At 44.7% G+C, this 71185-nt stretch overlaps 6 protein-coding genes across 6 annotated transcripts; 5 read left to right on the top strand and 1 right to left on the bottom strand.

Annotated features, from left to right (window-relative positions):
* The first annotated feature begins 22830 nt into the window (after positions 1-22830).
* LOC124659405 lies at positions 22831-23805 on the top strand. The gene has a single exon (XM_047197286.1). The coding sequence runs from the start codon at positions 22833-22835 to the stop codon at positions 23559-23561; it is 729 nt and encodes a 242-aa protein (XP_047053242.1). The 5' UTR covers positions 22831-22832; the 3' UTR covers positions 23562-23805.
* A 649-nt stretch (positions 23806-24454) lies between these two features.
* On the bottom strand, positions 24455-30767 carry LOC124663929 (trichohyalin-like). Its single transcript, XM_047201560.1, has 5 exons — positions 29612-30767; positions 27418-28423; positions 25809-26940; positions 25628-25717; positions 24455-24946 (listed from the first exon to the last, which is right to left on the bottom strand). Exons 1-5 carry the CDS (start codon positions 30336-30338, stop codon positions 24455-24457), a joined length of 3447 nt encoding a protein of 1148 aa, XP_047057516.1. The 5' UTR covers positions 30339-30767.
* A 2885-nt stretch (positions 30768-33652) lies between these two features.
* LOC124667770 (vesicle transport protein SFT2B-like) lies at positions 33653-37013 on the top strand. The gene is made up of 6 exons (XM_047205021.1): positions 33653-33766; positions 33861-33914; positions 34620-34693; positions 34914-35031; positions 35157-35215; positions 36823-37013. The coding sequence occupies exons 1-6, from the start codon at positions 33653-33655 to the stop codon at positions 36899-36901; spliced, it is 498 nt and encodes a 165-aa protein (XP_047060977.1). The 3' UTR covers positions 36902-37013.
* Positions 37014-37529: 516 nt separating this feature from the next.
* Positions 37530-40661, top strand: LOC124668335 (probable F-box protein At3g61730). The gene is made up of 8 exons (XM_047205495.1): positions 37530-37840; positions 39065-39297; positions 39394-39438; positions 39547-39714; positions 39826-39873; positions 39971-40141; positions 40250-40357; positions 40467-40661. Exons 1-8 carry the CDS (start codon positions 37530-37532, stop codon positions 40547-40549), a joined length of 1167 nt encoding a protein of 388 aa, XP_047061451.1. The 3' UTR covers positions 40550-40661.
* Positions 40662-47117: 6456 nt separating this feature from the next.
* LOC124660482 lies at positions 47118-47597 on the top strand. The gene has a single exon (XM_047198298.1). It carries the CDS (start codon positions 47118-47120, stop codon positions 47595-47597), a length of 480 nt encoding a protein of 159 aa, XP_047054254.1.
* A 15286-nt stretch (positions 47598-62883) lies between these two features.
* On the top strand, positions 62884-63384 carry LOC124660471 (non-specific lipid-transfer protein 1-like). Its single transcript, XM_047198286.1, has 2 exons — positions 62884-63245; positions 63366-63384. Exons 1-2 carry the CDS (start codon positions 62884-62886, stop codon positions 63382-63384), a joined length of 381 nt encoding a protein of 126 aa, XP_047054242.1.
* Positions 63385-71185: the final 7801 nt, after the last annotated feature.

Here is a 71185-nt window from a genome sequence, read left to right as displayed (position 1 = left end):
AATAGGGCCTTCTCGCATAAATTCCGAGGATTTTCCCGAAAGTTGGATTTCTCGCACAAAAACGAGACACCGTGAGCAGCTTCGCTGAAAACAGCGTTAGTCCGTGTTAGTTGCATCCAAAATGCACAAATTAGAGGCAAAACAATAGCAAAAGTGTTCGGGAAAGTAGATACGTTTTGGACGTATCACCGTCGATTAGGCAACGACAGTTGGCGCCCACCGTGGGGCCTGCGGCGTCTGGAGGCCGGAACCGGGAGGGTTCCGCCAGGGGAAGCTACGACAACACCATCGCTGTGGGGCGCGTCCTCTACGCCGGAAATCTGCCGATCGTCCCTCCGGATGAGTGTTGGATTCCGGCTAGGACAAACCCCGTCAAGCTCTCCATCGTCCCAGTTGGCGGCATACACATCTTCATCGGGGAAACCGTCGATTCCAACGGAAACCCACTGGTAAGTAACGCAGACGCGACCGCCGCAGAGCTGGACGCTGTCGCGAAGATCCGATCTAAGATGCAGGAGCTTCCCAAGGAAGATTCCGCCTTGGATGTGGAAAAATCAAAGCCCACCCAATCCGCCCCTGAGCAGGAAATAAAGGTGGAAGACCAATGCAGATCCGCCTGGATCTCCCAGGTGTTAGAGAAGCAAAGGTGTAACTTCGTACACTTCTTGGCCCATACCGCCGGAACCGCCCCTCAAGAAGGCGGTGCTGGTCCCGAGCAGGTCGAGGTACCGGAAAACAACGCTGCTCCGGATCAGCATGAGGCTGTCGGATAAAGCGGAACCCCGGTTGAAGAGTCGATTCTGGGCAACCTAAGCCCAATTTCCGGGGATACGCCCTCCATGGATACTGAAGAGTTCGATCGCAAGATAAGGGAATACGGATACGGTGATCAGCCTGAAGTTGAATCCGCCCAGCCTAAGCAGGTTCTCGAAACCGTAGCAGCGCTGGGAGAACCTGGATCTGAAGGGGCAACCAACCAATCCGACCCTCAGCCATCCCGCCAAGGATCTCCAATGTCACGGGAGCGACCCCGCAAGGATTCTTCCTCGGAGGAACTCCTGTCACCTGAAGAGATGGTTGCACAAGCAGGCATGGATGCAGTTTATCGCTCGGATATTCTTAACAAACCCATAACCTCGGGCGACGCCGCAGATCCGGAGGCTTTAGAGACCACGAGAAAGGAAATGCTGGCCACAGCCAAGAAGCTCGCCAATACCGCAGCCGCAATAAGGGATGAAAGGGCAGAAGCTGCAAACTTGATGGACCGCTTCGAAAGACAGGATCGCGAAATCGCTGACACACTCGAGCACGTCAAGAGCATGAGGCAAGAGTGGGAAGTAAAGATGACCTATGCGCAGGCGGAGGCCGATCGAATCATTAGAGAAGCAATTCCGCCCCGCAGAATCAACTTCGCCACGCCCGCAGAGCAGCAGCCGCTGGAAACCCCAAAGGATAACATGCTAAAAGCTGCGGAGCTGTTGAAAAAGAAGGACGAAGAGGTTGATATCAACTACCTCCGCAAACTTGTCGCTTCAGCAATGCAGCAGCAAAGCAAGGCGGATACCTCGCGCAGGTTAGAATCCAATCCGGATAACTGTGTATCTACCGCGCAGAAGGATGCTCGCGCCAGTCGCCATCGAGATGACGAATCGCGAACCGGATCTTCGGAACGCAGAAGGATAGCCAGAGAACACCCAAATCCGATCCCCGTGCCGTCAAAGACGCCTCCGTCTGATCCAAGAAAGGGAAAGGATGCAATGTACTCTGGACGAGACAAGTACCGCAACCCCTCTCCTCCGCCTAATGGTTACCCGCGACCCCCTCGCCGCCGTAGTCCAGCCGGAAACACCAGGCCCCCAGGGCATGGTGGGATTGTTATCCGCGACAACGTGCTGCCAAGAAACAAAAACAGGGAGCGCTCGCCGGAACCAGAACAACAATCGTGAGCCCGAGCCCAGGAGGAGTCGGAATGAGGAGCGCGACCCGGAGCCTCGCCGGAGCCACGACCCGGAGCCTCGCCGGAGCCGGAACGACTGTGGCAGCCAGCCGCCATGGCGAAGGCAGCCACGTAGCTCGGAGCCAGCACCGGGAAGGCCGAGGAGAATCGGAAGGCGCAAGCAAGAAGTCGGATCGACCACCTCACGAGTCTCCTCACCACCACCTAGCGGTGGCGGCGGAGGTGGAGGCGGAGGCGACGGCCGGAGATCTCGCTCTCGCTCACAATCTCCTCGCCACGGCCCGCGCGACGCGCGGGAACGCCTTGACGAATACAGAACCGAGCAACGCTTTAGAGACAAGAAGCGCCGCGCCATAGGAATGGAGTTAGCAAAGTTACTTGAGGCATGTTTTGTAATAGAAGTTATCCACACTGATTGGATCGCAAATCCCGTCCTTGTACCCAAAAAGAACACTGAAATACTAAGAATGTGCATCGATTACTCTGGTTTGAACAAACATTGCCCGAAAGATCCGTTTCCCCTGCCGTGCATTGACCAAGTCATTGATTCGACGGCAGGGGCGGAACTTCTGTGTTTTCTTGATGCGTATTCCGGGTATCATCAGATCCGGATGAAGGAGTCCGACCAAAAGGCGACCTCATTCATCACCCCGTTCGGCACTTACTGCTATGTTACTATGCCCTTTGGCTTGAAAAACGCAGGTGCCACCTATCAACGTACGATGCAGCGGTGCTTGAAGGACCAAATTGGCCGGAACGTACACGCCTACGTCGATGACATCGCGGTCATGACTCGGAAGGGATCCGACTTGATCAGCGATCTCACGTAAAACCTTTGAGAATCTCCGTCGGTACAAGATGATGTTGAATCCGCTAAAGTGCGTCTTTGGCGTACCAGCTGGAAAACTCCTTGGCTTCATTGTCTCTAATAGGGGCATCGAAGTTAACCCGGAAAAAATCAAGGCAATTTTGTGCATAAAAAGGCCAACTTGTCTCAAAGATGTGCAACGGCTCACCGGTTGTGTCGCAGCAATCAGCAGGTTTGTTAGCCGTCTTGGCGAGAAGGCACTCCCCCTGTACAAGCTATTGAAGAAAACAGACAAGTTTGTCTGGGACGAGGCAGCAGATGCAGCTCTTCAAGGGTTGAAGGACATACTTACCTCCCCACCCATCCTAGCAGCTCCAGGAGAGTCAGAGCCTATGCTCCTCTACCTGGCAGCTACCAACAGGGTCATCAGCCTCGTCATCGTGGTGGAGCGACAAGAAGAAGGTCACGAGTACGGAGTCCAAAGGCCAGTCTACTATATCAGCGAAGTCCTTACGGAATCCAAACAACGCTACCCTCACTTTCAGAAGTTAGCCTACGGAGTATTCCTAGGCAGCAGGAAGCTGAGACACTACTTCCAGGAACATCCGAGAATCGGTCGTGAGCAAGGCTCCGCTGTCAACGATTCTCAACAACGCCGACGCAACAGACGCACAGCAAAATGGGGCATTGAGTTATCCGCCTTCGACATCAACTACAAAGCCAGGACCGCGGTCAAATCCCAGGTCTTGACAGATTTCGTCGCAGATTGGACAGAAGCTCCGGATATGAACCTGGAGCCGGAACCTCAGACATGGGTTATGCACTTCGATGGATCCAAGCAGCATCAAGGCTCGGGAGCCGGAGTCACCCTGAAGTCCCCTACCGGAGAAGAACTGCAGTATGTTCCGCGTGATACACTTCGAAGCTACAAACAATATGGCGGAATACGAGGCTCTACTACACGGATTGCGCATCGCCAAGGAGATAGGGATCAAGCACATTATATGTTGCGGAGATTCGCACCTGGTGGCACAGCAAGTAGCCGGAACCTCGGAACGCCGTAAATTCCGTCATGGCGGCCTATAGAGACGAAGTTGACGAGATCGCCAAACATTTCCTTGGATACGAAGTCAAGTACGTCAGGCGAGATGACAATGCAGCGGCAGATATGCTATCCAAGCTCGGATCCGGCAGGAAGCCAATTCCGCCTGGAATTTTCCTGGAGCATCTCCGGATACCCTCGGTGAAGGGCGCTAATCCGGAAAACTCAGATGTGGCAGTATCTCCGGCTAGGGAAGTGATGGCTATCATTCCGGCTTGGACACAACTTTTCCTGGACTACCTCATCGATCAGAAGTTGCCAGAGGACGAGGTCCTCGCGCGACAGATCGTCAGACGAGCAAGATCCTACACCATTGTTGATGGACAGCTCTACAAACGAAGCGCAACAGGGGTATTTCTCAAATGCGTCTCCAATCAAGATGGCATTGAAATCCTCAGAGAGATTCATGCAGGGGACTGCGGGCATCATGCCGCCCCCAGGTCACTCGTTGCAAAAGCTTTCCGGCTAGGTTTTTACTGGCTCACGCCTAAAGAAGATGCCGACAAGATAGTCAAGACCTGCCGAGGTTGTCGATACTACGCTACTCAACCAAACGCTCCAGCCCAAGAGCTGAAGACCATACCTATCACCCGGCCATTTGCGGTCCGGGGGCTCGATATGGTTGGTAAATTAAAAAGATCATCTCCCGGCGGTTTTGAATACCTTCCGGTCGCCGTTGACAAGTTCGAGCAAGTGGATCGAGGCAAAGCCGTTGAGGAAAGCCGATGGTGCTACGACACTAAAATTTGTCCGCAGCCTCGTGATGCGATTCGGCATCCCACACAGCATAATCACAGACAATGGCACAAACTTCGCACAGGGAGAATTGAAGGATTACTGTGAGACGATAGGGATTCGACTGGACCTCGCATCTGTGGCTCATCCACAATCGAATGGTCAGGTCGAAAGGGCTAACGGCCTAATATTATCAGGAATTAAGCCGCGCCTTGAAGAACCGCTGCGACGAGCAGCTGGAGCTTGGGCTGACGAATTGGAAGCTGTTTTGTGGAGTTTACGAACTACCCCTAACAGATCAACATGGTTTACCCCATTTTTCCTGGTATACGGATCCGAAGCCGTACTTCCCTCCGACATCATCCACGATTCACCGCGAGTTTCCGCCTACAATGAAGAAACAGCTGACATGGCCAGACAGCTATCTGTGGACCTGATCGAGGAAGCTCGGAATCTAGCTGACCAGCGTTCCGCCATCTACCAGCAGAAGCTCCGACGCTATCACAGTCGTCGAGTTCGGAATCGCTCCTTCATGGCAGGAGACTCCGGTCCTCCGCCTTCGACAGTGAAAGACCATAAGCTGCAGCCTCCATGGGAAGGACCCTTCGTCGTTAGCAAAGTGCTTCATAACGGGTCGTACTACCTTGTTGATTTCCGCGAGCCGAAGGATAGACTCGCTAATTGGCACCGGAAACGCAAGCGTGAGGATCCGGATGACATCTACGACGAGACAGATCGCCCTTGGAACATCGCACAACTACGTCCTTTCTACACTTAGCGTATTTTTTCCGAGTTACAAACTCTGTAATAGTTATACATGATCAATGAAATAAAGCTTATGGTTCACTCTCTGAGTCTTTTACCTCATTTACTTGTTCATTTTTAGATCATGTATGTTTTCCGACTAAAACCGCAGAGCTGGATTTTTCCGCCTAGGCGTGTATGAAAGTTGTGATTTTCAAAAATCGTCCTTTAGGACGTAAGCTTAAGTTTTCTAATTAAATTGTTATCTGTTGCGAACTCGTGGATTCCTAGTAGCGATTTCTGGCACCTATGCCTGGGGGCTTGTTTCCGCGGTTATGGACGGATTGCCATTGGGCTTCGTCGCCGCTGGCGAGTGTTTCCGGCTAAGGTCCTCCGGCTCGCGGAAGGTCAAGCGGGCAAGCCGGAAAAACGATAAAATCAGCACTTGCTTTCCAACATAAAACGAAACATGCGCATAATATTAACGGATAGCGAGGATAAGTGTTTCCGCCCCATGCATAGTCGTTTCGTTTCCTAGCTACTTAAGAATTTAAAGTCTTATTACAAACCCACTCGGGGCCAAAATGATGCAACTTGTTTCATTGTCTAAACAGGAACTCTACTCGGAGTCCTCTTCTTCGCATTCCCGGTAGGCGGAGCCGTCGTCGCCACCGTCCACCGGATCCGGCTTCGGAGTCGTCACCAGAGCCTCCTCCGGAATGCTCGACGCTTGACCCGGAGCCTTCCCCATAATACTCCAGCTCACCTTCCTCCTCCTCCTCTGCATCGGAAAATCCCTTGGGCAGATCGTGTTTGTTATACCAGAATGAGTGATTCACTCGCCTGACAAACAACTGCTCATAGCCTTGGGTTTTCGCAAGGAGGGCACCCATGTCGGAACCCTTGGGGGCTCCGCGTGCAACATTCGCAAAGTTGAGCGAGGGGAAGTGAGCCTTGCAGGTGGCCAAGACTAGGGAGGCGACTCCGCGTGCTGAAGATTTTTGCCAGTCCTTGATGAAATCCGGCACTTGTTCCATAAGATTGGTCATCGTATCGATGACTGTGGTTTTGGCCTTCTCCAGAGACGCAGTCTTGGCGATTCCGCGACAGAGCTTCAAATAACGCGTCAATAGAAATCCGCGCTTCATCGTATGCCTCCGTCCTCTTCAGGTTCGACTCTTTTGACCACTCGAAGCCAAGGCTCGCTGTGGAAGAAGGAGGTCCAGTTCCGTTAGAAAGAAAGCATATAAGGTAGTCGGAACAATGACACGGAAAAAAGCTTACGGAAGATAAGTTGGTCGATGGCCTCCGCCTCCGCTTCTAGAACTTTGTTCTTGGCTACCAAGGAAATCACGCGACCCTGGCTCTTCTCTAGTTTTTCATTCAGATCCGCCAGGTCGCGGGCATGCTTCTCGGAGAGCTCCTTCCTCGCCTCAGTCTCCTTGTTGGAGGATTCTTGGAGGAAGGTTTTGAGGGATTCATTCTCCGCCTCAAGCACCTTGACCTTGGTGGATAGCTCATCAAACGAGGAGTGCTTGGTAGTTTCTTCTGAAGGTGGAAAGTTGCACATATCAAGCATCATGAACAGTTATATCAATATATGAAATCAAAACTTGGATCTCGTACCATGGAGGCGGGTCTCAAGAAGCTGGATAGCCTTTTGGCTGTTTTCCGCGTTCTGACGTAGCCCTTCGATCTCCATGATCTGCTCCAGCACATGAACGCAGAGATCCTCGTGCAATTTCCGCGTCGTCTGAGAAGCAGAGAGGAGTTAGCAGGATATTTGAAATCCGGGGGGCTGGCGAGGAATTCAAATTCTTGAAGGAATAAATTTTTTAAATCTCCGCCTAAGGTACATTTTGAGAAAGCATCGGCTAACACATGTTACTCGGAAATGTCTGACCCAATGCTTGGGGGCTAGTATTACCTGCCGCACTTCTTTGTGCTTGGCGAAAAACTCTTTTAGATCGTTTTCCAAGACGGTGAGCTCTTGCATCTCCTCATCCGACTTCCCCCAGACCTTGTTCAGCATGGCGGAAACTTCCGTATGGCGCTCGGCGAGGGAAAGCTTTTGAAGAGACTGGGTCGGTCGAGGATCCACCCGGATCGCGTTGGAGGCTTGAACGAGCTTCACCTTCTCCTCATATTCTTCCTCGGTGGGCTCCGTGAAAGCGGCGCTTGGTTGATCTTGAGGAGGGGCAGACGAGGAGGCACCCTTGGCGGAATCGCCGAGGTCTGCGGGATCTTTCGGAAGATCTTCAAGGTCGATGATGTCCTTGGGATCCGGCTTGGAAGCAGATGAAGCTTTGGGTGGGATCTCCACTTCTGGAGTAACAGGAACTGAAGCCGGAGACGGCTTGACCTTCTTCTTCAAGACCTTTGGAGCCTTGGGGGGCTGGCTTCCGCGAGCTTCGAAGAAAAGAAAAAGCATAAACAACTAAGGAATTGCTCGTGAAACTAGAACTTGGATCTCGGAAACGGACACTTACCCGGAGGGCTTGAAGAAGTTCGGGATGGCGGGCTGCCCCTTGTTGCCGGTGTTAATCAGCTTAAGGCGTTTCTTTTCCGCCTCTGCCTTCCGAGTTGCCGCAGTGCTAGGCACTTCGCGGGCACGTTTAGCGGCGGGGCTGGAAGGAGCTGGCCTTTTCCTCTTAGGAGGGCGCGGAGCTTCGTGAACCTCCGCTTCAGATGCAGCCTCCGGATCCGTGTTGCCGGTGGAAGGAACCCGGAGAAGAGTTCCGAGTTCACTTTCTTCGAGCGCCTCAAGCTAATGCAGTGTTGAACACTTAGACAAAAAGTTTGGATGCGAAGGAAAGCAATGGACTAAAAAGTCGAGACGATGTACCGCGGTTCCGGAACCATTCGTGTGAATGTCCTTGTTGCACACGTGAACATGAAGTTCACGCGGAACCTTGATGAGGAGCCGGATCCTCTTGTCGATGGCGTCGGCGGAAAGATTGTCTTTTGTGGCGCGCATTGGGTCATCGCGCCCTGAGTACTGGAACATCAGCTGGTCCCTGTGTTGAAGCGGCTGGATCCGCTTGGTGAACCAGGAAAGGGTTAAGTCCTTCCCTGACAGCCCCTCCTCCGTGAGCTTGCAGATCCGCCTGACAGCGCGAGTGAGCTGGGGCGACTCGGAGAGATGGGGGCAAGTGCGTCCATGTCGGAAGCTCGGTGGCGGGGCAGTTCTTGAACGGCGGCAGCCTCCTTGTGCTCGCCGGGTCGGAAACGTCCTTCAAATAGAACAAGCCTCCGGACCAGTACCGCGCGGATTCGTGGCGGTCAGTGTGGGGGTAGACGCGGCCCGGCAGCATCATGAAGCTGATGGATCCGCATGTTGCGAGCTCGGTGGAGTTCCGGATCCTCTCCTTCTTGACGGTGAAGTAATATTGAAACAGAGGAAGTTCGGGAGTTACCCGGAGATGGCCCTCGCACAGGGTGACGTGATTGCTGATCGCAAGCACGCTGTTTGGAGAGATGTTGTGGGGTTGGAGCCCGTAAACCTTCAGGATCTCCAGGAAGAAGTCCGAAGGCGGAAATGAAAAACCCCGCTCCACCAGTGCTTTCGTGAGCACCATCTCGTTGTCCTCCGGAGCTGGGGCTAAGGCAGTGGGAACTGACCACCAGCTTCCGGGTTGCAGGAAGCCTTCCGTCTCGAGATTCGTCAACTCCGTCTTGGTGGTGGTGCATGGCCACCATTTTCCCTTGGCTTCAGCATCTCGTTGGCGAGCCTTTGATTTTTTGGCAGCGGCCTCTTCCGCCTTGGGCTCCGCCTGATCCTCCCCAGAGGCCTTTTCCGGGTTAGCGGAAGTCCCTTCGGTTTCCTTGCCGGAATCCTTTGAAGGACCCAGCTTAACTGGAGCGAAAGGTGGAGGGGCGGAGGAGATTGGGGTGGCCATGATCGGTTCAGAGGCCGGAGGCGGAGTCGTTGAAGACATCCGAAGAAAAGATGAATGGCGGAAAATGTTCTTTAGTCGGATCCAAACATCGTCTTCCCCAAGTTCATCCCTACCAACTACGGCGCGAGAGCAAAGTTCGAGAACTAACCGTAATGGCGTTTACGGCGGTCGGAGTCGCCGGCGACGAGGTTTCCGCGCGGTGGCTCGCTGATGTTAAGAACATGATGAACTCGACGCGGCGGCGAAGCAACTCCGGCGATGTTCCGGTGAGTTTCCGGCACGGCGGAGAGGGAGCTCACGGCGGCGCTTGGAAGAGAGGTGAGAAGGGGGGTGAATGAGGGTTAAGGCGTCGACGGCGGATATTTATAGGCCGGCGGGACGAGATTCGTGCTCCGCATCCTGTGGTCGGAACGCAAGCGTCGCACCGTTGGATGCGTGACACGTGTCCTAAACCCTAAGCGGTAAAAATGGCTAGAGATAAGTTACCGCACAAATCGCGCGAAAATGGCGCCAGAATTGGCGGAACCGTTTGAGTCTTTTGAGATTCCGGGTAATTGCGTGAGGATAAGTTGGTTCTCATTCGCGAGCAGGGAGTAACCCGGAAATGTTCTTTGGAACGTCGATGGATGAAGTCCCGCAGGATGGGAGCATTTTCCGGCTATAAGTTGGAAAAAGAAGGAAAAGTGAAGTTGGAGTTCTTCAAGTTTCTCCGCGTTACCAACATTTGCCGGAGGTCATGATGGACTAGCAAGGCGGAAACAGCAGGGGAAACTCGGAGAACTCTGGGGGCTACTGTTGTGGGTATACTTCATGGGTGTACCATCGACAGTGCCTAAGATCCGGCAAGCCCGGGTGGCCCACAGATGGTGGTGAGGCATGTGGCCCATCGGGCGACCCGGCTTGCTCGTTGATCCCGACGGAAGATGTCCGGCCCAGGAGCGAGGAGCCGGATCCAACCGACATTGAGGAGGAACCCGGATCCACGGAGGCCCATTAAGGGACCCGGATCCGGTACGACATAGATGGAAGGGCGGATCCTTGGCGTACACGGCAAGACATTGTACCGTAGTTAGGAAACCTGTATCCGGGTAGGACTCTCCATGTAAACCCTAGATCCGTGCGCCTTTATAAGCCGGATCCTCGGGAGCCCTAGAGGCGGAACCTCAACTCATTGTAACATCGCGAAAGCGCCCGGATAATTCCGGACAAGCGAGCAGTAGGCCCCGTCATCGTGCAGGTGTTCCGAAGCTGGGTAAATCGCGTACCACCGTCCCGTGTGCACTCCGCCCTATGGCCCCTACTTCTTCTTCCCCTCGTGAGGATCCCTCCTCCGGGGTACCGTCGATTAGGCAACGACATCCACCATCATCACCGCCGTCTCCACCGCTGGACATCGTCACCGCCGTAGCAATTTGGGTTTGATCTTGATTGTTTGATAGGGGAAACTCTCCCGGTATCGATTTCTACTTGTTGTTGATGCTATTGAGTGAAACCATTGGACCAAGGTTTATGTTCAGATTGTTATTTGTCATCATATCACCTCTGATCATGTTCCATATGATGTCTCGTGAGTAGTTCGTTTAGTTATTGAGGACATGGGTGAAGTCTAAATGTTAGTAGTGAACTATGGTTGAGTAATATTCAATGGTATAATATTTAAGTTGTGGTGTTATTCTTCTAGTGGTGTCATGTGAACGTCGACTACATGACACTTCACCTTTATGGGCCTAGGGGAATGCATCTTGTACTCGTTTGCCAATTGCGGGGTTGCTGGAGTGACGAAACCTAAGCCCCCGTTGGTATATCGATGCGGGAGGGATAGCAGGATCTCGAGTTTAAGGCTGTGGTTAGATTTATTCTTAATTACTTTCTTGTAGTTGCGGATGCTTGCAAGGGGTATAATCACAAGTATGTATTAGTCCTAGGAAGGGCGGTACATTAGCATAGGTTCACCCACACAACACTTATCATAACAATGAAGATTATTTAGCCGTATGTAGCGAAAGCACTAGACTAAAATCCCGTGTGTCCTCGAGAACGTTTGGTTATTATAAGTAATCAAACCGGCTTGTCCTTTGTGCTAAAAAGGATTGGGCCACTCGCTGCAATTGTTACTCTCGCACTTTACTTACTCGTACTTTATTCAACTCGTTACATCAAAACCCCCGAATACTTGTCCGTGAGCATTTACGGTGAATCCTTCATCGAAACTCGCTTGTCAACACCTTCTCGCTCCTCGTTGGGATCGACATTCTTACTTATCGAAGATACTACGATACACCCCCTATACTTGTGGGTCATCAAGACTATTTTCTGGCGCCGTTGCCGGGGAGTGAAGCGCTATTGGTAAGTGGAATTGGTAAGGGAAATACCTACTGTTTGTGCTGATTTTATTTCTGCCTGCTGCCATAATTCATTATGGAGAGATCTTCTCTCGAATGTTTATTTGGAAAATCTGCTACTACTGCAAAGGTAGTGGATGAGGCGCCAGGTAAAGAAGAGATACCATACAAAATACCTATGAAAATTATTGAACGAGTAGTGAATAACCGTTATACGTGGGATGGAACTGTCCACCCCGGAGATCATTTATTGTTCTTGCATGAATTATGCGGTTTATTCAAGTGTGCAGGTATTGCTATGGATGAAGTGAGGAAGAAACTATTCTCTATATCGCTGTCTGGTAAAGCAGCACATTGGTATAAATTACTGGATAATGGGGATTCTCTTGAATGGAATGATATTGTGCCCCGGTTTTATTCTAAGTTCTATCCTCCAAGTGAAATTCACAAGGATCGGAATCGCATATATAATTTTTGGCCTCATGATGGAGAGAGTATTGCTCAAGCTTGGGGGAGATTGAAGTCTTTAATGCTCAAATGCCCCATTCATGAGCTTCCTGGTAATGTTATTATTGATAATTTCTATGCAAGACTTTCTTTTGAAGACAAGACCTTGCTGGATACTTCTTGTTCTGGATCATTCACGCGCAATAAGGAAGAGTTTAAAAGGGACCTTCTTAATCGAATCCAGGAAAATACTGAAGGATGGGAGATCGACAAAGATCGAGAATCAGGTATAAATTATGATTACAAATGCATTGAAGCTTTTATGGATACTGATAAATTTCGTAATATGAGTGCTACTTATGGTCTTGATTCTCAAGTTGCTGCAAATTTTTATAAAGCTTTTGCCTCTCATTATGAATTGCCTAAGAAGAATTTTGATAAGTATCATGAACCGTATAAAGATAAAATTGATTCATCTATTAATAAATGCGTTGTAGTTGAAACTGTTGATCATGTTATTCCTGAAGCTTATATTGAAAAAACTCCTTTCCCCGCTAAAATGAAGGAGTACTCGTTATAAATAGTGCGGTTCATAAAAGTGAAAAGAAACCTATAGAACCCGAAGAACAAATAAAAGTTGAACTCCGCTGTTGCAATAGTTAAAGATCTTGTGACTCGAAAATTTGGAGGAAGGTCATATTATTTTCTGTGAAGATGCTTCTAATATTGTTTCACATCCTAATAAACCAAAGCAAGCTAGTGTTCCTATGCTATCTGTTAGAATTGGTGATCATTGCTATTATGGTTTATGCGATATTGGTGCAAGTATTAGTGCTATTCCTTATGAGCTTTATACGGAGATTATACACGAAATTGGTTCTTGTGAACTTGAAGATATTGATGTGGTTATTCAGCTGGCTAATAGAGAAACTATTTCTCCAATTGGTATTGTTCGAGATGTGGAAGTTCTATGTGGTAAGATTAAATATCCTCCTGACTTTTTGGTACTTGGTTCTGCTGCTAGTGATTATTGTCCTATCATTTTTGGTAGACCTTTTCTAAATACTTGTGGAGCTATTATAGATTGCAAGAAAGAGAAAATTTTGACCAAATTTGCTGGTGAATCATATGAGTTTAACTTCTCTAAATTTACCAAAACTCCTTATAAAGCTGATTTGCCTAGTAATGATTTTAAAATGGAACAGTGTGCATCTATTGTTCTTGTTCCTAATAATCCTTTGCAGCAACATTTGGAGAATAGCGAGAGTGAAGTTTTTAGGAAAGAAAGAGATGAGCTTGAGGAAATTTTTCTCCGCCAACCTACTCTTAAGCATGATTTACCGGTGGAAGATCTGGGTACAACACCGCCACCAAAGGAAGATCCTGTCTTTGATTTAAAACCTTTGCTCGATAATCTTAAATATGCTCATATTGATGATAAGAAAATATATCCTGTTATTATTAGTTCTAAGCTTACGAGTTTGAAGAAGAAAGGTTATTGGAAATATTGAAGAAACACCGAGGAGCTATTGGCTACACTCTTGATGACTTGAAGGGGATTTCTCCCTCTATTTGCCAACACGCCATTAATATGGAAGATGATGCGAAGCCTCGTTGTTGAACCCAGCCGTCGTCTAAATCCTAAGATGAAGGACGTGGTAAGAAATGAGGTATTAAGACTTCTTGAAGCTGGTATTATATATCCTATTGCCGATAGTAGATGGGTTAGTCCTCGTGCATTGTGTTCCTAAGAAAGGAGGAATGACTGTTGTGCCTAATGATAATGATGAGCTCATACCCCAAAGAGTAGTTGTAGGGTATAGAATGTGCATTGATTATCGAAAAGTTAATAAGGTTACTAAAAAAGATCATTACCCTTTGCCTTTTATTGATCAAATGTTAGAAAGGTTATCTAAAAATACTCATTTTTGTTTTCTTGATGGTTATTCGGGTTTTCACAAATTGTCGTTAAAACTAAGGATCAAGAGAAAACCACTTTCACTTGTCCCTATGGAACTTATGCTTATAGACGTATGCCTTTTGGTTTATGTAATGCTCCTGCTACTTTTCAAAGATGCATGTCTGCTATTTTTCATGGTTTTTGCGAGAGTATTGTAGAGGTATTCATGGATGATTTTTCTGTCTATGGGAATTCTTTTGATAATTGCTTGCGGAACCTTGACAAAGTTTTGCAGAGATGTGAAGAAACTAACCTTATTCTTAATTGGGAGAAATGCCACTTTATGGTTAATGAAGGAATTGTATTGGGACATAAAATTTCCGAGAGAGGTATTGAAGTTGATAGAGCTAAAGTTGAAGCAATTGAGAAGATGCCCTATCCTAGGGATGTTAAAGGTATTCGTAGTGTTCTTGGTCATGCTGGGTTTTATAGGAGGTTTATTAAAGACTTCTCCAAGATTTCAAAGCCTCTTACTAATCTTCTTCAAAAAGATGTACCTTTTGTTTTTGATGATGATTGTAAGGAAGCTTTTGAAACTCTTAAGAAAGCCTTAACAACTGCTCCTATAGTTGAACCTCCTGATTGGAACTTACCATTTGAAATTATGTGTGATGCTAGTGATTTTGCTGTAGGCGCTGTTCTTGGACAGCGAGTAAACAAAAAATTGAATGTTATTCATTATGCTAGTAAAACTCTTGATGCTGCTCAAAGAAATTATGCTACTACTGAAAAGGAATTGTTAGCTGTAGTCTTTGCTTGTGATAAGTTTAGGTCTTATATTGTTGATTCAAAAGTTACTATACATACCGATCATGCTTGCAATCGGATACCTTATGCAAAAGAAAGATGCTAAGCCAAGGCTTATTAGATGGGTACTTCGTTGCAAGAATTTTATTTACATATTGTAGATAGGAAAGGTGCCGATAATCCCGTTGTCGATAATTTGTCTAGATTGGAAAATATTGCTTATGATCCTGTTCTCGTTAATGATAGTTTTCCAAATGAACAATTGGCTGCAATAAAGGTGAGTTCGCGAGACAGTCCTTGGTATGCTGATTATGCTAACTTTATTGTTTCCAAGTACTTGCCTCCAACCTTTTCAGCTTCGAAGAAAGGAGGAAATTCTTTTATGATTTGAGGCATTATTTCTGGGATGACCCACACTTATATAAAGAAGGAGTGGATGGTATTCTGCGAAGATGTGTTCCCGAATATGAACAACAGGAGATATTGAGTAAATGTCATGGTAGTGCTTATGGAGGACATCACGCCGGAGAAAGAACCGCTCAAAAGGTTCTACAATCAGGTTTTTATTGGCCAACTCTCTTCAAAGATGCAAGGAAGTTTATTTTATCTTGTGATGAATGCCAAAGGGTTGGTAATATCTCCAGACGCAATGAAATGCCTATGAATTATACTCTTGTTATTGAACCGTTCGATTGTTGGGGATTTGACTTCATGGGACCTTTTCCCTCTTCGAAGGTAACACTCATATACTTGTTGCTGTTGATTATGTTACTAAATGGGTGGAAGCCATACCTACAAAAAGTGCTGATGGTGAGACCTCTTTAAGAATGCTTTTAGATATTATTTTTCCTAGATTTGGAGTTCCTAGATACATTATAACTGATGGAGGTTCTCATTTTATTCATGGTGGTTTTAGAAAAACTCTTGCTAAATATGGTATTAATCATAGAATTGCTTCCGCTTATCATCCTCAAACTAGTGGGCAAGTAGAATTATCAAATAGAGAGATTAAATCTATCTTGCAAAAGACCGTTAATAAAACTAGAAAGAATTGGGCTAGTAAATTGAAGGATGCACTTTGGGCTTATAGAACTGCTTATAAAAATCCCATGGGAATGTCACCTTATAAAATGGTTTATGGGAAAGCTTGTCATTTACCTTTAGAACTAGAGCACAAAGCTTATTGGGCAGTTAGAGAATTAAATAAAGATCCTAAACTTGCCGCTAATAAGAGGTTGTTGCAATTGAGTTCTCTAGATGAATGGAGAAGTGAAGCTTATGAAAATGCTAAACTCTTTAAAGAGAAAGTTAAAAAATGGCATGATAGAAGGATTATCAAAAGAGAATTTAATATTGGGGATAAAGTCCTATTGTATCGGTCTCGTCTCAGATTCTTTGCAGGGAAATTACTCTCAAAATGGGAAGGACCATATGTTGTCGAGGAGGTATATCGTTCAGGAGCAATCAAAATTAGTTCTCTCAAAGGCAATGCTATGCAAGTGGTGAATGGACAAAGACTCAAGCATTATATCTCAGGTGATTCCTATAATGTTGATGTTGATATTATTCAAGTGGAAACACCGGAGGCTTTCATCAAAGGACAAATTGACAGTCCGCCGTAACTCGACTTTGAATAGGTAACAATGATCGGTAATAAAAAGTTCGCAATTTACTTTCCGAACAATATTTTTGCTGTTTTTGGAAAATATGAAAAATTACGAGATCGAAACGGAGTGGAAAAGACGCACGAGGGCGTGCCACCATAGGCCGGCGCGGCCTAGCCTGGGCCCGCGCCGCCCTATGGTCCGGCCGCCTCGTCGCCCCTTTCCGACTGCGGTTCGATCCGGTACTTTCCTTTTGTCGTGAAATTTTTTGCTATATAATCCCCCGGACCCCCGGAGGTCCGTATATCGTTTTCTCGACGTGTTTTGTTTCGAGTTGTTTCGCCGGGATCTGTTTTCAGTTTAGAAGCACCATGGTCTCCAAGAACAAGGGCAAGGAGCTTCCGGATGAAGATAATCAAGATCTTGAGTGGAAAGAGGAAGACAAGAGCGTCAAGGAAGAAGATGAAGAAGAGGTGGAGGAAGACTCGCGTGCACACCCGCGTGCTACCATCGCAAGCGTCAAGGTGGTGGACAATCCCTTCAGTGCAAACAAGAGCACAAGAATTCGCACCGGAGGAGGGGTTCCACGTCATTACCTAGCTCCGAAGACATCTTTCTCAGGCACTCACCATCCCTTCCGCAATCTAATTTTCAATAATCAAATTGAAAGGACTCCCAGGGCAGCATTGCCTAGCAATTGGGATATAGATCGTTCTAACGCTGCAGGAAGGACGAAGCCTGAAGGTGAAGAGTGGGGAAATAACTCCAAGAATTGGGACTCGCCGTCGGACATACTTCTTAACCGCGTCGAGCACAATTCGGAGATGATTCGCAACCTCACGTACAAGATTGATGAGCTTCGGGAGCTTGTTGAGAAGCTTGTCGTGAATTCATCACCACCATCGCCGAAGGAGTAATTCATCATCGGTATTGGCATCCCCTTGGTTTGTTCCAAGCTTGGGGAGTGCCGCGGTATCACATCATCACTACCTTTTACTTTTTATTGTCAAGTAGTGTCATATCATGAGTAGGGAAGTTATCATATAAGATGGGTTGCAGCTTGGAAGTATCTCTCCTTTAGTTGGTTATCTATGTATCCCTTGGTGTGAGTTATCGTTATGGAATATTAATGAGAAGTCTTATCATTTACATATTGCACATCTTATTTTAGTTTGCAATCTCTATTATATGATTTACCTTGTTGTTAGTATTGGTATCACTTTGGGAGCATTGAATAAATCTATTTGGTTTTGGCAAACTTAGCATTGGTCAATAGCAACAACACTTTGAGGTTTAAGTAAAAAAAAGAGAAATACATGTAGTTGTTTCATTGTCTTTCTTTCTTGTTAGCTCATAGCTTATTATTCTAAAGTTAAAACTGTTTGTGCTTACAAGGAAGATGCATGATTATCTCTATCGCATGTATATTTGTTTGTTTCCTTCAACTCTTATGCTTGCTAATTAACCTTGCTAGCCAAAGACCTGTACTGAGAGGGAATACTTCTCGTGCATCCAAACCTTAACCTAAACCTATGCCATTTGTGTCCACCATATCTACCTACTACATGGTATTTTCTGCCATTCCAAGTAAATACTTCATGTGCTACCTTTAAACAATTCAAAATTTACTATCTCTTATTTGTGTCAATGTTTTATAGCTCATGAGGAAGTATGTGGTGTTTTATCTTTCAATCTTGTTGGGCAACTTTCACCAATGGACTAGTGGCTTCATCCGCTTATCCAATAATTTTGCAAAAAGAGTTGGCAATGGGATTCCCAGTCCCAAATTAATTAATCTAAATAGACACTCCTCCATGGTATGTGATTGATGGACGGCACCCGAAGGATTCGGTTAGCCATGGCTTGTGTAAGCAAAGGTTGGGGGGAGTGTCATCATAATAAAACTAAAACAAAAAGGCACTCCTTTATGGTATGAGATTGTTGGCAGGCACCCGAGGATTCGGTTAGCCATGGTTTGTGAAAGAAAGGTTGGAAGGAGTGCCACACAAAATAAAAATAAAATGGGAGCCGCTCTTTGAAGGTTGTCTGGCAAGGGGGTTAGAGTACCCGCTACCAGTCGTTGACAACAACAAACACCTCTCAAAATACTACTTTTATTCTCTTTATATGATTTCAAAACTGAAAAAGCTCTAGCACATGATTTAATCCCTGCTTCCCTCTGCGAAGGGCTTGTCTTTTACTTTATGTTGAGTCAGTAAACCTATTTCCCTCCATCTCAAGCAAGCATTTGAGTAGTTGTGATCAAATCATTATATTGTGATTTGCTTCATCATGTCTTTATTTTTCCTTGTTTAGTACAAGTTTTATCTGAATGAATATAGCTTTGCAAGTTATCAATGATTATGAGGAGACTATTATGATTGAGTATGCAAGTTGTGCCATACAAACTTTAACATGAGAGCGCTGCTCAATGAGATAAGTATAATCTGTTAATTGTTCTCTGACCAAGAACGAAGTTTGCCATCACCAACTATGATTTCTTACGCACCTTTATTTGTGATTACTTTATACTTGTTTCAAGTTGAGTTATATGAAGAAGTTGTTTACTAGAATGTCTTGTGTGAATGAATATGATGCTTCTTGTCCGTATTTTATTTATCGACTCTTCACTCCATAAACATGTGGTCTCGTTTATCGAGTTCGGTTTCGCTTGGGGACAAGCGAAGTCTAAGCTTGGGGGAGTTGATACGTCCAATTTGCATCACTATTTTATATCATAATTTGCTCGTTATTCATTGATATATTTCATATTTAGACACAATACTTATGTTATTTCATCTATTTTGCATGTTTCATCATTATTGGAGGATCGAGCACCGGAGCCGGGATTCTCGCTGGAAAAAGCACCGTCAGAATGCAATATTTCGGAAGATCAACTGTGGAAGGAAATTATACCAAAAATCCTATTTTTCCAGATGACGAAGAAAGCCAGAAGGGGAGCCAGCTGGACCCAAGGTGGGCCCAGACCATAGGGCGGCGCGGCCCATGGCCTGGCCGCGCCACCTGGTGGTGAGGGGGCCCCACAGCCCCTTTCGCCTCCTTTTCTTCGCGAAATCCTTCGTCCCGAAGACCTAAGCCACAGAGGGTACCTCGCGAAGAGTTACAGCCGCCTCGCGGGGCGGAGAACACCAGAGAGAAAAGAGCTCTCCGGCGGGCTGAGATCCGCCGGGGAAATTCCCTCCGGGAGGGGGAAATCGACGCCATCGCCACCGTCATCGAGCTGGACATCATCTCCATCACCATCATCATCATCTCCACCATCATCACCGCCGTCTCCACCGCTGGACATCATCACCGCCGTAGCAATTTGGGTTTGATCTTGATTGTTTGATAGGGGAAACTCTCCCGGTATCGATTTCTACTTGTTGTTGATGCTATTGAGTGAAACCATTGGACCAAGGTTTATGTTCAGATTGTTATTTGTCATCATATCACCTCCGATCATGTTCCATATGATGTCTCGTGAGTAGTTCGTTTAGTTCTTGAGGACATGGGTGAAGTCTAAATGTTAGTAGTGAACTATGGTTGAGTAATATTCAATGGTATGATATTTAAGTTGTGGTGTTATTCTTCTAGTGGTGTCATGTGAACGTCGACTACATGACACTTCACCTTTATGGGCCTAGGGGAATGCATCTTGTACTCGTTTGCCAATTGCGGGGTTGCCGGAGTGACGAAACCTAAGCCCCCGTTGGTATATCGATGCGGGAGGGATAGCGAGGATCTCGTAGTTTAAGGTCGTGGTTAGATTTATTCTTAATTACTTTCTTGTAGTTGCGGATGCTTGCAAGGGTATAATCACAAGTATGTATTAGTCCTAGGAAGGGCGGTACATTAGCATAGGTTCACCCACACAACACTTATCATAACAATGAAGATTATTTAGCCGTATGTAGCGAAAGCACTAGACTAAAATCCCGTGTGTCCTCGAGAACGTTTGGTCATTATAAGTAATCAAACCGGCTTGTCCTTTGTGCTAAAAAGGATTGGGCCACTCGCTGCAATTGTTACTCTCGCACTTTACTTACTCGTATTTTATTCAACTGTTACATCAAAACCCCCTGAATACTTGTCTGTGAGCATTTACAGTGAATCCTTCATCGAAACTGCTTGTCAACACCTTCTGCTCCTCGTTGGGATCGACATTCTTACTTATCGAAGATACTACGATACACCCCCTATACTTGTGGGTCATCACCATGCAGTGATGTCTATTGGCTAGCATTATGTACTACAAACCTTAATGTAATATGAACTTTGATGTTGTCGAACCTTCTCTCCGTTTGGGCTTGGATTGTGTCGTCGAACCTTATTTTAATTTGAACCTTTATGCCTCGAACCATATATGTAATCTGAACCATTATGTTGTCTGGGAATAGTTGTCTGCAATGTTCAATTGAAAAATGTGGTAATATGGTATGATTTTTACCACAAGTCCATGTGTGGCGCCCATGGCATCGGCGCCACACTTCACTGTGTGGCGCCCATGCCATGGGCGCCACACAATCGAAATATAGAACCAAAACAAGCTCAAACTATCCAGGGGCCAAAATTTTCCTGTGCGGCTGGTGGTATTCAACCGTCCACATGAATATGAGTGGACAGCGCATACGCCAGAAACCCGACTCCTCCGTGCATTTGGGGTTGAGGTCAGTCATCGCCGCGCCAATACGGTAAAAGCTACCATATGGCTCCCAATCCACCTGTAGTCATTTAGAGCATCTCGGAAAGCCTGCATATATCCTTGCGGTCTAGGGTTACCACCCTCCTTTTCATGAGAAAATAAAATATCATTGAAGTCACCCATAATCGCCCACATCATATCATGCTGATCGTTGAGTTCTCTAATTTTGTCCCATGTTAAGTGCTTATCTTCCCATCTAGACTCTCCATAGAAACATGTAAAACGCCAAATTTTGTTTGGATTTTCAATGATACATACATCAATATACTTTGGAGCCAATTTTTTTTTGTTGAATGCTAATTTCTCTCTTCCATAGCATTAGCACACCTCCACTTCTACCATCGCTGGGATTAACAATTTTAAAATCCATCTTTAACCTCCTTTTGAGACAATCTGTCGGATAAGTGTGTCTCCGACAAAAACAACACATCGGAGTTGCATCACCTTTGGACATGCAAAAGCGCTCGAACTGCTGGTTCATTGCCCAAAACCCGACGGTTCTTCCCTAAAAACCTAATTGATCTAGGCGACGCCCCTCCATGGAACCCGCCGATTCAACATTTGCACCAGAGCTTTCTTCCTCTATCGCTTTCTTCCTTTTCGGATCTCTAACTGGATTAAGACTTGGTGGAGCAAGTGGTTGGAGGCCATTCACAATTACACCCACCTTACCCCTGTTATTGTATGTAGCACTAGTATCTCGCGCTGCATTACCCGGAATCCCCAACAAGGTCGGGTTAGAACAAGCATCAACTACTCTTTTTTGTTAGGATCTCGCTCATCCTCATACACATTATCCTTCTCCTCATCGTCACGATGCCCTTTCCACGAGGGTCCAGTCCTAAAGCCAGCACGTCCAGGTCCAGAGCCTCTCCTTTACCAGTATAGTCGCAAGACACCGACTCACAACCTTTGCAGCTAATACCCGGTCATTGGCTTAAAACCATCAGGAAGATCATGAATTTGAATCCAAATTTTGCATCTGTTAGAGAAACTTATAATGGCTTAGTGAACTCATCATACAACGCTAGAATCAACGGATGCCCTCTAAAAGCCCAAGTACCGCCCTCCATAACTTTGTCCCAATCTCCCAAACATGAAAATTGCATGGTATACATGTTGTCCTTTTAAGATCTGAATTTAACTTCTTGAGCAAGGTCCCAAGCTGATCGCATGTTCATGTAGAACCACAAGTCGTTGTAGTCAATGATAGTATGCACCCTTGCAATCGCTAACCACTGAGTAGATTCGGCCGGTGGCTAAGGCTCCTCCTCAATGATCACATCATCCAAATCCTCTTCTCGCAGACCTAGTTTGTTCATCATCTCTTCCAGTTCATCTTTCTCAGATCTCCCTTTTGGAGGCGCGCTTGGCGAAGCTTTCCTTTGATCTGTGTCCATGGCACCAACGCTACGAGGAGAAAACCCTAGAACTCTAGCTCAACCCGCCGCGCAAGAACCAAGGTCGGGAAACTATACCAGGATCGCCCCTTAGTCAGCCCGAGCTCAAACCGCGGAGGAGGAGAGGAGATGAGGGGGAGAAAAGGCTCAACGCCGGCAGTCACCGCGAGAGACACGAGAAAGAAAACCCTAGCGCGAGGGAACGAAAAATCCTTTGAAAGTTCCTCCTCTTGCAATAATAGTTTACCTGAAGCTCAAGAAAGAAAAACCCCTTGACTCACCAGGCCCATACGAAGCGGCAAATCGTTTTCTTCCCCACCGAGTCCGCAAACCCCACCACCACCAGGCCGCCACCGATCGCATCGCACTCGCACTCGCACCCATGGACGACGTGGTCACCGACGCGCCGCCGCCGTCCCGCTTCTCCCCGGACGACCTCGACAACTTCGCCGCTCCGCCGCCGCAGCCCACCCCCATCCTCGTCGTCTCCCCCAACCCTAGCCCCCCCTCCCCGCGCCTCCTAATCGTCCTCATCTCCCCCACCTCCCTCGCCCTGCTCCCCTCCCCGCCGCCTCCGCTCCACGCCTCCCTCCTCCTCCCCGACCTGCCCCTGCAGCAGTCCAACCACGCGCCCATCCGCGTCTACCTCCACCCGTCCTCCGGCGCGCTCCTCGCCGCCGTCCACGCCGCCGTCCCCGCCCACCGCGCGCGCGCCGCCGCCAGGAGCCTCATCTCCGCGCTCCAGCCGGAGGAGGTCCTGGTGCTAGACGCGGTCCGGAGCGGGGCCTACAGGGGCAGGCTCGCCGCGGACGAGACGGTGGAGGGGAAGCTGGAGACCAGCGCGGCCCGTCGGCTGGGAGGCGTCGGCGCGGCCAAGGGCGTCGCGGCGCTGGCCCCTCCGGGGAGCGTGATAGACGGGCTCGGCGCGGCCCTGATGGCGGAGTGCCAGATCCGGGGGAAGGCCGCGAGCATGGTGGTGACTTGGCCGGCGGCCGCGAGGCCCTCCGACTTCGGGGTCATGCGGAGCGTGGCGGCGCAGCTCGGCGTCGATCCGGTGAAGGCCGCGGCGAGGGTCTCCGGCCGGAGCGAGCTGGGCGCGCTATATACTTAAGAAGATGTTATCCCTTCTTACTTCTCTGTGCTCATGGTTCGTCAGTTGTGTTGTTTGAGTTATGTAATCTGAGATGGGAAGTTGGAGAAAATTCCTATATGTATCAGGGATTCAGTATGCAGCACAAATGATTTCGTGTTTCTGGCAATCAGCTAAACAACTATGGACACGCGAGCTACAATTTACTACTCTGTTCTGTGTCATCACTACATTTGATTGTGTTGTTGCCGTGCTTGCTTGCGTTTGCTGCCCTGTCTTCAGAAATTAAGCTGGTGAAGTGGAGCACTCATCTGGCCATTTGGTCGACGATCATGTGTTGGAACAGAGGGAGTACCACTTAGTTTCAAAAAAAAAAAAAAAGTACCACTTGAGCTATCAGGAAGGACTGAAACTCAGTAACACTACACCCATTGGAAATATTGATTAATCAAAAATCCAATCTTAGGTTCTAATTTGATTTGTAGTTCACGCAGACAGGCGTATGGATTAGAGGATTACGCAGCTTCCACCAAATATACACGGATGAAAGGGATCCATGCTTGAAAACAGAAAAGACCCAAGTCCTTTCGAACATTCGTCCCTATAAAAACCATACTGATTTTACCTTTTCATTTCGCAAGAAAAGCAACAGTAAACCTAAGTGATCAGTAGTTGTGGTTCCAGGTTGAAAATTTCTAAAAGAAAATAATGAAATGAAAGAAGATAACTTTTATTGCTTGCACTTGAGCCACACACACACCGCGGCAGAACAAGGGGGCACACTGGAGAACCCTGCCATTCTCCAAACAGAAACAAAACATGATGGGAAAATAGGAAAAAAAGGAAACGCACGATGGATACCAGCCAAAGGAAATGGGATACTAATTGGAGCAATAAATGGAATCGATTGTTTTTTAAGTACTCCCAGGAGAGCAAGGTATCCGTTTTAAATTAACACCCTCGCGCAACTGAGAACCAGAGGGAAATGTAGTGTCAGAAATGACACCAGAAACCTGTTCTTTCGGAACGTCGGGAATGCTGCCCACCTGAGGGGGCTGCGCCTCGCCGTTGCCCAGAACTTGCAGCTCCTCGGCGTCAGAAGAATGCCCCTCACTATGGTTGATGCCGAGGCTTTTGTCCCCAAGGTCTGAGCCCACCTTGTCTTCTCCTGTGTCGGTGCAATCTTTTGCCGGCCCAGCATCAAGATGAGGCTGGTCGTTATTGTGTACTTCATCGCACATATCAGTACACGGCAATGACTGATACTCAGCTACAGTAACATTGCTTTCCTCCACCATGTTCACAGAAGCCTGATTGATCGTCTTGTCACTTTCTTGTTGTGACGATGATGCAAGAGTTTTCGACTTCCAAGACCCAGTGCTTGAACTATAAAGCGCCATGGCATTCTGTAGAAATTAAAACCAATATTAAGAAGGTTGTGATATAATAATTAAGAAGGTTCTGACATGATAATTAAGTCCTAGATATTTCTTTACGCTACTGAACAATTATTTGAGCTAGAGTAACATTATACTGTACTGCGTTGATACAAATTTTAACATGTTTGGCTCAAAAGTAAATAAGGATGATCATGAGTTCTGATACAGGACAGCAATTTCAAGCCAGACAGGTCAACCTGTAAAAAGCTAGTTAAAGTTTGAAGGCTCTAGGTGGTCTGGGGGCTCTAGGTGATCTAGGTTGGGGATTAAACATGCAACAAAAGCATTACGGCTTCCCAATGTCATGCATAGATGGTACGTGTTCAATGCGAGCTAGGAAAACAAAAGCCAACTTTTGGGAACAGCCAGCCCCCATAGTTCAAAGCATTGGTAGCTCTTTATGAACTTTGGCTAAGCTTTATTTAATAAAAAGCTTGTATATCTTTCAAAAATAACATTAGAAGTCGTATAGCCTATGCAGAATTATGTTTTTTTCTCGGGAGCTTATCACATGAAGAAAAATGCCCTAATTGAGAAACCTGAATAACATGGTAACCATCCAATGTGACAAATATTGAACTAGCCATTCATGCGCTGTCGGAGCGCTATCATGAATGCTTCTTAAAGTTGGTTCTTCCAAAGATGTACCTCAAATACAGAAGTAGCTTTCCCAGAAAACATGGATTTTACCATGTATTTGGTACCTTCTGCTTGATATCCATGCTCGTTTTTATTATTCTGTATAAGGGAACAGAAAGGTTAAAATGGTTAATGTTAATAAATGAAACGTTTTCAACCAGCAACCTATACATATAAATATTCCATCTACCTTCAAGGACCGATGCATGCTAAATTTAGACGATTCAGCCAGTTCAAACTCTCCCACCATTGTAATACATTTTTTGTACAACTCTGGTGAAGCAAGGCTTGTAGAAATGTCAATGCTCTTAAAATAGGTAGAGCAAAACCGAGAATCCACTTCTACATTAGAAGGTCCAGGAGTTCTCTCAGATTTATATTTTGGAGCATGTGCATCAGCCTTTGCAGCATTGCTCTCATCAACTGGTTTGACTTCAGAGTTCTCACTTTGATTTTGAGCTGGGAACTGAATTAGTGAAGGCTTGTCAGAAGTATGAGATGGAAGTGGCACCTCTGTCTCTGACTGCTGCTGTAAATCAGAATCTTTATTCTTGACCAAATCTCGTCCGCCATAGCTGTCAGAGTATTCTTCAACGACACTTCTGTTTGCATTCCAAACTGGCAATCCAGAGAGATATGGTTCTTCTGCGGAATTGTGCCATGGAAATGGTTGTGCAAATTGAGAAAAACTTTCAGGATGTCCATGCAGAGGATAATGAACCCCAGCATGATTCATATCCATAGGTGGTCGCATCCAAGGGAATTGGTGGATAGCTGGATGAAAACCAGGGACTGGAGGCCCATGCTGGAAAGGACCAAAACCATTAGGTACTGATGAAGGCCATGAAGAGGGATTATTCCAAGTGTTACCGTGCCCTCTTGCAGTATCAATAGTACCACTTCTTCTAGAGCGGCTGCTTGATCGGCGTTCCCTAACCTGGCTCCTAGTATCATCATCAAAGGATCTTTGAGTGTCCATTTCAGACCTATCAGGTGCCACATGGAGATGCCCTGGTGATGCACTTTGATAGTTCTCGGTCGCTCGGCCATTCAATAATAACTCATGATGTCTAGTATTACTGCTCAGATTGTTCCGGATAGGAACTTGCCGATCACTCATTGATGGTGGTCTGTCATTAAAATGAATTGGTCGGCCATCAGATCTCAAAATTCTACCATCTTTTGAGAGGTGAGAGGATTCTTTGCTATTTGCATCAGTTATATTGAGACCATCAACTGATTGAAAGTCAGATGTCCGTCTCTGTCTTCCCAGAGCAGCACCGTACTCCCTGGGTGAGGATTCTTCTTGTTTTGGGAAATGCCTGAAATAAATAATAATTTGTTAAAATTTCAGATGGTTGCAGCATGCAGTTCGTAACTTTCAACGACTTATAGTTTGACCAAAAGAAAACCTTTTAACATACAGAGGATAAACTTAGAAAATAAGTAGCAAAATCACATGCAGAAACAGATGATAAGAAGTGCCCACGATTACTAGAACTACTTCTATGTTTTCACTCTTAACAATTACTAGCTCTGTTAGAATCAGGGCATCGAATACACATAAAAAGGAGAAAATTGTACTCAAGTAATCTCTCTTCCTAATACTTGTAAGGAAAAAGAACATAACGAACAAGACAAAATAGGAGTCAATCAACTTCACCCACAAATTTACTATACACTAATTTAAACATAATCAAATCCAAAGGCACAAAGATACAACATGCCTTTCCCATTTAAAAAGTTGAAGTGCAATGTACTGCAGAGAAGAATGTAGTCAGCAGTGGAAAAAAAATTACCTGCTTTGCTCCTTCACATGATATGTACTGGATCTAGAAGGGCTCTTCCTCTCAAAATCCCTCTTCCGAGAATCAACCTTCTCATATTCCCGTCTACGGTCTTCACTAGATAGAAATGAGCCTACATCAGACCTGTGTTTTGTAGTAGCATCTCCATGATATTCTTTTGCATTCCTCGGCTCCAGATCACCATTTTCTTCATAAGACCGTTTCTTCACTTTGCTATCATCTCTATACTTGGTGCTCCTGTGATCAGCAGCAGATGCATTCTCTTCATTGTCATTAAGTCTATTTTTATTATACCGGCTATCTGAGTAATTAAGTTCGTCCTTGTGGTGCTTTTCCAAAGATCTGTCTCTAGTGTTATCCTTTGAGGACCGCACTCCCCGTGATCCACCATCTTGATTCCTACTATTTCTATAAATATCATCTCGATGTTTCTCTCTAGAGCTATTGTCAGATCTTTCATTCCTAGGCTTCTCTTCATCTCTAGGCTTCTCTTTGTATCTTTCATCCTTATGTCTGCCCTCCTCTTTAGATCTTTCCTCTTTGTATTTTACATCCTTATGTCTATCTTCATGTCTAGACCTTTCCTCTCTGTACCTTTCATCTCTACTATGTCTTTCCTCTTCTTTATACCTTTCATCTCTACTATGTCTTTCCTCTTCTTTATACCTATCATCTCTACTATGTCTTTCCTCTTCTTTATACCTATCATCTTTGTATTTGTTATTCTTATACCTATCCTGAACTTTGGACCTATCATCCTTATATTTCTCTTCTCTAGGTTTGTCCACACCTCTAGGCATGTCATCTTTGAATTTTTCATCTGTGTGCTGTTGCTCGTAATATCCATCAACCTTGGTACAAACATCCCTAGGCCTGGTTTGCCTTTCCCTGCTGCCACCATGTGACTCATCTTTCCCAACAGACAGATCCTTCGTTTTCCTGTGCCTCCCATTCTTTTCTAGTTCTCCATCGTGCAACTCATCTTCACGTTGACGATCTGCTAATTTAATGAAAACAATATGTTATTAATAAAAATTAAAACATAAATGCTTCAGAGATATAAAAATGATTAGAAGGTCCAACTCACAACAAACACACACCAATACTCTCTTTTTGATTAATGAGATATTTTTTACACTCTTAAGTTTATGACCGCAATACCACTTGTTTTATTGCGTGGGCAAACTAAATAAACATGGCGGCTGTGTTCTTATGAGAAGGCGTCAACAACAGAATATAAACAAACAGATCAATGCAGTGATGTACAAGGCTCGAGAACAGTTAAGAAAGATATAATTGGCAGAGAGCTTGTTCTGAAAACCGGCAATGCTGAATAGTAGATAACAAATAAGACAACATAACTCATTTGAAACCACATACATTCTACTACTGCATAGGAACAAGTCACAAATAAATGATTTCACATTCAATCCATCCTGACAACATAATGAATGGTTCATGTCCAAATTATAATAGACACACAATAGGACAATGAACATATTTGAAATTTCAAGAATTAGGAATGATGTTCAGGAGGCCCTAGCATCCCCCACCCATTCATTTCAGATGCACACAGCATTTACCCACATCTGCACCTGCAGAGGATGCACTTCTATGTGGTCGTGTATAGTCACACACTTCTATGTATTATACATGACTACACGAGCACCTAAAAGCTATCTACAAATTCAGTCATGTCAACTGCACTCTATGTCCATCAAAAGTTCCAAACAGTGGCATGGATGGAACAAATGAACACGTACACTTATATGTTCTTCATTCATAATGCTTAGGTTGAGCAGGTTCGTTTTTCTATGGGATGTGCTCTGCAATACAGGTATGTTTCATCATACAGTGAGATTAAGTCAGGCAACACATGTGGTGATATTAAGCCAAATGTCATGATAAGAGGTTATAATGTTCTCTGCGGTAAGTATAATCAAGGGAAGAAACTCAAGTAAAAAAACCTTCAACTCAACATAATATAGTATATCAGTTTCTAGTTTAGTGACTTAAGAATTAAGTAGTTCCTCCTTCTATTGTTACCAATGTCATCAACAAGAACTATGCAATTGACAGGTGTTCATGTTCCATACTCCCTATAATGCTTCGCTGAGTATAGAAAGTGATACTTGATAGTAAAAATCCACCAACAAGTACGAAGGGGAGGGTGAAAAATACCTACCATCAGTTCCATTACACTTACTCCTCGATTTATCGCTATCCAAATCTCGTGTTTTCACCTCTTTGTTTCTTGGTATATCTTTGAACGATGCATCGTGCCTGCCCTCATCCCCCTTATCATGGTCCCTACTCCTATCCTTCACCATCTTATACTGCTGAGCAATATCATCTTCCTTGAGCACCATCACTTGCTTGCTTTCTTTTGACTTCTCTGCCTCCCGCTCAACCCCCCTCTCCTTGACCCGGCGATGCTCGCCGGCACCATCTTCCTCCAACAATGCCCCTTTACTCGACTTCCTTCTGCTAACCTCGTCGGACCTATCAGAATTCCTTGCAGACTTCCCCTTGACATCACCATCCGAACTCCTCGACTTCTTCGAGTCACGGTGATTAACCCTCTCATCCTCCCGCCTTTCCTCCCTGGTGTCATCCTCTTGCTCCCCTCTGCTCTTCCTCCTCTTCCTCTCATCCTCCCCGCCGCCACTCCGCCTTTCCTCCCTGGTGTCAGCCTCTTGCTCCCCTCTGCTCTTCCTCTTCTTCCGCCCCTCCGCCGACGAGCCAGACGCCTCGCCCGCATTGGGAAGCTTCGCAGACGCCGCCGAGGACAGCCGCTTCTCGTGCTCCCTGGCGGACCCCTTCTCCCGCGGGCGCGGGTCCTCGTCGGAGTCCGACCTGTCCCGCTCCTCCCGGCCGTGCTTCCGGGACCTGCGACGCGTGCTCCTCGGCATCGTGGCTTCCAATCTGACCAGAACCGCGCCAATTCGAAACCCTGGTCTCCCCTAAATCTCCAGCAGAGCCCTCCACAGGAGCGGAGCGAAACCTTGGCCGGACCGGACACAAATCCACCAGAACAGCTCGTCTCGCCCCAGGAACCGCCCGGAACACTCCAAGAAGCAACGGAAGCAAGAAAAACTTGGCAGGAAGCAGCAGCAGCGATTCCGGCGGGGCTCGCGGCGGCGGGGGTCGGCTTTGACGAGGGGCAGCCGCGAACTACAGTAGGATTCGGATGGTGGGAGACCTTGCAGGAATCGAATCGAATGGGATCGAGTAGGAGCAGCGGCCGGGTAGGCGAGGAAGGGGATTGGGAATTGGAGGCGGGGGGAGAGAGAAGAGACGCGATCGCGGATTTTCGGGGGGATTTTATCTATTTTTTTCCACACCAGATTTTGTTTCCGGTACGGCGTTGCTTGCGTGTGTGGGCTAAAGCGTGACGGAAATACCATCGTGCGGTTGCATCGGCTGGGCGTGGGTGGCGGTTAATATGAGCCTTGTTTCGGGGTAACACGGTAATTTGTGGTTCAACTTCTATGGCAGCTTTTTTCACTTTTGTTTTTATTGTTTCTTATTATAAACGTGAGATTTATTGATCATATCACATAATCAAAATGTTTAATGTGATCACATATTATCTCACGGATAAAATTCGAAACAACCCCGCGCCACACTGTGGAAACAAAAGAACTCGCTAAGCTTAGCCAAACTATGAGCCCAACATTTAAACCTCAATTTACATGATGAAAAGAACATGAAATAAAGGACTTCACGGTATTCTTAGATATCATGGATCACATGACCGGTCACCATGGAAAATACGGAAAATACTTTACACAGTAGAGTTCGAAACGCTAAGTTATTCAATCAACAATTTAGATCATGCCGGACCTTAGGTCTAAGTATTTAGATAACTTGGGATGACAACTTGTCCGTAGCATCTCAAAGTGGGTCTGTATGACTCAATAAACATATTCATCAAAGTAAACACCGTCTAATTGGCATCAACATGCCTATAACTTCCGAAACTGAGTCATCAGTCTACTCGGACACTAGTCAAGGATGTGCGTCCCCATAACCTTATTGACTAGGGAATATTTCATAGTAAATCACGTATTTGACGATACATATCATTGATGATGCTCAAGGAAAACATGTATACTACTGAATATCCTTTGAAAATATTACCATAATATGATTGACTTTAGAAGTCCTACTTTGGGGAGGAGGCTCAAAAAGATAAGGTGAGATTCCCGTGATATTTTAGGATCTTTCATGGTAACCCAAGGTCTCCCACATGGATTAGTCCTCGTCCCCAAGAAAGAGAACATTTATTCAGGCTCTTTACTTATGTTTCTAACCCACGATAGCCTTCAAGTTTGAAGTGTTTATAATCATGTATGTTGGTTTTACATAGTTTCCTTAGGATCATGTAGTTATGCGCAAAGAGCCAAAAAAATTGAAGAAAAGAAGAAAATGTGTAAATAAAAATATCCACTCTCTCTAGGTTAACATCTCGACCCTTCAATGGTGTGCCCCATGGCCTTATTCTCTCTTTCTCTCTCACTCTTAGACTCTGAACTCATAAAGCCACCCAGGCATGGGGGACCCGTAGAGTAGGCGGAGGCATGTCGCCCTTATCACTTTTATCAGAGTTTGGCTGCATTCCCCATACTCTCGCTCTTTCTAACATATCTTCAAGAGGACACACCACTTTGTTGTAGCCATGTGAGCCATTGTCGTGGAAGGCTCATATGTTTTCGTAAGACCTACTGCGGTTTGAGTCCTTGTTGATACCCTTTTTCCACATGGGATTGTTCTTGGCAGAATTATCTTATGCTTCAACTAACATAAACATGTCCATTCTTCTCGTGTGCATCTTAAAGAAGGACACATTTTATACTTCTAGAGAAATAAAAAACAAAGTTTATCAATTGTTCATGACGGACTCCAAGTCAAGAATTTTTAGAAGTTCCAAGGACTTGTATCATTAAAGATGCCAAGGTTGATATAATACATCATTGACTTTATCTCTTGAAGAAATGGATGGTGGTGATTGTAACAAGGGTCCAACTGCTGACTCAACACAAACAGTGAAGAGGCCAATGTGTAGGAATCAATTGAAGAAGACGATGAAGAATAGACGTGAGGTTGGACCTCATAAGGAGGGGTTGACTGGTTTTCAGTGGCTTGGGAGAAAGAAGCTCAAATACGAGAGTTGGAGGAGACATTGCATAAACACAATGTGTCATTTACCGGAGCACAAATTGATGTGGGAGCAAGAACAAAAGTTATTGTTATCCAATGCTAATACTTTAGAGCCATATATGATGACACTTGTCTTCACGACGAGGGAGTGAATCGTGAGTACAAATATAACTTCACTCATTCGTGGCTTTAGAGGTGAGGTTGGCAAGTTCCAACTTCGCAAACAAGTTCAGTGATGGTTGTAGCTCCAACTTTGGAGATGAGGTTTGCGATAGATATAACAATGGTGTTGATTGGTAGTCGACCTGTGGGGGTGGCTTGGGGATTATTACATTTATGTTGAACGATACATGTTTGTGATGTTTGAGTATCATTTCCTACTAGCTTCATTCGGCATTGTGAATTTAGATGTGGTCGAATCTATGCATTGGAATTGTGGTGATGAAATTTAGATACACATAAAGCATATTTTAAAACGTTTGAGATTTTTTTTAGAAATTGTTGCTAAAATTTGACACTGCTTTTAAGGACGTGTGTGTGACTGCCCTTAAAAACAATATGGGTCTATTTTAAGGAACCTAAGCTATATGAAGACCTTTTTGTTATTTCTATGTAACCTAAAATACAAGGCAATTTTCCTTGGGATTTTACATATTCGTAGTATACATGATTGACTACGTCTAGAGTTTCTTTTAGAGGTTTATAAAACGTTGTTTCTGAATTTTGAAAAAGGACAACCTCCATGTAGCTCCAAATGAAGTTTCCGCCTGTTTTAAGGTATAGTGCTGGAGATACTTTTAGAAATACTTTTTGTATGTGCGGGTTTTTTTAGGACATGCTAGATATGCATACTAGTGGTTGGTGTGATCTGCCCGAAATGTTCAAGCCAGGAGTCCCCACCACGACCTTCAGTTTCTGCATCACCGTAGAAACATTTTCTAAGCCGTCAGATCTCTCAGCAGCCAAAACGGACGGTCAGGGTGTCACGTGAGCAGCCCTGTCCTCCCCAACTCGATTGCAATCGATCCCCAAAAGTGAAACAGCGAAACCGATCGAAGCAATAATGGACGCCCTCACCCGCCTCCACCGCTCGCTCGCCGGCGGCGACGACGAAGAGGGGCAAGAGGACGACCTTCTCGGTGACACCGAAGACCTCTGCTCCCTGTCCCCTCTCCAGGTCAGACATGCCCCTCCCCAGAACCCTCGAACGCATCAGCTCTTTCTTGGTCCGCGTCGATCTGACAGGTTTCTGGTTGTTTTGCCTTGTTCAGCGGCTCTACTACTTTGCGGCGTGCCTGGCTACTGGACTCGTCCTCATGATGCTGGTACGTGGCTGTAATTTCCGTACAGTTCTTGCTGTAGTTGCTAGTTGACTGCAGGTGAATAATTAGCCATGTTGGCCAGCCTGACGATATTTTGAGCAATTGGAATATTGGATCATATACTTTAAATGAGGGATTATTAAGAACCATCGTTAAGAGTTATGCTTACAATGTTATTTTCAGCAATGCCTGATGCTATTCGTTCCAAATATCAGATATGTCATTTGACATTTAGGCTTAGAAAAACTAAACCTGAAGTACTGGGTCATATTTATCTCACGAATAAATACCCATTTCAGCATTCAGAACTTTAGGTTACCCAACACAGTGATTTCGCAGTAAGAGCATACAGCACATTTATTCTGTCGGTGTTGGAGACCTGATGTTTTGCCTTCTCTTAGTTGCAGTTAAGGTTTTAAATGGCAGCCTTATCTGTTTTTTTTTCCTGGTTTGGTCTCGGAGAACCTAACCGAGACAACTGTTAATCGACCTAATTCCATTAGAGTGAAGAAATGACTTTAGGTTTTGTTGATTTATTGCGCGATGATTTTGTTGAAAAAGATCGTGCTATCATTAGGCTTTGAACTTTTATTACAACTTGATGGCAATTCTGAACTATTTTACAGAAGTTAATTGTAGTAAATCAAACATGCTTGGCTGTAAATTCTTCATGCAGTGCACTGCTTACTTTTAAATTTTCTTGTGCAGTCACTTATTGTTTTCGCCAGACCTATCAAATTCGCCATCATGTTCACATTTGGAAACATAATGGCAGTTGGCAGGTGAGTACCAAGATTTTCACTCATGTTTTTTTTATGTTTAGATTTCTACTCTTCGATAAATATGTGTTTCTATTTATACAAGCGTAGCCAAACTGTCAAGTGTGAATCATATACTCCTATCAAATGCCAAGTTGATATATTTGTTCAGATCTTGCATTAGCTCTTCTTACTTTCTTTGTTGGATATTTGCAAGATGTTGATTTCAGCCTTTGTTTGGCAGCACAGTCTTTGTAATGGGGGTGAATAAACAGCTGAGGATGATGTTTGACCCAGTTCGCGTTTATGCTACAGCTATTTATGGTGGATGTGTTGTTTTTGCTCTAATTTTTGCTCTTTTGGTTAGTAATCTCTATCTCTCTTTGTTCATTTATGGCCTTATTCCTGTTAGTAAATTACATTGTTGAATGGAGAACTGCCCAAGCCTGGTGGATAACCATGCATTGTGATTGTGGTTTGTGTGCAGCTTCATGACAAGTTGCTAACATTGATTGCAATCATCTGTGAGATCTGCGCCCTCTTTTGGTAAGTGGGCTTTCCTGCAATTAGTCCGAAGTTACTTACTGACTTGTTAATCATTAAACTATCACTTTAAAATACAGATACCACAAAGCCGCAATTACCTTAATTAAGTTCAGGTATGCAATTAAACAGGGAAATAAACGACTATACATACTTGCTTATATTGCATATAGAAAAAGTAAATGGAACTTGTATTATGTACTTATTACTGTGCTAAGTGAGGCAATGTCTAGAATGTTACTCTGCTGCATGCACTAGGATAATCCCAACACCTGCCAATATTTGTTCATTTACTTTTCTGTGTTTTTTAAATTGTACGAATATTAAATGAACCCAGTTAATTATCTGCAGCCATTGGATCCTTGAGTGCTATCATGTACTGAATGTGTTCATAGAGGACCATTAGCAAACTGACAACTGAGATTAGCTTATACCATCAAGATAATAGAGAATTGTTACACCCCCTTGCCTTTTATATGAATCGATTTCAGGTTTTCCTGAGTGTTGCTTGTTTTAAGTATCCATTTGCGAAATTATTTAAGTCATTGTATATGTGTAGCACGGTCATTTTCCAGCCATGTCAAACTGTCGAAGCAATACCTGAAATACTAAATAGAGCACCACCTCTAACTTGGTGGGAGTGCAGATACACCAGTGGATAATATGCAATCCACCCTGTCCTTTGATGCACTCCATTATACAGGGGGCTTAACTTTTATGTCTTTTTGATATACAACTTATACAAGTACATAACTGTAAAGTGTACATGCCTAAAAAAGCTGTCAAGTAGTTGATGCTAGATTAGTAGCCGGTAACCATGAGTGGTCATAGCATCATCCCAGTCGAAACGGTTCCACAGGGAACATGTCGCTGAAACGGTGCAGCTTCGTCAGTCTAAAGTGGCATGTGGAAAGCTGGAGTAAGCAATGGCCGACTATTAGTTCCTTTTTAGGCTTTGGAAACTCCTGTGCACAATAGGTTCAGGCAGCAGGTAAGAGTTTGCAGGCAATAGCCAAAATCTGGCAATGAGAGTAAGAACTAGTAACAATTAATGGTGCAAGGATCCTGAAGCACACATAGAAGTAAAGTTACAAGCTAAACTTGCCTGTATGATAGCGTGGCGTTTTCCTTGCTGGCGCTGCCCTGGGGCCATGGGAGGTGCAGAGCATGATGGAGGAGATGGACGCTGTTAGGAACTGTTTCTTCTTGCAATCAAGGTTCAGCAGCAGGGCGTACAGTAGGACATTGTATCTCAGTTTGTAGCGAAGAGAAATAGGACGCAATGCTATATTTGAACATAGAACTTAATTGGGGACTATGCAAACTTGGATATTCACTTTAAACATTCAGTGCCAGAATTTAATCCTTTTTTTTTTCCTTAGAGGTCTCCAAAATTTCAAATAGTGTATATAGCATGTGGTGAAACTAGATGCAGGTTATTTGAACACTGTAATATCTCCAATCCAGGAAACACTGTGCTGATTGCACTATCTCAGTTTTCTGCTCTTTCCCCTTTCAGTCAACAGACAGCATTACCTAGTAGTTTAGAAAAAGAAGAAGACAGAATTATCTGACCATGCTAAAATGCTCCCCTTCCTTTTCGACCTCAGGTACAGCTTGAGCTACATCCCCTTCGCTCGACGAATCGTTTCCGACCTGATGGTGAAGCTCTGCGACACTGAACTATGACCTTACACTGGACACTGGTCATTCTCAACATGCCTGGGCACCTGAAATCAGAGATCTGCTCATCTCCACCGCCCCTGCAGTGCAAGTCTGTCACCCATTTCCCTTTTGTTGACGAATGATGAATGTATCAATCTGTATAAATGCAATGCGAGACACTTCATTTGTGCAGCTCCTGAAACCTTGATTCCATTTTTTTCTTTATACCACAGATTATGTGTAAATTTGTTTCTGGAAAGGTTCTGTGTAAATTTGTTGTTGAAACCCAGCTAAACGGCATATCCATTTTGGCTTATTTGCTCTGGACGAGTTATTTCTGTGCACCCCAAAGTTCCAGTCATTTTTCTACAGTTATTAATCCTGCACTTTTTTATTCCTCTCTTGCAGAAGAAAATACCACAGACAGGTGTGCACAGCTTTCACGGCCACCCACTGGCATGTGGGACCACCAGAATGGAGGCCGCGGCAGCCCCACATGCCAGTGAGCCAGCGGTGACACGTGGACTCTGAAAGAATACCCAAACTACCCTTGCAGCTGTGCTTCAGTTCTTCCAACCATTTCAAATTTCGAAACCCGTGCCTACATATGCGCCCCTGCTTCGCCCGCACACGGCACCTCACCCAGTAGTACATGGGCAAGGCCATCTCTCTTCTCCGCCCACCACCACCGCCAGAGCAGCCGCCGAGGATGATGGAGCTGAGGAAGCGCCCGCGGCCGCGGCTGCTCGACCCGGACTTCGTGTCGTCGCCCCCGCCCACGCCGCCCAGGAAGCGGCCCGCGGCGGCGGCGGAGGACCCGGCGCCGAGCAAGAGGGCCAGGTGCGGGAGCAGCTACTACATCGGCAGCCCGGTCGTCGGGCTCCAGCCCACCAGGTGCTGCCGGCTGGCGGCGCCCCTGGCGCGCGCCTCCTTCATCCCTCGCTCTCGCGTCCCCTTCAACTGGTACGCGCTTCGGGTCTCCCTCGCTCTCGTGTGCCTCCGTTCCGTGGATTTGGAATTTTCCGTGCTGCTGCTGCTGGTGGTGGACTCGCTGGAGCCGCTGCGCTTCGGATCGAGTCGAGTTCGTAGTTTCGTTTGAATCCCCCTGCTGAAGGCGTGTATAGTTCGGGAACGTGGTGCGTCGGTGGGAGCGAACTGGTCTGAACATTTGTGTGGTGTTCGATGAATCGGCGCGAATCGCCTTGCAATTTCGCCTACTGAGTTGCGTGTCTGTGCCTTGTTCTGCGTATTTGAGTGGCTTGAGTTTTTCTGCCGTGAATCGGATCGAGTTCCTAGTTTGAATCCTCTGAACTCTGAAGGCGTGTGTAGCTCTGGAACGTGGTGGTCGGAGGAAGCGAACTGGTCTGAACATTTGTGCGATGTTTCATAAATCGGTGCGAATCGCCTTGCAATTTTCGCGTACTGAATCGCGTGTCTGTGTCTTGTTTTGCGTGTTGGAGTGGTTTGGATTTTTCTGCCGTGGATCGAGTTTGGTGTTTGAGTCGATCGCAACTGGACCAGTCTCCAGTTGGTGTGTGTTGTTTTGCGTCAATGGGGCTTGGTGTTGAAGCGATCGCAACTGGGCCAGTCTCCAGTTGGTGTTACTGTTTGAATCCTCTGCATGAGGTAGATTGAAGCCTGGTGATTATTTCGAATTTTGGTGCGCTGGATGTGACTCTCACTCCCTCGAAATTCTGGCTTAGCGTTTCAAGTTAGAAATGTAGAATCGCTGCCCATATCTGCATGTGTTTTGAAGTGATACGGGTTCGGCTCTGTTAGTGTTAGTGGGTTTGAAGCAACAGGAGTTTCGAGTTGGTCCCAGGTGTCCTGCATTGCTGTTTGTAACCTCAGTTTAGGTGGCTGGATTGGGTGAGCTGCTGTTACATTTTGTTTTGTATTCAAATTCTCTGGAGCGAAGTGTTTGTTAACCAATAGCTAATGCCTGCAATTTGCTTTGAATTACTTGTGATTCTGATGCTTCAGCGAGTTCAAACGTCTAGAGATTCTATATATTTGATATAGTTCTGGGATTCGGGTAGCATTCTGATTCAGGATTTCGGTGTTGTCTACCTGTTCTGCAATCTTGTGCAGCATTGTTTCTGATCGGCATTTGTATGCTTTAGCCTGAGCAGCGAATTCTGCTTTGAGGTTTGAAATCTGAAGACTATTATTCTGTTATTGGTGCAGGTATGAGCCGGACATGTGGACGGAGGTGGCCAAGTACCTGCATGGCGCCGACCTGGTGCACCTCGCCGCTACCTGCCACTGGTTCCGACACCTCCTCTTCGGCGAAGACTCGATCTGGTGCTACGCCTTCTTCCGTGACCTCTCCCTCCGCACCGACGATCGCAGGATCCTCAAGCTCCTCATTCCCCGCCCGTTCCACCGCTCCTGGCGCCTTCTCTACGTCAACGCCTTCAGTAAGCACCAAGCCTTCGGTGTTCTCCTCCCTTCCTCCACTGACACCATTCCCACTTACTGACACTTGTGCTCCTCTCTTCCCCTGTTCCTTGCAGACAACACCCACGCGTACTGCTTTCGCCAGCCCAAGAAGCACATCGGTAAGCACTGCACAACAATGTCCCAGAAGTTCTCGCCTAGCCTGTTTCTTGTGGCATTGCCGTTTACTCCTGCATCGACATGTATACCTGACGCTTGGTGTGGTGCAGAGTGGTTTCGCATTGGCGGATTCCTGATGGACACGTCGAGGATGCTGCTGACGGCGACGCTGGCGCTGCCACGAGGGATGCCGCCGGCTGATGAGAACCCGCGGTTCTCCATCAGTCTGACTGGGGCCTGCTTGCTCACCAACGTCCGACCTGGCATCTGGATCGCTGGTACGTGCACACATCGCGTGCCCCCCTTCTTGCCCATTCCTGGAGCTTACTGGTATTGCTGAACTGTTTTGGTCATGCCTCATTGTTCTTTGGTCTTCTTGGATGCTGCAGACATGCACATGGTGCGATGCCCTGTGTGCAACTTCAAAAAGTGCAAAGGTGATGCTAGCCTGGAGGTTGCTGTTGTTGTTCTTGGTCATGCCATTGTGGTGCTGGTTACTGAATTTAGTTAGGGTCCGAACAACTTGTGGTACAGGAACGATGCAGGTTCTGGAAGCCCGGCACTGCGAGCTGTACCTGGAGAAGAAGTTCAAGGATGGGACCTGGGAGTATGAGGACATTGGCAGTCACTTCAGCGATGGGCCGCTGGATAACGCCGGCGCTGCCATCTTCAACTGCGACCACATCCATACCCCACACATCGGCAGTTCGTTCCTGGACCATTTCAAAACCATTCCAGCACTTCGTTAATTCACCTGTACATGATTGCCTGATATGAGGATGACACTCACGCACTGTGACATCGTTTGTGCAGACATTCTCAATGCCAAGTCTTGGATCCGGGAACGCTCCAACCTGCTTCCCAGGGCACGCTTCACCCCCATCGCTGTCGCCATGAACAGCAACCTCAAACCCAACCATGGTATGTCTAGTTCTGACAAGAGCATCAGCTGATGCAAGGATTCATCTGGCTGGAGTCTAGTCTAGTTCTGACATGAATTTCTGCTATGCCATGTGGTCTCTCATGACAGGCTTGCTGTCCAAGTTCAAGACGATGCGGTACTCGAAGGACGGGGAGATCGTGTCTGTCAGGATCACACAGCAGCTCCTGTGATTCTGTGCTTGGTTTGTTTTATGGCTGGGTTCCTTTGATGCTGCATTGTGGAATGTGTTAATGCGTAGCTAGTTTGCTGTGATAATATTGGTGCTGACAGGGATAGTCACAGAGGGGGGGGGGGGGACACAAGTACAGTAGAGTAAGTAAATTGGCCTCTACACTACACTCCAGAAAATGAGAATAGGAAATTGCACAACTAGAGCAGGCTCTCTGTTGTTTGTTTTATCGAGCAATGTTTAATGTAAGAATTGCTGAATCTTTGGATCATATATATATAGAATTATGTGGATTCTTCCAGCTTAACGTTGTGCGTACTGGGCTTACCCTGCTTGCTTGCTTGGTTAACTGCTTCTATATCTATCTTGTTCATCATAGACTGTTGCATACCATTAGAGTTTTTCAGGCATCGGTAATACCAGCACTGGTGATGAACTTCTAGTTCTTTCTAGTTTTTGCATGCACTATTAGATCAAGCATGGCACAAATCGAAGAAAATCTGAAAAGGAAAACTCTGCTGCCTATGTATTTTGTCCACTTGCTGTTCTTTTTCATGGAAAATGTAGCACGTAGCACAGCCCATATATGTGATTCCTTGTGATTTCTATTCTGCATAATAGTGTGAAGCTGATGTGCTAAGTGGAACATCTATAGATGTCATTGCTTGGTTAGCTTTTAGTTGCAGGATGCAGTAAATAGAGCTACTGTATCTGACATGCAAGATGAAGTCAGCACTGGCTGTTGCTGCTGTCAATCCTCTGGCTTCCTATTCTACCTTAGAGACCACTACTTTTGCTGGCAAAATTCAGTTCCCATTAGACATAGATGTCTCTTTTGCAGAGATCACTCCTTGCATGGAGTTGCTTTGATACACGACCATGCAATGCAGAACACACTGTCAACACCACAGCCACTCCCTAGAACACACTGTCAACACCACAGCTACTCCCTAGAACACACAGTCTCTATCCGGCAACCTGAAAGGAGGTGCAGAGCGTCTACTGGTTAAAACCACACAACAGAATTGTCATACTGCACCATTCGTGCACAGTGGTCGGTGGAGCTTTAAGCGTGTGGTTGTGTTCAGCTGAGCTTCAAGTTCTGGAATCGCAGCTGCAGGCTACCGTCTCCATCTGGGCCGTGAGCGGGCTTACCAGTTCTGAGATTGCAGCTGCAGATTACTGTCTCACCAACTCAGCTTCCTTTCTCCTCTTTGCCAATGGCCAAGGATGTTACTCAGGAGCCTTAAAGCCTGAAAGGCTGCACGCATTTCCGGTTACTGCTCACCTCGTGGTTAGGCAAATTCGCAATAGCACCCACCTCTGTCTGCATACGCCTGGAGCTTAGCATGCGCAGCCGGCCTTAGCAGAGCAGTTGCGATCAACTTGTTCCGCGACTGGCTATTATAGCCTAATCCAATCCGGGGTCTGCTCCTTTGGACTAGTTGGGATCCTGCATGGAATGCAATGGATGGCCTGCTCCAAGCACAAGTACAAAACAATTATCCTGGTCATGATAAAATGTAGTGTATTTTTTCCTCTGCCTTTGCAGCTTGTGGTCTTGATAAAATAATTATCCTACTCCTTTATTCTCCTGCTTTCCCGTAGAAACGTAGTCATCCACGGACCGTCTGCTCATGTCACTGCACAGAAAGTTCCATGCAGCCCCCCACTTTGGTGAAGTGCTTTGCTATATACAGGTTCAGGAAAAATAAAATTAGATTCTTATCTCACAATGGCGATGAATTCTTCAAAGATCATGACAAGCTACAGATTGCTACTAACTACTTTGCAGACATTTTCTCTGAAAACAGAACGTGGTCACCAAATATTATTTTGACCACCCTATATGAAGATCAATCAGAACAGCCAGAGTCTCTTACATCTCAGTTCACTTGGGAGGAAATTGAGAAGGCTATACAAAAAGCACCATCAAACAGAAGCCCAGGGCCGGATGGTTTCACCAATGAATTCTACAAATTTTATTTGCAAGATCTCAAGCAGGATCTCATGGCACTATTTAGAGCTTGGTTTGATCAAAGTGTGGACTTATCGGGTGTAAATGTGGCCTATATTGCGCTGCTACCTAAAACTGAAGACCCCCAACAGATCAAGGATTACAGACCAATTTCTCTGCAGCACTCTATACCAAAATTGATTGCAAAGGTAATGGCAAACAGGTTGCAACCGAAAATCAACACACTAGTTGACTCCATGCAGTCGGGCTTTATCAAAGATCGTTCGATAGTGGAGAATTTTGCGGCTGCAATTGAAATGATTCAGTCAGGTAACAAGCTGAAGAAACCAATTATTGCTCTTAAGCTGGATTTTCAGAAGGCCTTCGACTCTATACATTGGGAGGCGATTTTGCATACTATGACACTTAGAGGCTTCCCACCCAAATGGATTGCCTGGGTAAAACAGCTACTCACTACTTCTCAAGCGCAAATGGTAATCAACGGCCAATGTGGCCGCAAATTTAAAATTCAGAGAGGTGTCAGACAAGGCGACCCCTTATCTCCGTACATTTTCATTATTGTCGCCGATATTATGCAGCAGATGTTTAGAAGAGCTTATGAATCGGGGTTACTGACGCACCCAATTCAGCAGGGATCGCCTTTCCCTGCCCTTCAGTATGCTGACGACACGCTGCTTATTATCCACGGTTCAGTTCAGCAAGCCCTTATAGCGAAACAGATTCTCCACGCTTTTTCTGAGTTTACGGGATTACGAGATAAACTTTCAGAAAAGCACGTTCGTCCCAATGCACATGTCGGAGCTTCAGGCAACGCAAGCTGCCTCAATATTGGGTTGTACCGCTGCTGCTCTGCCTTGCACATACCTGGGACTACCACTGTCAGCTAACAGAATATCAAAACAGCTTCGCAACCGGTCATTAATAAAATTCAGAGGCGTCTACCAGGTTGGATGCCCAGACTCATGTCATATGGGGGCAGAATTCAAATGATAAATTCAGTACTATCTGCAATTCCTAATTTCTTCATGGCTTGCATTGAATGGGATCAAGGAAGTATCGACGCTGTGGACAGACTAAGGCGTGCTTTCCTTTGGAAGAACAAAGATAAGATTCTGGGTGGTCACTGCCTTGTAGCCTGGGACATTGTTACAATGCCAAAAATGCAAGGTGGACTTGGTATCAGGGACCTACGGATACATAACAAGGCTGTTATGGCAACTTTCACGGCCAAGCTTCTATCTAATGGAACTGGGCCATGTTTTTCTTGGATGGCAAATTGGCACCTCCAGGACACCATCCCTATCTCCCCCTCGCGTCACGAGTCACACATTTGGAAATCGATCAGAAATCTAATTCCAACAGTACAGAGCCGCAACTTTCTGCAAACAAAATCCAGCCGACAGAACGTCTTTTTGGAAAGACAATTGGACCGCCATGGGAAGACTATATTTTTGCTGGCCCGTTCTATACTCCTTTGCTGTTGACAAGGATTGCACAGTTGCCTCCCAATTGTTAGGCAATCAGTGGAACATCGCACTTCATCGACCTTTATCCTTCACTGCCGAGGCTCAATTACAAGGTCTTATGGATATGATCAGCTCCTTCCAAACAACTATCCAGGCACAGGGACAAGCTAGGCTTATGGTAACCACAGGCAAACCACCCATGACTAAGGATTTCTATACACTGTTCAGCAACAGGGGCCTAATTTGGGACAAATACAAATGGGTTTGGCAGGCTGTCATACCACTACGCCACAAATTCTTCCTATGGCTTGCATTTAGGGGAAGACTGAACACGAAGGATAATATGACCAACAAGTGCTGGACAAAGGATGCTGGATGTGATCAGTGTCCAGCCCTTGAGTCGATTCATCATATTGCTCTACATTGCAGGCAGGCGACGTGGGTATGGGAAAAGCTGGGACTAGCCAACATTGCTAACACTACAAACTACCTCAGCCAGTTTGTCTCTATCACGATTGAGAGGGACTCATCAAAAACCTGGACCGTTTGCGTTGCTGCGTGTCTGCTAGGCTTTGTTGGGATTCACCCACGGATCAATCACATCAAACTATCAAACTAGACGAACACACGCGAACAAAAAAGTTTATCGCCAAGGGCACATATCGTGCCCTCTATTCTTTTCTTTTCTGCTTTTCTCAACTCACGATGTTGTTACAAGCAGCAGCCTCACGTGTATATATATACACGTACAGCCAAGACCAGAACAACCGACTATAAGAAAACTAAACCTACACGTACATGCATGAACTCTGGCTAGACTCAAGCCAAACCTTCCTAAACAAGCTAATCACTCTACGTCTAACTCAAGCTGACTAAAACACGGACACGTACATGACTCAAACCCGTAGAACCTATACGTAGCTAATTCATGTAGGACTCGTACAAACGAGTATGACATGCAAGCCAACTATGACTCACGATTGGAACTTGTCAAAACAAACACTAACCAAACTGACTCTAACTAGACTAGGCAAGATTATTGCTAACAATCTCTCCCTAATCTTGACTCTTGGACTTCCGTGCTTCTCCGATCTTGACTTCTTGCATATCCGCGTTTTGTCTAGGTCTCGCTCCACGACAAGTTTAATTGGCTCTCCCTAATTTTGACTTGGCGAATTTACGGAACAACTCAAGCATGATCCGGACTACCCAGCCACGCTAGCAACCGTGGAACACACCGTCCACCCTAGCGCAATACATGCCGACTACCTCGTGGACTACACCATCCACTCCAGCCTCATGTAGAGACAGGTCCTCATTAAAGAGACTCCCCTTCACTGGTTTACCGCCCCCTTCATACTTGACATTGATCCTCTCGTCGAGACACATAGACGACTTGGTTGAGGCGCGCTGACAGCTACCCGCTATCATCTTGTTGCGTCTTCGCCCATGGTGATATCCCTCACCGGACAGTCCCTCAACCTCCACACGCTTCAACTGCAATAGATCCTCACCGAGACAAGCACTTGGACACAATGACGACTCACACAGACAACACCGACACGACGCGCCAACTTGCACGACCATGACTCCTTGACTCATCGGAATCCTCCGAAGACAACCTTGACGAAAAAACCCGCGGACGATGATCTTGACGAGACTCCCGGTACCACACCTCGGCACCACCTCTCCCATCAACGACCATCCACCACCTCGCCTCGCCAACGACAACACACTGTCAACCCTTCCGTGTTGCTCCACCGAGCAAAGATCGCCCGCCGCCTCGCTAACAATAGCGCGACGCCTGCTCCACCTGGCCGCTTCGCCGAGCGACGGTCGCCTGCCCCGAGGCGCTAGTAGGGTCGCCTCCCCGGGGCAAGCGTGGCTTCAAATCTTGAACCTCGCTCTGATACCAATTGTTGGGATTCACCCACGGATCAATCACATCAAACTATCAAACTAGACGAACACACGCGAACAAAAAAGTTTATCGCCAAGGGCACATATCGTGCCCTCTATTCTTTTCTTTTCTGCTTTTCTCAACTCACGATGTTGTTACAAGCAGCAGCCTCACGTGTATATATATACACGTACAGCCAAGACCAGAACAACCGACTATAAGAAAACTAAACCTACACGTACATGCATGAACTCTGGCTAGACTCAAGCCAAACCTTCCTAAACAAGCTAATCACTCTACGTCTAACTCAAGCTGACTAAAACACGGACACGTACATGACTCAAACCCGTAGAACCTATACGTAGCTAATTCATGTAGGACTCGTACAAACGAGTATGACATGCAAGCCAACTATGACTCACGATTGGAACTTGTCAAAACAAACACTAACCAAACTGACTCTAACTAGACTAGGCAAGATTATTGCTAACAGGCTTATGGAAGGCGAGAAATGACAGGGTGTTTAACTGCAAATATATTGGTAGGCAGGCTCTGCTTAGTCAGATTGCTGGTCAACTACGTCTATGGAGCAACCGATCGACAAAGCTACAATCACATTTGATTGCTTGGGCAGAAAGGCTGGAAACAGTGTAGTTTCCTCCTTCGTTTTTTTGTTTTCTTTTCTTTTCCTTTTCTTCCCTATCCCCCCAGGGTTTCCCTGGTTTGTAAATCCACCCCGTACCCCCCTGTAACTCTTCTGGCTGTAAAAAGGTAGAGGCGACTCTACCTTTCATATATAGAAATATATATCATTCAAAAAAAAAAAAAGTGCTTTGCTATACAAATGTTAGCCAATTTGGTTTGCATTACGCAGTGTGCGCCGACTTGCTTTTAATCTGACTAATCTGTGTCAATTTGCCGTGGACGACAAGTGCTAACTGTCAAAGCCCATTTTGACCTCTCAAACTCCATGCAAGCAAGTATTGTAAGCGCTCCATTGGGCAGTTCAACCTACTCCTCGCAATATTCTAAGCAAGCTTCCAGCCCTTGTCCTTGTTCCCTGTGGCGTTATATAAGCGCCATGATTGTCACCACCGTGAGCATTAGCACTGCTCATCTAGCCCTCTGTCTCCCCTAGCTCTGCTCGCCCACATCATTGAAACATACCCAAAGCTCAATCACAAAGCCAGCACCAGGCGAGCCCAGACACTTGATCATAGAGAAAATGGGCAACGCCATGCCGTCGTGCTTGGTCGACCAGGGCACTAAGGCTCTGCTGCCGGCGACGAAGCCCAACCGGAGGATGTACTCGCTCAACCTTCTCACGAAGGCCCTACACAGGATGAAGAAGACGCCGTGCAGCGGCAGGGCGGCGCCCACGTCCAAGACTGTCATCGGCAAGCCCCCGCCGGAAGCGGAGGTAGGAGGAGCGGGAGCGAAGAGCGTCTGCAAGGCCAGCTACGCCAAGGCGTCCCCGAGACGAGCGGCGGCGGCGGCTCGCGGTGGCGGCCACAGGAAGGGCGTGGTGAGGGTGAAGGTGCTCCTGAGCAAGGAGGAGGCGGCGCGGCTGCTGTCGCTGACCGTCGGCGGCCAGAAGAACGCGGCGCAGATCGTGGCCGAGATCAAGAGGATGGAGGCCCGCCGCGCCGCCGCCAGTGCCGGGTGGCGCCCCGCGCTGGCGAGCATCCCCGAGGAGTCGTCGTAGGAAAAGATGGCGATCGATGTTGTACGCCTCTGGTCATGTCACGTATGTATAGGACTGTAGGAACGTGTGAGTACTGTCGCTGGGTTGAGAGGCGAGCCGGCGACAATGCAAGCTCCCCCTTCCCATGCATCTTCCATGATCGGTGCTGGTGTGTGTATATAGTAGCTTCCCGTTTATGAAGCTTCTCTTCTGCTCTCCCTGTTGTTCATCGCGTTCGCCGAGAGAGAGAAATGGAACGGGTTTTCGTATTCTTCATCGGTGATCATTCGTGCATATATAGATGTTTGTAGGATGTTATTCAACCTCATTTATATAGTATGGAAAACTAGGTAACTTTGATTTTTCTGTCAGGAAGCACTGAATTTGCTACGTACTGAAAACATTATAATTGCGTCAGGATATTCAAGCTTAATTCAGATACTTGGAGTGCTACACATCGCACATTTTCTTCAGATTTATATGAAGCGCCGGCATTATACTCCCATGGCTCTACGTGATGTTTTGCGGACAAGAAAAGAAGGAAGCTGCTGGTGAAGATGGATCATTTGTTGGTTACGATATGGAAGATCAATAATGCAGCGGCCGTGATTTGTCTTTTGGAACGTAACTCGTGCAGTCGTGCTGCTGATTGGGGATAGCTTGATTGGCGGGCGCCCATGTGCAGTGGTTGTGTTCTCTTGCTAGCTAGGCGCTACGTAGTGGGTTTGGATGACTGAGTCGGGCACTTAGAAAACCAATCCTTTTCTTCCAAATTGCAAATAAACAAGGGCGCTGGCTCGCGGTAGTGTTGTGGTTGAGTGGTGGTGGAGGACGGCGGTCGCCTCGCCAAAATGTTGTTTATTCGAGAGATATTTCCCACGTTTTGTGTTTTTAGCTTGAAAAAAATTCAGCAAAAATGAAGATGGATCACACATTTCGGTGCAAAATCTCATGGTTTTTATGTGTCAGGCATCAGCCAAAATACATTTAAGTTACATACGTACATCCAACAATTGTTTCGATGTTTTTTTTTTCGGGAAGAGCAAGCATGCGGAGCTCGGTCCCGTTGTGCCACGGGCTCTTCACCGTCGGATCTGGTACTGGTGCTTGCCATGGTGTTGTTGATGCCGACAGAGCGACATGGCGTCACCGTGTGAATCATGCCATAGAGTGTTACACTTATTTTGTTACGCATTGGAGAAAAGATGGCCGGATAGTGTTACACTGTTACTTATACAAAAATCTTCTTATTTTGGTAAGTCTATTGATTAGTACACTTCAAGGCTGGTATTCCATCTATGACAAGCAAACCCTAGCCGCTACGCGCCAACGTCCCCCCACTATCTATGCCGAGGTGGAAGAAACTCTAAATGTTTCTGCATGATATACTAATTTGGTCCTTTTTTGTGTTAGTTTTCTTATGACATGCTGTTTTGGTAGCGGTGGCGTGTGGAGTAAATGTTTCTTGTCTCCATCGCCGCCCTGGCATTGCCTTAACGGAAGATGCCGGTGAGGCAGTGGTGTATTGTTTCTTCTGTTTCGTCCTATTGTTATCATGGCCGTCCGATTTAATTGTTCGATGATGAAACAACAATTCGTTAACTTGCCTTAAGATGAGTATGTCTCGGCCTGGTCACGGTAAGTTCAATGGCCTAAAACCATGGCAATTCAAAACCTTCGAGGTTAGTAAACCTTGTGGCATGCATGATCTTCTATGAATTCTCTACACGGTGCATGACATACATTGAGAAATGATAATTGAGATGCAATGGTCGAAGGTAGAGATGATGACTTCATGACGATCTGATGTTATTTTAGATTTTGTCAGAATTTCTAGTTAGGCATTTTTCGCCTCTTCGATCTAATGTAACATCAATGATTCGTTGGTAGAAGAAACAAACAAACTGGTTAGTTACTACTATAATAGTGCAATTTGCTTTTGTATATAGATCAATGGTAAGGAAATCGGTAATCGTTAACTGCTCGGTCGGTTTGGGAGTAGCGATTAATTGAAATTCGGGCGATTAACTGATTTAATCGGTCGACTATTAATCGGTGTAACATACACAAATTTGCACTAAAAAACAGTTTATATAAGAAAAATAATAGTATATGAGCCTCTATATGTCTGGCCCCACTTCTCTAGAGCCTAAAATCTCAGAAAAACATGTATGCTTCTCCTCCGTGACCTAATCTTCAAGATCACGAGCGAATCAGAATCCACTAGTCGAAGCTGTGTTTCTTCCTTCCACTTCTTATCCTCTGACCTCTGAAGTTTATCTTCTCCCACCACCTACCTAGGGTATGACCCCTCTTACACCTCATCCACCTAACCTATCGAAGGCGCCCTTGAGATCCTGCAAGAGCTACTCAAGGTGGTCGAGCTCTTGTATCTAGGCAACTGAGAGTAACTAGTATGGGAGGGCAAGGAACTAGTTGGCGACAGAGGAATTCGAGCTGTTGGAGGCTGCAATCGTCATCCTATGTTCCCGATTAACCTGTACTAGCTATATGCATTGAAAAGTTCATAATTTTTTTGACCAAGTGTATTAATTAATCGGGAACATACCTAGTAATCGGACTTTTGGTACGATTAATCGGGCTAAAGGATTAACACAAGAGATTAATGGTAATCGACACAGTCGGGCCCCTAGTAGCGATTAATCGGCCTAGTAATCGCTGAATCGGCCTAGTTTTTGAACAGTAATATAGATATAAAACAGTGCAAATTGCTTATATGTGAAAGGCCAGGGGCATATAATATCCACCGAACCAAATTCTTGTTACTGCCACCATGATAATGGAGGCCGACCTTCTAATCATTAGCATTGCTCCATTGAGTATCCAAGTCGACTCCCGAGTAAACTGTAAACAACACCGGCCGGGGTTCATGAACCACGGAGGCTGATCGAGCACAAGAGGACAGCCGTGAAACCCGACGGTGGTTGAGTGCCGCTGCATGAAGAACTACTAGTAAATACGGATTTGCATACTTAACTCGGATTAGATTAAGCGGAGACGATTCGGCCGGCGACCCATGTGCCTGCAGCTTCGCCGCTAGTCGCGTCCCTGTCTCACACGTAATGCATTGTTTTTGTCCCCGATCTCGATCGCGTGATCTTGGGGACGGACTCGTGTTCTCCGGAGAAGACGACCCCTGCCTCTCGCACCGATCGGCAGCTCGCGCACAGCAGAATCATGGTGCCAGATCAAACGAGAGGGTATCGGTTTGGATGCTGGTGTGGTACGTGCGATCGATCCTCCTTGTTGCGTTGTGGCGGGCGGCGGTGGTTGCGCCTGCGCGCGATCGGCCGAGATTTACACGTCGCCGGTGGCAGCGGCGGTGGCGGTGGCAGGGATGTTGGATTTGTTTTGAGCGTTTGGTCGGATTTTGGGCTCCTAACCCCGGATCGGCCTTGGGATAATGATTTCTCGATCGATTCTGATGCTGCGTTAGCACATGGCCCCGTTTCATGGAGGGTGGCGCGAAGGGTGGTTGCCCCCTACACGTGTCCTGCTCGTCCGTTTCGGTTGCGCTTGTTTTTCATATCCAAGTGAGATGTTTTGGTGCTTCCTGCCATACGGAAAACTAACGCACGGAAACGCCTCCTCTCGAAAATATTGCTTCGCCAGATCGATTTTAGATCTTTTGTTGTTGTTGCCGTAAGGAGAATTATCTTCGCAGTTTTTACATGTTTATGGTCCGTTCTCTATTTTTGGCTGCATTCAGAAGAGTACAAGATTATGTTGATGAGGAAAGAATTTGAAGACATCGAAGATTTGTTAGTATTTTTTAGACTTTATTTTGTAATCGTTGGAGTCAGCTCGTGTATCTCTACCATGTACTATTTATTACTATGAATATATGTGGTATTGATTGTAAAAAAAATGAGATATTTTGAAGCAAGAGCATTCCACGCAAAGAGCTCCTCTGGCCGTCACCGCGAGGAAAACGTAGCCAATTTTCGGGCTTCCACAAACATGGGCTCCAAACCAAACCAAATATATGTATATTGACCAAACCAAGTACAGTACTTCATCCCTTTCAAATTTGTTGTCGCAACATTTTTTAAGTTGAACGTACTTGCGTATTGAAAGTTTGAAACGCGTCAATAAACACATATAGGCAGACCAAATCTAACTAAAGTTGTGACAACTAATTTGAAACGGAGGAGGTACGTTCAAAGTCCAGTAACATTAATAGAGGCCGCGGTGCAACGAGCTCTTTATTTCAAATTTTAAAATTAATTTCAAAGTATTTTTAAAAAAAGTTCGCATATAGCCAATGACGTGTACTATAAATGTGCAATGTCTCAGTGTGGAATACTTTATACTCTAGGTTACATATGATTGATAAAAGTGTCAATCTGGATATGGTGAATGATGCATATTTCAAAACTATAATATTTGTCAGATTTATTATTTTTATGCACTCCAGTATATAACAAATTTTGTATTGAGATTTTGCACATCCAAATAATTTTTCAAAACTTTTGAAAGATGCGAATATAATTTTGTACCTTTTTTGCTCACCTCAATAGGTAAACACCTGATTTTTTGCATGGAAACCCCTAAATCATGGCAAAATCCATGAGCTCCCCTTCCTTTATCTTTCTATTCTTAATAGGTGATCCCATTTTCCTGCACATGCAAGGTATCCACCTCATCATCCACCTCCAAGCAATCATAGCTTGCCAACTAAGATAATTTGCCACCTAAGCAAAAGAAAAAAAAAGGTGCACGATTCTGCACACGTTCGGTTACATGGTAGAGCTCTCCGTCACGCCTTGATGGCCACAAATGCTCATAATACCTCCTTGCAACAAATGCTGAAACTGGCCGATTCAACACACTATTCATCAATCATCATTGCTGGGAAAATACGAAAGAAATTGTTCGGGTACTCAAGCGCGGCAAGCTATTGAATAATGTACGATTCCACCCACAGCCCCGTCATCTTCCTGCTTTGATCATGCAGTAACGGGTGACCTCTGAAATTCTTCCGCGCCTATTTGAAGGATCGCGTCGCCTGCTTTTATGTTTGCCCACGCCCATCGCAAGCCATCAAATTGACGCACATATACTCGAGAAGCAGCAGCATCCCCGTAGATCAAATTGAACATACATCTTCCTCTTCCTCACTTGCACGTCCATTCACCCATAGGCCATATGTGCATGTGCTCCTCAATCTTTATCTATCTGCTCAGCTGCTTCCAACCCATGATGATTTCCGCATGCACTGTCGCTGGTCTAGAACCAGGTAGGTACCCACGGGACACCGGCCAAGGCTAAAAGTTCAGCAAAGATTGTGCTGCAGTATTCTGGTTGTGAAGATTTATCCATGAGATAGTTGTATTTTCTATTTACTGCAGGATGTGCTTCTTAGTTTTCATACATACGGCCGTCGGTGCCATCCGTCCTCATCCCTTCTGCTTCAGCACTGCTTCGTCCATCATCGTCCGTATTTGTTCTGTTTAGCATTTCCCTCATACATTCTAATATACATCTCTTCTTTTGCCCTTTTATTTGCAGGTTGAACGGGCATTAGTGTCTTTGTTTCTAGCTATTTGCAGTCAGCACGTATCAGAAGTTCAGAACTCGCTTTGTTCATCTTATGAGGTTTATGGCTAATTTACATAATCCGAAGCGAGTTTTGTTCTATACGGCTGTATGTATCAGGAATCAATCTGCTATGATAGCTCTTAAGTGATCGGGCTGCTGTGATTTTCATATGTTGATACTGCTTCTCTGCTCTTGGATCAGTGTATGGTTTAGTGATTCTGGGCGTTGTTGTGCCAGATCTGTTGCTGGTGAACCTGCAGTAGCTACAATCTGCAGCTTTTCTTTTCCTCCTAATTACCTATTGGGATCCACATGCTTTTCTCCATTTTCTTATGAACTAGAATTTTCTACAGTATTTTCTTTCCTTTTTTTATCACTACTAACAATTACGAGTACCTAGGTACGTCTCGTACGTCTTATCCAAGTGATCCGTTTGTGCATGTGCTGTGCATATACAGAACTTCAGTTCTCCACATATGCCTTAGATATTGTCAAATAGCCGGCGGGAACCACATATACTTCAGTTCACTCTCGCAAAAAAAAAAAAGTGACGCATTGATAATCTGTTTAATTGTTACATCTGCTTCACATGTTCTTCCGTTGTGTGTGTTTTATTTTTCCCTCACCCCGCAAGTTTGTTGTCTTCCACGTACGGACGAGAATACTCGAGGGTTCAGAAACAAAAAATAGGTATCCACCTCATCATCCACCTCCAAGCAATCATAGCTTGCCAACTAAGATAATTTGCCACCTAAGCAAAAGAAAAAAAAAAGTGCACGATTCTGCACACGTTCGGTTACATGGTAGAGCTCTCCGTCACGCCTTGATGGCCACAAATGCTCATAATACCTCCTTGCAACAAATGCTGAAACTGGCCGATTCAACACACTGTTCATCAATCATCATTGCTGGGAAAATACGAAAGAAATTGTTCGGGTACTCAAGCGCGGCAAGCTATTGAATAATGTACGATTCCACCCACAGCCCCGTCATCTTCCTGCTTTGATCATGCAGTAACGGGTGACCTCTGAAATTCTTCCGCGCCTATTTGAAGGATCGCGTCGCCCGCTTTTATGTTTGCCCACGCCCATCGCAAGCCATCAAATTGACGCACATATACTCGAGAAGCAGCAGCATCCCCGTAGATCAAATTGAACATACATCTTCCTCTTCCTCACTTGCACGTCCATTCACCCATAGGCCATATGTGCATGTGCTCCTCAATCTTTATCTATCTGCTCAGCTGCTTCCAACCCATGATGATTTCCGCATGCACTGTCGCTGGTCTAGAACCAGGTGGGTACCCACGGGACACCGGCCAAGGCTAAAAGTTCAGCAAAGATTGTGCTGCAGTATTCTGGTTGTGAAGATTTATCCATGAGATAGTTGTATTTTCTATTTACTGCAGGATGTGCTTCTTAGTTTTCATACATACGGCCGTCGGTGCCATCCGTCCTCATCCCTTCTGCTTCAGCACTGCTTCGTCCATCATCGTCCGTATTTGTTCTGTTTAGCATTTCCCTCATACATTCTAATATACATCTCTTCTTTTGCCCTTTTATTTGCAGGTTGAACGGGCATTAGTGTCTTTGTTTCTAGCTATTTGCAGTCAGCACGTATCAGAAGTTCAGAACTCGCTTTGTTCATCTTATGAGGTTTATGGCTAATTTACATAATCCGAAGCGAGTTTTGTTCTATACGGCTGTATGTATCAGGAATCAATCTGCTATGATAGCTCTTAAGTGATCGGGCTGCTGTGATTTTCATATGTTGATACTGCTTCTCTGCTCTTGGATCAGTGTATGGTTTAGTGATTCTGGGCGTTGTTGTGCCAGATCTGTTGCTGGTGAACCTGCAGTAGCTACAATCTGCAGCTTTTCTTTTCCTCCTAATTACCTATTGGGATCCACATGCTTTTCTCCATTTTCTTATGAACTAGAATTTTCTACAGTATTTTCTTTCCTTTTTTATCACTACTAACAATTACGAGTACCTAGGTACGTCTCGTATGTCTTATCCAAGTGATCCGTTTGTGCATGTGCTGTGCATATACAGAACTTCAGTTCTCCACATATGCCTTAGATATTGTCAAATAGCCGGCGGGAACCACATATACTTCAGTTCACTCTCGCAAAAAAAAAAAGTGACGCATTGATAATCTGTTTAATTGTTACATCTGCTTCACATGTTCTTCCGTTGTGTGTGTTTTATTTTTCCCTCACCCCGCAAGTTTGTTGTCTTCCACGTACGGACGAGAATACTCGAGGGTTCAGAAACAAAAAATGTGAGAAAAGATATTATGTAGCTTTTTCTACTATTTGCATTTTTTTGTCAGACATGAATGATATATTGTTTTTGGCTTCTCCGTGGTGCATACAAAATCTGTAGCTTTCTTGCCATAATTTCCATGTACCCTGATATAAAGTTACACGGCTTCGTGAGATGTCTTATATAGTATCATCGTAGTAGATTTTCCTTTCATGTCATTTCCACCATATAGACATAGAACAATGGGGATTTCTTTAGGAAAATAATGTTGCTGGTCGCAGGTAATCCATTGTAACATATAGTTTGTATTGATGAAAATTTAGAAGAAATTTGACGCTTCCATATATTTATGATTCTACGTATGTTTATTACTTCGCCTATTTTGGTATCAAATCACATAGTTGTGGCTACAGTAAATTTCTACACTCTGTTTTTTAACATGGCAATATGTATGTGCAATTCTGCTTAATTTATCTTTTAATTCAAGATATTTCTCCATTTGTTTTGCAAGAATTTGATGCTGAATTGATGGTGCCTTCCTATTCTTCTAAACCTTTGTCATGACCCAACTTTATCAGTTTCAGCACATCTGAGTTTGTGTTAGTTCAAGCAAAAACGCAAGCATAAGTGTTCAATGGGACCAAATTGAATTCAAATGTAGATGAAGCAAATAAAAATTCAAAATTAGTATAGTTACTTTTCTGTCAGCTATAATATTTGAGCTTCACAAACGTTGTGATCCTATCACTTGCATCAAGCAAGCCAAAATCACACGTTTGGATTTCAAAATTCGAGCTACAAATTTCCGCAGCAACGACGCGGGGTGTCATCTAGTTATGAAATGTGGGATACAACAGATACTTCTGTAGATAGCAATAGCAATAGCGACTCTTTTTCAATGAACATTATTTTATTACTCAATATGTTTGATTCTCTTTGCATAACTAGGATGCACATTGCCACAACAATTCCATCAAAAATGAAAAGAAAAAAAGCAAAATACAAGTAATCATCAAGAAATCGTAAAACACCTACGGAGATGGAGAACCAATCCGTAAATCACGCCGCCATCCATGTTAGATAAAAATATTTCTTAATGTGTCCTCCAACGGTGTAGGCACCTCTGAAAACAGGTCTTGATTCTCCACAAAAACCATGAACGAAGCAAATCGGTGCACCGATAGATAAGCTGCATGGGAGAAGAACTTTTATAATTAAAACCTTGCTATTTCTACATAACCAGAGAAGGTAAACAATGACAAGCCGTACCACCCTAATAAGAAATCTAAACTTGTGAGCAATACCATGTAGCCAAGCCAATAGCCAAATACATTAACAACACTACATGGTGGACACTAGATCATAAACATATTTCGGAATACATTAATATCAACTAATCATGTCTTAGCACCAAATAGAGAGATTGAGTTGCAAGTAATTGTAGAATTCCTTTGCCTCGGAACCGAGACCAAGACTAAGTCATTGGTTTTCTCTCAGTTTGTTATAATTGAAAAATCAATCCACAATTCTCCCCTTGATCGTAAGGGGAACAAACATCATAAGCCCACTCTCAGTAGAAATAATATACCAAAATAAATGGTTGCAATGAGCAACGAAATGTCATTGAACCTCTTTACCTATAGTACATCAATCTATATCGAAATAGAAAACATATAACACTTTATGGGAGTTGGTTTATTCGACGGTCCTCATTTTCCAGGATTAAAAGGCTCTTGAACAACTCATACTGGGAACATAATCATAATATGGGTGATAAGCCTTCGATAAATCGATCCGTAAACACACATAAAACATATTTATATGCTTAACATCAATATCTTGATCCCCGATTCTATGTTTCACAACATGAAACATATTTTCAATGGTCTTGGCAACACCATTTAACGTGTTGCTACTCGCATAGAATACTGCGTTTTCATATTGTAGTAAGTGATTTTGAAATGATGTCTACAATCTTAATTTTGGGAAAAACCTTTTGACATACTACTTGATAGCCTCTTTACATACCACATAATAGTTTGCATCATTACTTATGCCATCGATATTATTTTGGAGCTTTTCCACGATACAACTCCACATGCAAGGGTGGGATTCAACATGACGTGGAAACCTTAATATCCACAGACCTAGTAAAAACAATGTCTAAATACCCCACAATATCGAGAATACTAGACTTCTAATCAATGAGCATGTGAATGATTGTCTTGTGTGTATTGAAAGACTTTTGTCGAATTTTCCAATGGCCCATTTCTGAGCTTATTGTATATTTGCCAATTATCCCAATCGTAAATAGGGTGTGTTCATTCTTGAATAAACATCTCGCTTTTGACACCTGAAGCATAAGGAACCGATATTATCTGATCAGTTTAAATGGTTCCTTGGACGTTGAAATGTCCACCTTTCTCACCCTTAGCTTTAGTACCATGTGAGACAGAGTACTAGTGCATCTCCATCCTTGTATGTCACCATGATAAAAACCTATACTCATTTTGGACATATATCTTGGTGAAACTCAATACAATCGAAGTACAAAGCATTACCAAAATCATTTATATCATACTTAGAAGATTGGAATCTCTACATAAAGTAGTGAAGCTTACTGGCCCTCATCTTGAGGTACTATCGTAACATTCTTTGTTTGATCCTTTCAAGATTTCCTCAGAGTCACGTTTGGTTGTGTAGATCCATTTACGACCCACCATTAATTAAATCATTTAGGAAATTCTATGAAGCTTCATACATCCTTAAAGCTCATAATCTTCGTCATATATGGCAAAAGAGGCCACTAATTAAGATGAATGTTCACACACAAATTATTTATCATATGAAAATTATTGAGACTCACCACAAGTGTTGCATTAGGGACTGCATAACTCTCAATCTACATGGCGCATATGAACAAAAATATAATGGAATTATCCTTAAGATTTATGTTCATAAGCCCCAGGTTCCGGTGATTGCTTTATTTTGAAAAACATACATCCAAAATCTTGATAACATGCATTTCAGTTCTAAACCACAACACTGTTGGGTAGAAGATGGAACATAACTTAATAAAGTGTGTCACATTATTATAAATGACATTGGTCAAAAGTAGAATCATAAGCCACATGATACTGGCAAACTTGCCACCTGAGTGAAGCTTGACACATGATTATAAACCATGTTGGTCAGAATTGCAATCATAAGCCACATTCTACATAATAATCATCATCAAACTGACAAACTTGCCAATTTATCATGTGTGTTTCATAATGTTCATAAGGGAGTAATGACAACTTAATAGGAGTTAGAACAATGTTGTGTCTTTCATTCACTCTCCAAGTAAGACTTCTCATTAATCCTACTAGAAAAGTTAACACATTCATCATTGTAGTGTAAGAAAAGTGAATATTATATCCCATTTATATATAATGAGACAATCTACCCATATATAATGAGACAATCTCTTCTCCCCTCAAAATGTGGTAAAACTTGACCACAATTTCTAAGCGGTATCTTTATTCAGTTTTCTTACATCTTAATTGTGCCATGACGCACATCAATATTATTAAAGATTCATTCACCAAGGAAATAAATTTTCTCACTACATGGTGAGGCTAACATAAAATGATTCATTACAAAGAACAAAAGGTTGATATGAATAAACAGACGTGCCTTATAATGCTTGATTATTTATTCTCCTCATCGTGAAACCCCTTAAAGCATGTCTTCAATAAGTAAAACATCTTTGAAATACTTCCCAATCAAGGCCATGTACTCTTTGGTATATAATGAGTCGGGAATTTCATTCTTTATGTCAAAGGAGATGGTATGCTTCATAATAAAAGGAGAAGCGTTGTTTGATCTTTCCCATTCTTTTGCTTTTAGGTCATACTTCTCATTCTCTTCAACATAGTTCTCATCAGGAACTCTGGGATCTTCTTCATATAGTGCATGGTGATAGTCTTGGATATTTATCATGAAGATAATTCTTTCCTTCCATTTGAGAAAATCAGCTCCATCGTTCAAATTAATGAACTCAAATTTGTCGTCCACTGCTGAAATAAGGACGCCATTTTATGAGCATTATCAAACATAACAAAAACGTGTATGATCTAAATCAAATAAGCTAAGTGTGTTTTAGTCCACATCACTGTTGGCTTAAAATATAAAATAACATTATTCATAAAAATGTGGGACATGACAATAATCAACGTTGGTCGGAATACTACCATATATCATATCTCATATGCCCATAATTTAAATCTCGAATCAAAACTTCTCGTTGGTTCTATTTTGACTAGAGAATCTCAAAACAACACAATGACCAATAAAAGTTTGCTAAATTAATAGCCAACAATAACAAAAAAGATCATACTAGACCATTAATCATTCTGCCACCATAACCTTGACACTATAACCTCAATAACATCAATGACATCTCACTGAGTAAACATTACAGAGACATTCGTAGTAAAAAATGAAATTAATAGTAATCATCAAACAGTCTCCAAATAACTTTAGACATTAAATTACATCATGGTTCACCAAATAATTGGTGAACAACAATAGTTAAATACATCACCATGATATCAACTATCACATCAACACATTAAAATTCTTCAAATAGAAACATTTTTCTTTGGAGAATCAAGATCATCATGAGCATTCATCACATTCAGTCAGTGCATGTAAAAAATATAAATCACACTTACATAATACTTTAGCATAATGACTCAACATTATTAGGTTGTAGAGTGCGACACGGAAAACCGAACCATGTGGCCATTGATTAGGTTGGCCTCAAACCATTATTCACGATCACATCATTACAAAAATGATCATGAAATCAACATAGAATTGAGCATACTATTAAGAAATCAATGTCATAGTAATGACATCATCATAAACTTCATGCTCAAATCAAATTTCATAACAGGATTGATAACGATAATTACGTTGAAAATTAATATCATTTCATAACTTTAAAATTCCATTAAAATGAGACATAATTATTAAAAAATAATGTCGTAGAAACATCATCACTAGAGCATCACCAAAATTGCCTATATAAGACACATGTAAACATGGAATTCTATTCAGAAATAATCAACATGTTTGTGATTCTATTTTGGGAAATTAATTTCTATAATAAACTATGCAAGAACATTAAATTTAATCATGATAAATATCAATTATATGAACTGAAAAGAATACATAAAAATAAGAAAGTTTTGGCAGCCAAAAAAAACTATTGGAGTGACGAAATCCTGGGACAAAGCCCACTCTCAGATTTAGCCCAACTAGCACGTGGAGCCCATTTACATGCCCACATCATTATCGTCCATTGGATCAAAACCAACAATCAGGAATCGACCCGGTCAGAACAAACCCAGTGACGCAATCTGACGTAACCCAAATTCCATTCTTCATCTTCTCCTTATGATTACCGTTGACATGGAGTACATATCTCAAAACTTTGTTTTATGCCCTTAAATAACTTTTATTTTTATTGAAGGACTAGCACATGTGTTTCCTGCTTACTTTCTTTTATCCAAGATCCAAAATATCCAAAAGAAACAAAAGAGTCTTCTAACAATTATATAGGTTCATCTAAGTATGCTTGATGGTCTGTAATACTTTTCGTTTTGTTTGAATAGAAGACCACTTATTATTGAGTATGTTTTGTAGAGTGTAAAAGATATCACTTTATAGCTCACTTGCTTGTTGTTATTCTGTAAAAATTGAACCTTGTGAATTTTTTTGTGACAATGAAAAGAAGAAAAGCAAGAAACTCCAAAGTCCATGTTAGTTTTATCACCTATCTGCTCGAGGACGAGCATAGGTTAAACTTGGGGATGTTCATGCCTGTAAAATGCATGCATGAACTTTGTAGTTTGTTGATACATATTCCCACATATTTGCAACATATATGATGTCAACCTAAACAAAGTCAAATAGAGCTAGGATCCTGGGGATGTCAATATTTCATCAAGAGAAGCACCAAGAGCACTTGGACCTCACGAGAAGGGCCAGGAGGCCCAAAAGAGGCCAGGTGACGCGCCAGGTTGGGTTGGGCGCGCCACCTGCCCTCTTTCCCTCCTTGGTCGTCCGATTCGCTTGATTATTTTGTCCATAGACTCCGTCTGACCTAAAAACCTCTATATAAAGGACCCCCTTGCTTCCTCGATAAGAGTGTGCCAGAAACACCGAAACACCAGAACATAGCCAGAACCAGCAAAGATTGGAGGGGAAAACTCCGCCGGAGCTGCCGCCGGAAGGATCTCTACCTTCTCCAACGTCTCCACCATCATCACCATGATGAAGAGGGAGTAGTCCACCTCTGGACTATGGGTTTGTGGCAATAGCTTAATCTATTTCTCTCTTGTTCTTCATAGATCTAGTACCATGTGAGCTGCCCAACATGATTATGGTCTTATATGTAATTCATGTGTGGTGGATCTTTATTCTATGATTTTCTATATGAGATTGGAACCTATTATGTGTAAGATGTATTGATAGATGCATATCATATACCCCGTTTTAATTACTTGTTTTGATCCAACTTGTTTGCAAGAGCATGTGTGGGGAGAAGTGTGTATTTGATGAAGTAGCATGGTGGTAGTGATTGAATAGTGACAACAAATTAAAGATCTACTATGGTATTTACCTTTATTTTGATGCCTCACTAGGGATAAAGTAAATTCATGTGCTATAATTGTCTTGAGACACCTTAATAATCTTGTTTGATCAAGGTAGCATATTTGTGATTCAAACATTATGTCAAATTACCTAAGGTTATACTTAGTTGATTCTTAATTTAAGATTGCTTGGAGTTTCAGTATAAGAGAAATGTGTTGCATCATTTCTATGCTAGGGCGTGATGCACATATAAATGCTTATCGGACACATGTTAAAGTTCCACCAATATTATGTCTTTGATGAATTGTTTATATCCACTACAACCAAAAAAGAGAGTAGACAATCGAACCCATGAACCCTGGTCCATTTTAAACCATAAAAAATACTTTTCCAACACAATTATCACACTTTACATCTTTTGCCATTTATTATTTCAAAAAATACAAACCAAAGGCAGGATCAAAGATGCCCCTCCAGCCCAATAGTAGTAACTGGGCACAACTATGTTGAGCGGCAGTGGGTAGCGTACCAGGCCCAGGTATAGGCAATTAGAAATACGTGTGTCATGGGTTTCTGCAGGCTTCATGCACTCTCCCCTGCCCAACCACCGCCCAAGACTCATCCAAGATGACACCTTCGGAGTTCCTGGCACGGCAGGCGCGCGCACCGGCGACGTGACACAACAACTCTACATGGTACACTCTCTCCCCAAGACAGCCTCGCCCTATATATCTTCGACGCCATGGCAGCGACTCCGGCCACCGCTAACGCCCAGCAAACCCAGCTCAGACCTCACACACAGACAACGTCACCCAAGACAAATACTTACGGGATGGGCTTCCACGCGAGCCGTGCCATCGCCGCGCTCCTCCTGGCGGCTCTGGCCATCGCCGCGACCCCGCGGGGCGCCTCGGCGGTGGTGCAGTGCGGCCAGGTCACCCAGCTGATGGCCCCCTGCATGCCGTACCTCGGCGGCGCGCCTGGGATGACGCCCTACGGCATCTGCTGCAACAGTCTCGGGGTGCTCAACCAGCTCGCCGCCACCACCGCCGACCGTGTCGCCACCTGCAACTGCGTGAAGGCGGCGGCCGCCACCGGGTTCCCCAGCGTCGACTTCGGACGCGCGGCCGCGCTCCCCGGCGCCTGCGGCCTCTCCATCAACTTCGTCGTCACCCCCAACATGGACTGTAACCAGTACGTACTACGTGTAGACATGCACCGTACTTTAATTTCCTAATGCACCGTCGATACGAATGTGAAAATTAACCTCTTCTTTCGTTCGCTTCGACGACGACGTCGTTGCATTTCATGCAGGGTTACTGATGAACCATGAGACTGATCTGGAGAACCACACACGCATGGAATACATAGGAAATGGCCCAGAATTCCGATGACCATAATAAAATGAGCAAGCTATACGATCGAACAAGGGCCCTTGATATATTCTATTACTTAGTATTAGTTAATTGAATTCCTAATGTATTATTTCTGTATGTGTTTATATATGCTACACAACGCGTTAAATAAACTACATTGTTGGCGCGTCCACGCTGATCAACTTGAAAATACACCATGCGTAATTTTTACAGATGCATATCTATATGCCAGATGAAGAATAATAACCACAGCAAACTCGTTGTGCGGTTTTGTATTTACGGCTGTCCAAAATGAATTTAGTCCCTAAAATCTAGAAGAAAAAAATCATATGCAGAACATTCACAGTAACTACGTCAATTCAGTTCACAGTTAGAAAAATATCGCTTCAGCAAAATACAGCCATCACGATGATCCATGAAATACATAAGCAATCCAAAAAACCGGTTCTGAATCCCTCGAAGCAATCAACTTAAGATAACAACAAATTAAGTTCCCATACCACATGATAATAGAACTAATGACGAACATAGGAATTATTGCAGATCACCTCTATAAAGTTCCAGGATGATATATTCGTCCTAGAAATTGTTGAACAGTATGATGACGAGTGTCACGTTGCCCAGGCTGCCCTTGCGCATCGCAAGTTCAGCCAACTCCTTTGCAAGTATGTCCGGTGAGGTCGTGTGCAGCCTCGTCTGGATGAAGCTGCCCGCCTCGGCTGAACTGACGTGGTCCCAGAGCCCGCCGGTGGCAAGGATCAGGAACTTGTCTTGTGGCTTCCGATCAACCATCAAGACTCCCGGTTTTGGGAAATACGGCCTGAACACTGCGTAGGAAGTGTATCTCTTTAGTCTTCAGCATGGTAGAAACAAGAAGGCAAGAAATAATATTGGCCTTTGATTGGCTTCATGATTTACAAGAACCGAATAATAAAACTACACCAGGTACGTGTCATGCATGTAGCTTGAATTCATGTAGGAATAAAAATATAGGAGGATAAAAAAACACCTTTTCAACGCCACAAATGAATATGCAAATTGCGTGAAGAAAACAAGAGGGCAAGAATGACGGTTTGTGCTCCCTTTATCGAAAAAAAGAATGACATTTGTTTCTTGTGCATTCCTTCGCTTTAGACTTTTTTACGTTCTTTCTTTTGCACTCGTCGAGCACTTTATTTTATTTATGGTTGTAGCTTGTGCATTGGAGAGGATGTGTGCATTTCAGTTATGCAGAGGCCCAGTGTAATGCTTAAACTTTACAAGTAATAAAGTGTCCATCATTAAAAAGAGAAATGACGTTTGTTTTCTACAAATCCTACAGAGATTAGTACATGTGGTACTATTTCAAACAAATTTGTGTTTCTTTCTAGGATATGACATGAAGTCTTCCCAAAATACTACCTCCATCCCAAAACTTAAGCCTTATATTATTTTTAGAAAGTCAAACTATGTTAAATTTGACTAAGTTTTTACCAAAATTCATTAACATGCGTAATATAAAATCAATATCATTAGATAGATAATGAAATATATTTCCGTATGGTATCTGCAAAATATTATTGTTTATAGATTCTTTTAAAAGTTTCGTCAAACTTTATTTGGTTTGACTTTTTTTTAAAGCCTTATGCTTTGGGATAGAGGTAGTATGATTTAGAAAATCAGAAGAATAAAACAGAATGGGTTAAGGGTGTCATGTAGCTTGAATCATGTAGGAACCAAAACACACAAGTTAGAATCATCTTTTCAACGTCATGATGAAAATATGTAGTTGCTCGAAGATAACATGAATGAGAGAGAGAGAGAGATGCCCATTGTAGGTTGGACTTACAGATATTGTCCTCCTGGTTGCAGGAAGATCCGACTACATGACCTCCTGTATCTTGTACGTTCTCCTGCTCCTTTTGCTTATATGGCTACACAAGTACACCGTGAACTATGTAAGTATTAACTTTTCGACATAAACTTATGGTGCATAACTAGCAAATTAAACATTCATCATGAGAATTCTATGGTCATATATAACTAAACGGTGATAATTTTAATTTTTGTACAACTATGGAGACTTGAGACAAAGATAAGGAGTACGAAAGTATGGTCATACCTAAACGGTGATAGTATCGTGATCACATATGTCAAACTTAAGAATATGATTTAAAAATATAATTGTTAAGAAATGGCCCCCATAGTCATTTTTTCTAGCCTTTGCATCATGTTTTGATGCTCAGAGGTCAGAGCTAGCTAGGAGGAGAGCACGACAAGGTGAAATCTGCAATTATTTGATAAAAGGAGTACGGAAGAACTGGTCATCCGTAAATCATTCTCAAAATCTGAAGTGCAAATATCCATGGCTCAGCAAAAGTACCACATTTACTCCTAAGTATATTGTAGATATGGTGAATTTACATATATCTCCATATACAATGAACACGGCAGCATCCTGATTTTCTGAGTAAGTGTGGGACTCCATTCCTCTGCTAGTCATGTGGATCTTTTGCCACACATCAGAAGCGCGACCTATTTTTTTTTCTCTCAAAGGTGTAAAAGATACCTAAGTAGCCTACGGTTGGCATCAGCCATTGAAGATGTACAAAACACACAGTTAACTGAAAACCTATACCGACCGCCTTCTCTCATGGTTGACGAAATTTCTATATATTTTCCTTTACTATGTTTCTTAGCCTCGAAATCGTATGTTTAGGGAACTATCTAGTGAGGATTTTTGGAAGAACCCTTGTGTAGAGTAGAATTCTCTGAAGAATTCGGATAAGTTCATATGAGATCAGGTATACCCTAAGCGAAAAGTTTCCATTTCACGCGTCACAACTTATTTGGCATACTAAAACATGGAAATGGAAAGTTGGAAACACAACGAAAGGAGGCTAGATCTAGCCTCTGAATATTTGAGACGGAAGAGAAACTAGAGAAAAGCGGAAACATTACCTCAGGCCTGTGCTCAGAGGTGAGCTGCACGGGCATGACCTCTTCGTTGCTGTAGATCACGGCCCTGCAGGTTGCGCCGCGGCTGGTGAGCACGAGATAATTCTTCGTCACCAGCGCAACGACAGCCGGGGAGCCGACAGGCACACCACTCCGGACGCTGGCGACTAGCTCGTCGTCCACGACGCGGAAAGCGTCCAGGACGAGCTTCCTCCACCAGCCGTCGACGTCGTCGGGGCATTCTAGGAACCGCGGGGTGTCGGCGACCAGCTCGTCCTCGATCCCCTTGGCGATGGCGACGTGCAGCTGACCCACCAGGTGCTTCGCGGCGTAGGAGCCCAAGAAGCCGTCCGAGACCGCGAAGTAGTCGATGTCCATGGCCGGTGACATCTGCGTGAAGGACGGCACGGCGGCCACGCCGTCCGCCTGCGCCGGGCACCTGCCCTTGAGAGCGGCGATGCCGTACGAGATGGACATCTGCGAGCACATGCCGAACGCCAGCATCGACGGCTCGCTCGACGACATTGTTAGGGATAGCGAGAGACAGAAATGGAGGGCTCAATGCTCTGGTGCTTCCGAGAGTGCTATGATTTTCGACCAGTGGCGGCGCCTTTTAAACCAATCCGGGCATACCAGGGTCTTAATTTGATTGAATCTTGGCCGTTCGAGAGCCTTGGATGTCACGCGGTGTGAAAATGGAAAGAAAAACTCTCAAGATGTGAAGCATATGCTGTCATCACAGCTGGGGACTCATAACCAACTGCCAATTGTGATACGCGTTTACCCCTGGCCAATTCTGGCAGGTAATTCATTTGGATATGCTCAAGGGCCGGTGGGCCAACTATGAGAATATTAATAATCACAACGGCTATCTTTTCATGGTTTCAAAAATCTCCGCTTCTCTTTTTGTGAAGAAAATTAGTATAATTATACTGCATATATTTATATACTTTGTTTTTGTTGGACACGAAGAAAAGTACTGAAGAGTTTTGTACCACTAACTATGTTGTCCGGCCTAGAACGACTGCCGGCCGAGGCGGTTTTACGGTCCACCGTAGGGGCTGCCACAACGCATTGTCCTCCATCCAATCGAGGTTATCTTGCTCCCACATCGGGAGGGTGGCTCAATGGTGGTGGATGTATGGGACAAGGTCGACGTCCTCTAGGGCCGGGGGAATGTCGTATACCCCGTGGCTCACCTTCCAGACGTTGGATATGCACCAATCCGACGAAACGAGAAGCCATGCCTTGGCAAGGACCGTCGCCTCGTCGATGTTCAGTTGTTCGGCCGAGGCACGCTGCCGTGGCCACTCCCCCATGGGCTAACTTCCCTGGTTTCGTGGTCGTTGCGTCCAATGGTGCTGGAGTCCAACGCGGCCGCTGGAAGGAGGGCTTAGGTAGGGAGGCAAGGGGAGCAGGGAAGACATCGGCAACCTCCCAGGGGCGGCGCTGTCCGGATTTGGTCACCGGCGGTGACCATCCCTGGGCTGCCATGATCAGCATGGAGGGTTTTGGGGCTAGGAAGCACTAATTTGAGTGATCCAAAGTGTCCGGTGCGCCAAATAGAATTTCCAAGCTTTTTGTAAACAAGTTTTGTCAAATTGAAAGTTCGTAAACTAAAAAAATTTAAAATTGAAATATGCAGAAAAGACATGGAAGCAAATGATCAATATTTTGAGAATATAAAAACATGAGGTTTTCACCATTGGATACAGGATGGGAAATGCAACATTTTCCTAAACCATTGTTTTGCATGATTTGAAATTTGGTAGTGCACTTTTTAAAATACTATTCAGACCAAAGTGTTCTGAAAGCTTTTGAAGATGGTTTTGAAATCTTTTGGGCTTGGAGTTTTAGTATGTTGCGGGGCTTCCAAAGACAAATCCAACAAGCACACATAGGCGCAAAACAAAAATACTTGGTAATGTAAAAGTTTTCAGAATTAAAAAAGAACGAAAAATGAAGATGGCCCTTTTGGTGAGTTTTTGACATGATCCGATTCTGGGTTTTGGTATGATGTTTGTACACTCCATATGGGTATATATGGGTGTTAGCTCATCCTAGAAAAATAATTGGTAAACTATCTTGGTTCAAAGTTGAAAAATGCAGGAACAATGCATTTTCAGGGAGTTGGTCCAAAGTGACTAGGAAAGAGTTTTTCATAAATGGTGTCTAGGAGTAGTGGGGTTCACTAATGATTTTTTGCAGAATTTTCAGAAGCTTCCTTATAGTGATTCCTTTTGTAAAGATATGGTTTAGGGTTTTTATTTATTGGAAATATAAAATACCCATGGGCAATATTTGTGGTTGGAAACTTTTGTGGAGGTTCATCGCATGTGATAGACTCAAAACCAGTAAGAAATCAAATGAAAATATTCTCAAACCTGGCCATGGTTTGAAAATAAGAAAGACAGGAAGAAATTCAAATGAGATGTTGAAATTCGGCAAATGGTTTTTGGGTTTTGGAAAAATTTGAGAAGGTCCAGGATTTGGGCTGTGCAGCTCTCCCTCGTTACATGGGATCTCATCGCCGAGATTCAAGTTTCTCATGGGTCAACTCGCGATTCCAGACTTTCACAACCTTTCGTATACCTGACGACCATTTCATCGGCAAACTCCTGTGCTCGAACCTTCTGATCCTGTTGCGACGATTGCGGAGGCTCGTGAGTCGCTTCTGACAGGATGTCCTTACCACTCCAATATTCCCAATTCGGCGCTCTTGCTTGGACTATAGCAGGTAACCTTACCGGCCGGTGATGCGGTATCCAACGGTATTTTACTGTACACTAGTCGCACCTCCATGTACGGGGCATCGGGTTTCTCCTCGGGGTACAATGTTTCCATTGTTGCCTTTCCTCATATGGCATTCGGCCGACTCTTCTCCTGGAAGGAACCGGGTTGAAACCTTCCTCTAGACGGCATCATGACAACTCCTGTACAAAACAGGATTTTGTTCGGTGCAGGGTTCAGACATTCATTCCTTCTGTGTAGACTCCTGTAGCCAACTTAGTGGAATCTTCTCTTGTACGGAACTCCGACATTCTTTTCCCATGTACGTGGTACCGTAGCCCTGGCGGCTGCGTGCGAGGCACGTGGGGTTGGCTGGGCGGTAATTCTGAGATTTTACCGTGGGTTGTTGGGATCTCATGCGGCTTTAGCTTTAGGGCTTCCTTTCGTCACCTCGTTGAAACAAGCAATGCGTGTACTCTTCTTGTTGGGGGCATAACGCTTCATTCAATTTGCATTTTGACTCCGCCTTCTTCGTCTTCCACTACGGATGCTGGCATAGTGGTTGATATATTGGGGTTGACCTAGTATCCACGTCGGTGGGCATTGCCGGTCCATGCTCAGCGGACGATATTCACTCCTATTCGAGGGGAAGTTTTTTTGCACCTGAAATTTTAGCCAAAATACCAAAGCGGGAAAACTCTTGGCAAGAAAAATGGAAAACTTCAGACTCGTATAAAACTTAGAGTGATCTTGGTGGCGATAGTGTACACACCCAATTCTTCTCCGGTCATCTCGTGAACTTTATCAGCAGCCATGTGGCGTGGTGGACGTGGGTAGGTAGGGAGGGCTTGATGGCGTTGGAGTTGTTGTCGTTTCGTCCATTGTTGTCTGGGCATTGCGCAATGCAGTGGCCCTGCTTGCCTCACTTGTAGCATGCATTGGTCTTTTGTAATATTCTTGTATGGGGCGACGAGTGTACAACTTCTTGTTGTTGTCGTCCCTATTGGGCTGGTTCCATGCAGGTTGCACGGCGGCTGGTGCTGCAGGGCTAGTACAGTTGCGGGGGCACGGTTGTTGGGTTGCCAATTGCGGGGCTTGTTGTTGTGGTAGTTGTTGTTGCACTCATATTGTGGATTGTTGGTCTCATACTTCGTCCTATGGGTGTCGAACACGCTGCGGTGCTCTCTTTTAGCTATCAGCGCGATGTTGACCATTGCTTGGAAGTCGGTGAACTGCAAGACGCCTCAGTTGGGTCTTCAATGCTTGATGCATGCCATGAAGGAGTTTGTCCATCTTGATTTCTTCAGTGTTGGCATCCTCGCCTGCGTAGCAGGCTAAGTTGTTAAACTTAGTCAGGTACTCACTAATGGACGGGTGGCCCTGAGTGAGAGCGAGAAATTTCTGCTTCTTTATCTTCATGAGGCTTGCGGGAATATGGGCATTGCGGTAATTGTCCTTAAATTCGGCTCATGGAATTACTCATCAGTCTTCGAACCTCATGTCCCTCGGGTTATCCCACCAAACATTGGCATGTCCTTTGAGATAATGAGTGGTGAAGATCACCTTATTGGCTTCATCAATGTGGGTGATTTCCAACTTCTTCTTCATTGTACGGAGCCAATCATCTGCCTCGAGTGGGTCGGCGGCAAACGGTAACTTGGGCGGTTGGGTTCTCTAGAAGTCGTTCGTCTTTGAACGGCCCGGTTGATGGGAGGGGGCCTGGTTGCATTATTTGTGTCCCAAATTCCCTCATGATCTGTGCCATACTCTGTCGGTGCCGCTCATCCATCATCATTAGACGCTGACTTGGTGTTGGTTCTGTTGCTAGGGGTGGTGGTGGTGACTGTGGTGGTGGAGGATACATGCCCGCTTGGTGTGCGGATCGACGCGCTAGTGTGCCGTCAATTCCACAAGCTTCCATTTCTGACCTCATTCTTAGTGGTTTCATATTGGCTCACAAAATGAGCATTCAATAGGGGATAAATAATTTTGTAACATACCAATAAAATCCACATAAAATGGCAATACAAAAACACAATTTATTTGATGGAACTTGGGTAGAAGGAATAAGTTGTGTTACATTATTAGGAA

The sequence above is a fragment of the Lolium rigidum genome, chromosome 6 (assembly GCF_022539505.1).
Source record: "Lolium rigidum isolate FL_2022 chromosome 6, APGP_CSIRO_Lrig_0.1, whole genome shotgun sequence".
NCBI lineage: Eukaryota > Viridiplantae > Streptophyta > Magnoliopsida > Poales > Poaceae > Lolium > Lolium rigidum.
This window is presented reverse-complemented; position numbering and strand designations above follow the sequence as displayed.

What these genes read in the sequence shown, in the direction of transcription:
- LOC124667770 (XM_047205021.1), top strand. Translation starts at nt 33,653, where the DNA reads ATGGACGCCCTCACCCGCCTCCACCGCTCGCTCGCCGGCGGCGACGAC. An exon ending in CTCTAATTTTTGCTCTTTTG is followed by an intron (nt 35,032 to 35,156) that starts GTTAGTAATCTC and finishes GTTTGTGTGCAG; the next exon opens with CTTCATGACAAGTTGCTAAC. An exon ending in GAGATCTGCGCCCTCTTTTG is followed by an intron (nt 35,216 to 36,822) that starts GTAAGTGGGCTT and finishes TTTCGACCTCAG; the next exon opens with GTACAGCTTGAGCTACATCC.
- LOC124660471 (XM_047198286.1), top strand. Translation starts at nt 62,884, where the DNA reads ATGGGCTTCCACGCGAGCCGTGCCATCGCCGCGCTCCTCCTGGCGGCT.
- LOC124659405 (XM_047197286.1), top strand. Translation starts at nt 22,833, where the DNA reads ATGGACGACGTGGTCACCGACGCGCCGCCGCCGTCCCGCTTCTCCCCG.
- LOC124660482 (XM_047198298.1), top strand. Translation starts at nt 47,118, where the DNA reads ATGGGCAACGCCATGCCGTCGTGCTTGGTCGACCAGGGCACTAAGGCT.
- LOC124668335 (XM_047205495.1), top strand. Translation starts at nt 37,530, where the DNA reads ATGGGCAAGGCCATCTCTCTTCTCCGCCCACCACCACCGCCAGAGCAG. An exon ending in ACCTGGCATCTGGATCGCTG is followed by an intron (nt 39,715 to 39,825) that starts GTACGTGCACAC and finishes TGGATGCTGCAG; the next exon opens with ACATGCACATGGTGCGATGC. An exon ending in CCATACCCCACACATCGGCA is followed by an intron (nt 40,142 to 40,249) that starts GTTCGTTCCTGG and finishes TCGTTTGTGCAG; the next exon opens with ACATTCTCAATGCCAAGTCT.
- LOC124663929 (XM_047201560.1), bottom strand. Translation starts at nt 30,338, where the DNA reads ATGCCGAGGAGCACGCGTCGCAGGTCCCGGAAGCACGGCCGGGAGGAG. An exon ending in TAAGTGTAATGGAACTGATG is followed by an intron (nt 28,424 to 29,611) that starts GTAGGTATTTTT and finishes TTAAATTAGCAG; the next exon opens with ATCGTCAACGTGAAGATGAG. An exon ending in CATGTGAAGGAGCAAAGCAG is followed by an intron (nt 26,941 to 27,417) that starts GTAATTTTTTTT and finishes TATTTATTTCAG; the next exon opens with GCATTTCCCAAAACAAGAAG.